Source organism: Cricetulus griseus (genome assembly GCF_003668045.3).
Source record: "Cricetulus griseus strain 17A/GY chromosome 1 unlocalized genomic scaffold, alternate assembly CriGri-PICRH-1.0 chr1_1, whole genome shotgun sequence".
Classification (NCBI taxonomy): domain Eukaryota; kingdom Metazoa; phylum Chordata; class Mammalia; order Rodentia; family Cricetidae; genus Cricetulus; species Cricetulus griseus.
This window is the reverse complement of record NW_023276807.1, coordinates 42,528,917-42,601,005: the sequence shown is the minus strand read 5'-3', so window position 1 is coordinate 42,601,005 and position 72,089 is coordinate 42,528,917. Positions and strand designations below refer to the sequence as shown.

The 72,089-nt window shown below is 39.0% G+C and overlaps 1 protein-coding gene and 2 pseudogenes across 1 annotated transcript; all 3 read right to left on the bottom strand.

Moving 5' to 3' along the window:
* Nucleotides 1–2,015: 2,015 nt before the first annotated feature.
* LOC100774233 lies at nt 2,016–4,135 on the bottom strand (annotated as a pseudogene).
* Nucleotides 4,136–17,232: 13,097 nt separating this feature from the next.
* On the bottom strand, nt 17,233–19,380 carry LOC100773939 (disintegrin and metalloproteinase domain-containing protein 26A-like). The gene has a single exon (XM_027391023.1). It carries the CDS (start codon nt 19,345–19,347, stop codon nt 17,233–17,235), a length of 2,115 nt encoding a protein of 704 aa, XP_027246824.1. The 5' UTR covers nt 19,348–19,380.
* A 16,344-nt stretch (nt 19,381–35,724) lies between these two features.
* Nucleotides 35,725–68,290, bottom strand: LOC100753247 (annotated as a pseudogene).
* Nucleotides 68,291–72,089: the final 3,799 nt, after the last annotated feature.

Below are 72,089 nucleotides of genomic sequence, written 5' to 3'. Positions count from 1 at the left end.
TGGCACTGCTTATGGGACCAGGGCTAGATAAAGCAGATTGACAAAAAATATTGATTGCATGGTCTGAGACAGTCATCAGGCTAGACTATTGGTGTGAAGTTGTGTGATGGAGGCAGCAGAGGAATACTTGTGGATAGATGCACACAGCATGATATTTGGGGAAGCCTAAACCATGGCTGTTGTAAAGGATGGGTAGTTATATTAGATTGGAAGCCAGGCAGAGACAGGCTTCTCTCTGCATATAAATTTTCTTTAACATTTAATAAAGAATTTTAACTGTATTTTCAAAGAATACTGGAATTGTTTGTATTTATTTAATCTGACACAAATTTGTCAATACCTGTTTTGGTTTTTGATTTTTCGAGACAGGCTTTCACTGTATTGCTTTGGAGGCTGTCCTGGAAATTGCTTTGTAGACCAGGCTGGCCTCGAACTCACAGATATCTGCCTGCCTCTACCTCTGAAGTGCTGTGATTAAAGATGTGAGCCACCAACATCTGGCACAAATTTGTCAGTATCTTCATGATTTCAATTTGTAACGAGGGTGATTAATTATTGAACAACAGGATTTATCATTTTTGGTTATAGATCTAAAGGAAATAATACCCAAGGCTAAATTATCTTTCCATATTAGTAAAGGGAAACGACAAATCTCGGATTTCAGCATAGGAGTAGTGTTGAATCTCTCAGTCATTAGAAACACTCATCCTTGAATTGACCAAGCATGCTAGCTGGAATATGTGGTTCTCTATAGTGCAACTAGTGATCAATTGGAAATAGGGTCATGGCTTTGAAGGCTGTGTGCTGGCTTGTGAGGAAAATCTCCAAGGAGAAATTTGGTGTAGTTATGTCTGGAAATAGTACAGGGCTCAGACTAGAGATCAGAATACTTGGTGTCATATTTCATAGGTATGCTAACTGTGTACAGCTGACGATGGTGTTTTGCTGGCTAAATTAAGTTAACCTGTTATAAGGCATAGTCACCCAAGCAGAGGAAAACCTTATTGAGAAAATGCCCCTATAAGATTATACAACATATTTATAATTAAGATTATAGACACGTCTATAAAACATTTTCTCATTTAGTGATTGTTGGGGGATGTCCCTGCCCTTTTTTCCTGGTGCCACTTCTGGGCTATTCATCCTTGGTTCTAAAAGAAGCAGCCAGAGCGAGCCAGGAGGACTAAGCCAGTAAGCAGCACCACTCCATGGCCTCTGCTGCAATTCCTGCCTCCAGGTTCCTCCCCCAATAGAGTTTGTGTCCTGACCTCCTCAGATGATGGATATTTAGAAGGAAATGAGAGCCAAATCAATCCTTCCTACCCAGACTTGCTTTGGTAATGGTGTTTCATACTAGCAAGAGTAACTTTAACTAGAACATGTCTGTTGGTGAGTCTTCAAATCCATGTGAAATTCATCTGCAGAGTGAGACCTACTGATGCCATCAAGATGAGAGCTGAGAATGCAGCAACCATGCCTGTAACCTCAAACCATTTTCTCAAGTTTCAAATTTCACCCTGGCCCTTTGAGGGGCAGATTCTAGCAGACAGGAATAGCCAGGAGGAAATGGGCTTTGGAGTTTCTTTTCTCCATGTGATACAACAGACTAAGAAGGGGAAGGCATTTAGAGCTGAGAGAAAACAAATGCAAAGAAACACATGCAGATGACCATGGGTTGGACCTATGACAATGGCTGGCATACATGAATTCCAGGCAAAAATTGATTAAAATAAAGGAAAGTGTGAGTGTGTTAGGTTATCCTTTTATTTGGTGCTGAATGGTGTTGCAATTTAAAGAAGGAGGACTCCACAATTCATGATCTGGGATTTTTTTTACACACACAGAGATATTTCCATGTTCTGAAGTCTACATACTAATATATGATGGATTTGCTAAAGAGTAAACATTTTCTTATTATTCCATTTGTTTTGTTGTTTTGTCATTATCTAATCCAGGTTCTGACATTTCTTCTAGTTTGCGTCCAGGGTATGATTTTCCAATTGCAATTAGGAGAATCAAGATAAGAAACAAAGCTGAAAAAAATAAAAAAAAAATAAAAAAAGCTCGTCTGAACTTAGCAACATTGGACGATATGTTCTTGGAGGTGGTCCACTGTCTATACTACCTCCAAAGCCACTTACAATACAATCTGGTGCCTCCCAGTCTTCATCACAGTGGCCGTGGTGTTTATTGTTGCAGACTCCTTGCATATTGCATTGCAATGCTGAACAGTTACTAATTCCCAAAGTAGACTTAGGGACACACTTCCTCTTAATGCATAATTTATCATGGCCACAAGATGTGCCATCTCTCACTGCTCCACTGTCCTCTATTGTCATTCCAAAATGAAAGTCCATACTCCAACAGTTGACACCTCTGACCTTACTCCACTGCAGTGTTTGATGGCTTATCATAGGTGGCATCTGTTGCACATGGTACAATAAATTCGTCCACAGAGTATATCATCCTTAGCACATTTTTTTTTTTTTTTGTATTCGAAGCTATCATTACCACAGTTACCAAAAACGGTCACCCTGTGTGTTCATTTCCCTGTAGCAAGTCTCATTTGCACTCTTGGCTGTCTTGTCAAAAAGGCTCCAGCAGTGTTCTTCATGTGTAGGACATGTCTTATGATACCAATAACCATGACCCCTGCATGGGCTTCCGTCCACCATGTACACATCTTCTGGACACTCAGGTGAAGTTCCATTCACCACTCTGGAAGGTCACATTCAGTTTTCTTTTCTCTACATACTGTGCCTGTTGGTATGAGCTTGCAATCTTTGCAACAGAGCCCAGAGGAACATTCAGCACCAGGTTCGAATAGACAGTCTTTTCCACAGCATGGATCAACTACACAGAATGTAGGAGATCACAGTCACACTGTTCTCCATCTTCAACTTCATTATTCCTGCATTGGGCTTGAGGGGGCGGGGTTACGGCTGTGTTCAGTCTGACTAGGGTTTCTGGATAATTGTATAAACAACTTTCTCTGGTAATCATTTTATACAGGTCTTCATAACTGCAGTTGCTAAATTTATGGGAATTAGTTTTTGATGGGAACATTATGCAGTGCTTTAACCCACAATTACAGAATTGCTCATCATGACTCTTACCCAAATTATGACCCATTTCATGTGCCACAACGTATGCAACATCTGTCAGTATATCTTTCAGAAAACTGTTCACTGCACAACCCATACCTGAGCAAAGTGTACCTACATAAGCCAGCCCCAACACTGTTTTATATCCATGTTGGGCAAAGAGATGTGCAGCATCATTTCTAGCACGTGCGTCAATCATTATACTCTTCCAAGTGCAGAAATTAGGTAGGACTTTATATACAGATTCTGCTACATTGAGATGGTTTCTGTCAGTCCAGACTTCCAGTGCAGTTAATATCACATCAGTATCTATCTGACGATAATAACCATTTATTCCATTGACAATTTGCAACATTTCCTGCATGCAAACGGTGCGATTCTTTGATCTATAAACATATTGTAGATTATCAATCACCACATAAAATTCAACATATTTGTTCTTATATTGGCTTTGCATAAGTGTGGAGTCTTTGCTTTCTTGAGTCTTCATTTGTTGCACTATTTCCTCTTCTGTTAATCCACATCTCATAGAAAATGATTCTGAGTCTTCACTGTTCATTTTGTAAGCAAGATGTTCAAATGTTGAAGATGACTTCTTGGGCCTGATTTCATAAGCTGTGCCATTTATCTCCAACATGCTTTGTAAACTTCCCAAACAGGTGTTAATAATCACCATAGAATCTGGGTCTCCATCTACAGTTCCATGGTAGTAGCAGTCAGTCTTCACAAAAGGCTGTTCTTTAAGGAGACCTCCTTGGTCAGTGTAGATTAACAGTAGGAAGTTTCTGGATATGAAGCATTTCGTGGGCTTTGTGGTGATAATGTATCTTTGTCCATATATATATATATTAGAATAGCCAGTCTGGGGAAGCATCTTGTTTTCTAGTGTCAGTGACCCTCAAGGGTATCACTACTTCTGGAGGGCTACTGTGCTCAGCGTGACCATTTGGGGACCATGTGGAGAGAAAGAGTACCATCCACAGGCACAGCTGAAGGACCATGGTCCTCTCATGGACCAGGACCTCACCCACAGTCACTATGTCCTGCTAGACAACAAAGGGGGAACATGAGAGGGCCTGCTCTCCTAGACCTCAGTTTGTCAAATTGCTTGCATCACTGATCTTTAATATTGTGACTTGTGGCAGAGTTGACCCATCAGAGCAGCAGAACTAAAAGAGACAGGGAAAAGAAGGGCAGACATGTCCATATATAAATCAGAATCAAATCAGGTTAGAGAAGAAAAGAGGCTTTTTCCCAAGGTATTTCAATATTGTGCTGGGATTTCTTTTCTTTAATTGTTAGTAAAAGACACTTTATGTCACTACAAATATATTTCTAATACTCTGCTAGCTCTTGGTAATATACTTACAATTTTTAATAACTTGCTCCAGTTTTCACATTGTTCAGAATGTCCTAATTTTCAACCTTCCCTTAATATTAATGCAGATTTTCTTAGCTGAAAAATAGGATTGTCTTTGCTTGTAAATATACATCTACCTACCTGCCCACCTATCTACTTAGCTATCTAGTAATTTAAATTTTAACTCTCTTCAAACACTGTACTGCTCAGTGAATACATTTCTATGCTCCTTCCATCCTTGCCTTGTCATCACTGTGGGTGGCAGAAACTTCTCTCCGCTAAAAATTCTTATTTTTATTAACATTTTTTTTGTTTTTAATATTGTTGCATGTGACTGTGTACAATACTGTGAATTTGAACCCTGCATGCATCTTAATATACGTTTGGAGGTTACACTTCATCTTGGTTGGTGAGTCTTCAGAAGCTATACACCTTGCTTGTCCAATTATTTCTAAAGCTTAGTGTTTTATTCATTTTTCATTCTTTATACACATATAAGCGTTTGTGTGTATGTGTGAGTGTGCATGTGTGTGTTGGTGTTCTTGTGTGTGTGTTTGTCTGTCTGTGTTTGTAGAAATCAAGAATTAACTTTGGATATCATTCCTAAGGCCTCATCCACCTTGGCTTTTGACTCAGAGTTGGTCACAGACACGGTGCTCACTAAAGAGGGAAGTGCTCATTAAATGGGAAGAATGTCTGGCCAGCAAACCAGAGAAATCTTCATATTTCTACCTTGTTTTTTGTGGGATTGCAAGGACAGGCCACTGACTTAGCTTTCTACATAGCTTTCAGGGATTAATTTTCATGGCTGTATGCTCTCAGAGCGTTCAATTTACAAAATGAGCAGGCTCTCCAGTCTTGTATCATAATCTTTAGCATGCTATTATTTTGAAAAATTAAAGAATAAGATGCACTACCATATAGAGTATTGAGAGATTACACAAGGAAAAGCATCCATAAAAGACCTTTAAGGACAATATAATGAAACCATGATTAAAACTCTGACATGCTGATATCCATCCAAACATGTTTTGATTTAGATTTGGTAATTATTATAAAAAGTGTATTTCAGATGTACAGAAAAAGAAATTTTAAAATGCACCATTGTTGGGATTGTAGCAAGAAAAAATATATCAGAATTAATGACTAAGTCTACAGTAGTAGATAATTTAAAAGCAAACTTTAAAGAATAACTAAGGAAGTTGAATTCAATAATTTATTAAATTACTCTATACAAAGATACTAACACCTAGAAATCTAGAGAAACAATACAATTTTTCACCCCAAATTTGGTACAACTATAACATTCTAGATTTCATGTAAGCTCTCAGATATTATCTTTCACCATTTTCCTCCCCACAACTTCATCAAATTCATTTATAGCTAATCTTTTACCATCCAAGCTCTCTTATAATTTGGAATGTACTGAATCCCACTAAAAGGTCTAGATTCAGCATAATAAAATAGAAGGGAATATAAATATTTAAAGGAACCAAATGCCATCTTAAATATGAACAATTATCCAGGAATTGAGGGATATGTGAGTTTACCTCTTCACCTCTTATTATTTGTGCTTCTTACTGAATCCTCTAAAGAGTTACCACCAGATAAAGTGATACCTGTGTGTCTATGGTCTTGCTCACAAAACATTTTTAAAACACATCTTAGGAACAAAGATTTTTGTTTGAGAATGCACAAGAGAATATAAATCCTTTCTTTGTCTCTTATGGAGTAAGTTCTAGATTCGTGAGCAACATGAGCCTCTCATTTAACAGAACATGGTACCTGGTGAAATTCTTCCAAAAGGTGGTTCTCACACTTCAGCCAACTCTTTATTTTTGTTCATATTGTTATCATTTTTCCTGTTTATCGACTCAGTATTGACCATAATAAGAAATTCTCAAAGCACTTCAAATTCTTGAAAATAATTCCACCCCTTTAAAAAATACTCTTAAGGAATTGGGTGTCTTAATTTATCTTTCTGTGGTCAATGAAAACCCAAGAGACATAGAACATCTGCATATATAGATTCATTATCTGTTTCATATAACTGTTATTAATCTAATGTATGAAAAGAGTTTAGAAGGGGAGAGCTGAGAGACAGCATAGGGAACAATTTCTTTGGCCATGAACTAGCTGATAATTAAGAAAACATCATTCTAAAAGCCATGAACTTCCTAAGTTGATGAGGTAAATGGGAACATGTTTATTTACTGGTAACATGTCTGGGAACTTGTTGACCTATTTGTGTGCTTCATTGACCCATCTTTTTAATTCTTATTTTCTTGGAGAATTTTATACTTTATATTTTATTACATTCTTTTTCAAAATGCATCTCCTCTCAGATCCTTGTTCCCTTTCACCCCACCAAGCTTCATGTTATTTTTCTATCTTAAATAAACAAGAACAATAAAAAATGAAACAAACAACAAAAAGATACTGAAAAGCCTGGAGTCTCATTGGTGCTGGCTAAGTACATGTGATCACTGTGTCTGCCCAGAAATGAGTGAATGTGGTTGAGAAACTTGGTTTCACTGCACTGAAGAAAACCTGTATTTTTTTTTCTTTCCAGAAATTATTACTTGCAAATAACTTCCTAGTTAGGAGTGGGCCATTTGAAACAGTTGTTTTTGATGAAGTTTCTCCCCCTCCACAATGTACTTTGATTATGTTTATCTATTGGTGGCACTTTATGCCCAATTTTCTTGTTGGAATTCTGTGTGGATTGAGATTGTCCAGGTCTTTTTCTCACTGTTTTTCTGAGTTCATAAGTGAGTCTATCCTATTGTGTCTGGAAAATGCTGTTTTCTTAATCATGCATAATCCCTGGCTCTTCAAGTCTTTCTGTTCCCTTTTCCACAATAATTCCTGAGCCCCAAGGGGATAGAGATATCCCATTTAAGGAGAAGCACCCAAAACATCTCTCTCTTTCTGCATTTTGTTCAGTTTTCGTCTCTGTGTTATTTACTGCCCACTGCTTGAAGAAGGTTCTTTGATGAGAGTTGTGTAAAACTCTCATCTATGGGTATAGCAATAGATGATTGGGATATGTCATTTTATAGTACTATTTTGTTTGTAGTGGAATTATAGTTGTAGGTTTCCACCTAGGCCCCTGGACCGATCTCTTTGAAACATAACCAATAGTAAGTATGGGTTCTATATCATGGATTGTAATTTAAATCCAATCAAAAGTTGGGTTGGTAAGTCTCCGAACATTCTTAACACTATTGCACCAGTGAGCATATCTTATAGGCAAGTTATTACTACAGCTTAGCATAGTTACATTACAGCTGGATAAGGCTGATGATAGTATCTGTATTCTCAATGTGTATATGGTACATTTAAGACAAATGTGAAAGCTTGCCTGTATGGGTGAAGTCTCTAGTTTACTATCATCAAGATTTCTCCATATTACATGCCTTAAATATGTTGTATCACCATCAATAGTGTCTTACCATTAGTTGTAGCTGGTAATCAATAGCATTGGCAATATCCTTTAGTGGTTGATGTTTATGGACCACTTTGGCTAACAACTGAAAAAGATGTAGCCCATTCTGTGTACTGGAAGTTTTATTTGGTAGCTTAAGTTTGGACATAGTCTCACCTATTATAACTGTTACTCCATTAAAATTGTGTGTGTGTGCGCGTGCGTGCATGCGTGCATGTGTGTGTATGTGTGTGTGTGTGTGTGTGTGTGTGTGTGTGTGTGTGTGTGTGTAAGCATTGGTTTCTACAGTAGTAGGTCTTCCTAGGACTTTGTCTTTTGAGATTGGCTTTCTCTGTGTGGTTTTGCCTGTTCTGGAACTCCCTTTGTAGACCAGGGTGGCCTCAAATTCAGAGATCCACCTTCCTCTCCCTCCTGCTAGGAGAAATCACATACTCATGCTTGAACATGGCAAAATTGTATTCATGTCCAATTAGAACTTCTTTCCTATTGACTAATGATCATAGTACTGGCAGTCACTTTGCCTACTACTGAAGAAAAAGCAGTCATAAATCTCATCAACTATGAATCCTGTGAGCTAAGTAACACTCTGCTGGCACAATATATCCTCTGGTACAATAGGACCACAAATATTATGGGTGTAACCATTGTTTTTTTTTTTTAAAGAAAATGACTTTAACGTCCTCTCCATGAGATGAAACCCATACCTGATACTGGCAAATGGTCAAGACCTGAGACTAGATCCACCTTGGGTTCAAGGAGAAAACCTACAACAAATACTCTGCTAAATGAGCATAGCAATAGCATAGCATAGCAATCCTAACGATACTCTACTGCACCAATAGTGCTTCACTGACCTCTAAACAGAGAAGCTTCTTATACTATGTGGCAATTAACACAGACACCCATAACTGGTTGCACACAGAGAGTAATAGACTTTTATGTAACATGACTGCCCCAATTCTTCAGGATCTATGTGGAGGGGAGGGCAGAGTGATTTTAAGGACCAGATGTAGTGAAGACTTCAAGGAGACACCATTTTCTAGACATATATGGTCTGGTATACACATGAATTTACATAGATGGAGTTCTTTAGCATACCTTAATTCTGTACAGCTTCAAAGCAGACCAAGTCCCAGAATGAATAATGTATGATGAGAACAAGGTGAATTCACTGAAGAATTCTACCAAACATTTAAATAAGAACTGCATAAGTCATTCTTCTTTGGTTGTGATAAAATGAACTGAAAAAGCTTAATCTGTAGAGATGCAAACTAGGGGACATTCCCCACTAAGGACATGCTATTCAATACCAAATCAGCTAGCTTCTGTAATTCAATGTGGACCTGAGCTCCTGGTTACTGGAACGGCTGGAAATTTCCTAATGGAATTTTCCTGGTTCCCGACAGTTGAGTGTGTTCTGTTGTTGAGTGTGTTCTTATTCTGTCGACTTCATATCCCTTCTTCCATTGGGTGCAGGTGGGGGCTCTCCCTCTCTCAGGCTGTAGGCAGATGGCTTAGGCTCAGGCAGCAGCTGGAGGGCAGAGGTTGGTAGGCAGACTAGGGTGAGGTGCATCTGGCCTCAGGGTGGGCCTTCCGGTCCACTCTTGTGGGTGGGGCACTCCAGCCAAAGCTAGCAGGGGCTAATTCGGGAGATTGAGGGCAGAGAAGCGCCTAGACTCACTCAGGCAGCAGGTGGAGGGCAGAGGGCAGTAGGCAGACAAGGGTGAGGTGTTTAACCGGGTTATTTATAATTGTTATAAAACTGAACTATTGAAATACGTTCACTGAAACATTTTGCTTGCATTAATGCTTTACATTGCATTTATATTGAGAATTCACAAACAATTGTGAAGGGACCATCTCCCCATTTCGGCAGCCATAACAGCCGAACACGTATTTTTCTGACCTTGTCTTAGTCACTAAGGTCAGATGCCTGCCCCTTTCGGCAGCCATGACAGTAACACATGCTTTTCTGACCTTGCCTTGGTCACTAGAGTTTAGGTGCCTGCCTCGTGGCAAGGAACCAATCAGAAGTTAGCTGGTGGTGGTATGCTTTACGGCTCTGGGTGTGCTTTACGGACAAGTACACAGCAATGACTCAAAAAGCATAGCAACCACCCTGGGAGGGCCTATGGGCCATAACAACCAATTGCCAATCAACACAGGACAAGCCCTCCAAGCCTGGAGGCACACCAATCCTGAGCCTGTGAGTACCCCTAGACACTCCCCATATGCTGCAGTACAAGATCTCTATGCAGCCCCTTCGAGCTGTCTTTGCTAGCCATCTGCCATGGCGGGTGGGTGAAAGACCCGAACTAACATGGGGTTGGCTTGTTAAGCAACAATAAAGCCTTGTGTATTTTGCAGCAAGCTTTAGAATCTGCCTGGTGATTGGGGTGACCGAGGTCCTGGGCTGAGACCCCGGAGGCCTGAGTTTTCCGGGGGTCTAACAATTGAAAATAGAAAATCTGCCAATACCTGATTTCTGTCCCCTATTTTTTCAATCCCAAACATATACTTAGGAATTTTTTTGACCCCATGGGAAAAAATCTAACATTTAGAATAACTGATAACAGGGAGTAGAGGAATAAATATTTTTGAGAACAAACTATTTCTCTTCTCAAGCACATTCTCTGTGAAGTGGCATGCTAACTTGATATCTTCTGGCATAATGTTGCATATTTGGAATGAATAGCACACAGGTTGGTATCTTCAAAAAGACCAAGAAGATAGGCTGTTTTTGTACCCAGAAAGCACCAAGAGCTGCATGTAGGATGATAAATAACAGACCCAGACCCAGATATTGAGGTTCAAGCTTCAAGCTGAAGACAAGAGAAGCAAAGCAGCCATGTCAGTAGATCGCACCTCTCCCCAACTGAAATGGCAATCCTGAATCCACAAATCCTCAGAGACAAAAGGCTCTGAATTCCTGAATCCTCCTCCATTTAGTCCTTTTGCAGCCCAGCCATATCCTTTTGTCTCTATCTCCCCAGTCCTGGGGTTAAAGGGTTGTGATGCCAGGTGCTGAGATCACCTTTGTGTGAGCTGTTTCTTTCAGGACTGGATCAATTTCTTGTAGTCAGTGTGGCCTTAAACTAACAGAGATAGTTTAATTCTGAGTCCTGGGATTAAAGGAGTGTGCCTGGATTCTATGGCTACCTAGTAAGGCTGCTTTGGTCTTTTGATCTCCAGTGGCTTTAATAGATCATAAGCAATATATCACCACATCTGCAGTCAAGAAGCACAGATCTGTTCTGAAGTCCTGAGAAATTTCTTGCACAAGACACTGGAAGGGGAGCTTGTGTATCATAAGTTCAGTGGATTTCTTTCTTTCTTTCTTTCTTTCTTTCTTTCTTTCTTTCTTTCTTTCTTTCTTTTTTTTTCAAGACAAGGTTTCTCTGTGTAGCTTTGGAGCCTATCCTGGCACTCGCTCTGGAGACCAGGCTGGCCTCAAACTCACAGAGATCTGCTTGCCTCTGCCTCATGAGTGCTGGGATTAAAGGAGTATACCACCAATGCCCAGCTCGTTCAGTGGATTTCTTAGTGTCTGATTTTACAGAATGCCTGTGTACCAAGCCTGTAACAATGAGGTTTTTTTTCACCTTTCAGTAGAGGGCACACTCTTGCAAGCATCCTTTTTAGCCAGTTGTTTCCTGGGGCCTTTACTACCTGTGGATTTGTGGGCAGTCTCCTTTGTATGAGCTCTGTAATTGATACTTGCTTACTTACCCCACTTCTTCTGCTGGAGCTCTGCAAGGAGACTTAGTGCTGGTGTTAGAGAGCAGTGGAGCAGCCATGGAACAAATACAATTGAGTTCTATCTTAAAATACAATGACCCTGAAAAAATCATTTTGCAAATAAGAGTCATACGTAATAAAATGCCAATTATATCATTATCCATTCAGCAGTTGTTGCACGTCTAGGCTGTATCTAATTGATGGCTACTGTGAATAGAATAGGTAATTAACAAGTATTTCTCTGCTATGATGTAGAACCAGGAAATATGTGCAAAAATATAAATAAAAGTATAACAGATAAGGAGTTGAGGTCTCCACATACATAATCTACAAACATAGTCTTGGGTAGGTTGTAGAGAAATGGAGGTTTTCTGTCCAAAGCAGAAGTTATCTTCTCTTACAGCGGGAACCCCCATCCTCAACTCAGATGCAGCCTCAGTTAGTGCTGCAGAGGAAAGAATGCAGGGCAGTTCATCTCATTCCAAAACGGTTTGCTATATTTGAAATGATTTCTTCATAGTTACTTTGACCATTGGCTCTCAGCAGTCTTTAAAATATGATATTAGAGTTAAATTGGGGTTTTGTGTTTTATTTTCAAAGAAAACCTGATTTGATAATATTTATTCTATAAAAGATAAAATTCCAAAATATCCCTGGTATTGTTTATGTATTATGTAAGCATATAAGTATTAATTAGTGTGTTTACTTGTTTATTTCCTATTTGTCCTTGCATAGAAACACATATGTTGCTCTCCCAGGGTAAACTTGGGAAGGTCAAAGACATATTCAGGGGTCAGTTGTCTCCTTCTATCATGTAGATTGTAGGAATCAAATTCTGTTCAACACACTTATGTCACGGTGGCCTATAGTAGCTCAGGTATCTTGCTAGTCACATGAATCCATTTTAGAAGTGAAGGTGATAAAAGCCTCAGTGGGAAGGCCTATCATTTTCTGTTGAAAGATTTTAATGAAATTCTACTTACCTTAAAATCATGTCTATGTAACTTTAAAAGGCTTTGATGAAACTCTGACACCATCATATTATCAACTGTGCCATAGGAAGCTGTGCACCACTCAGTTAACCTCCAGAACAAGAAAGCACATCCCTGAGATAATCATGAGTGACTAACTAGATTGAGTATTCTGTCCATTAGGAGGACAGATCAAAGCAAAGAATCAGGAGATAGTCAACCATGGCCCTGGAGTCTGTTTTGTCATAACATAATAACAAAATAACCTGGAAGTCCCTTAGGCAAGGATATGGCTACATTAGTGGTTGATCCTCTGGAATTTTCTAGAGGACTCAAAGCCCTGCAACCAAGTCTCAGATAGGTTGTTTCAGAGCATTGCTGTATCTCTGGGCCTCACAGTGCAGAGGCTTAGAGAACATCCCAGTCAATGTACTAATTAATTCCAGACTGCAATCTCCAAATGCCACCTGGGTGAGACTCGTGACTAAACAACATGGTAAAGAATTTCATTCAGACAGTTGCCTGCTTTTCAAGTCCAAATCAGGCTGCTCTATATGCAGATTCCACTAGTATGGTCTGGTTACACCAAATGGGATTTGTGGGATCCCTCTCTATAAATAATAAATCCAAGTGCAATAGGGAACATGTTTTGAAACTGAGATGCCCAGTGAGAATGCACACACAGATGATCCACGAGTCCCTCTCAAGTTCCTGGACCACAGATACCATTTCCATTAAAACTACACTAAACTGTCTTAAAATAACAAAGTACAAATATGCTAGGACTTTTAAAACTTAGTCTTGAAATTTTAGGATCCTAAAATAATGTAGTTGTCTGGAGTTTCTGGTGGACAGTTTATGACACAGATAGTAGCATTTCTACAGCCAGGACATTATAGACTGATGTATGTGTAGTTCCAAATGGACTAGTATTATTCTATAAAATCCCTATATCTTGCATTCCAGGTACAACTTGGACAATGAGCTATATTTATTTTCTAATTAAGTGAAGTTTCAGCATTGAAAATTTTCATTTTAGGTTAAACTTGAACACTGGGCTCTGCTTTCTCAACTGAAATTTAGTTAGCTTTTGTTTTTCCCTGGATTGTTTGAAAACTGCAATTCTTTTTTCATGGTATTTTTTTCTCTTATTAAAACAAGTTTTTTAAAAAAAGAAAAGAAAACCCCAAATGAACCAACAAGCCGCTTATGAGTTATATGTCACTTTCTTTTAACTATTTCAACGATGAGTGAGCTATTACCAATACTAAACTATACATTGCAATGGGTGACTCTCTTAGCTATGAGAAAACAGCATGCCAAAATGAGCTTGAGGAGAAAGAGTTCATTTCTGCAAGGGAAGTCAGACAGGAACTCACAGCAGGGACTTTGAGGCAGGACTTGATGAAGAGGCTTTGGTGGATCACACTTGTTAACTTGTTCTTTTTATTTTATTTTAAATATTTTTATTCATTTTACATACTAACCACAGTTCCCCCTCTCTGCTCCTCCTCCTGACCTCCTCACCTCCCCCCTACCCCACCCCATCCACTCCACAGAATAGGTAAGTCCTCTCATAGCGAGTCAACAAAGTATGGCACATCTAGTTGAGGCAAGACCAAGCCCTTGCTCCCTGTATCAAGGTTTAGCAAGGCATCAAACCATAGGAAATGGGCTCCAAAAAGCCAGCTCATGCACCTAGGATAGATCCTGGTCCCACCGCCAAGGGTCCCAGAAACAGACCAAGCCACATAGCTATCATTCACATGCAGAGGGCCTAGGTAGATCCCATGAAGGTCTCCAGCTGTTGGTCCAGAGTGTTGACTTGTTCTTAAGGGTGTGTTGAGATTGCTTTGGTACAGAAACCGGGATGACCTGACTTACACATGAAAAGATCTTCCTGCAAGCTAAGGAAACTGGAAAACGTGGTGATGTATTATTTATGATTTATTAAAGCTTGCCTAAAGATTCAGAAAGCAAAGTCAGCCTCAAGCCATAGAGATCAGGCAGTGGTGGTATACAGCTTTAATCCCAGGTCTCAGGAGACAAAGGCAGATGGATCTCTCTGAGTTCAAGTCCACCCATGCCTGCATAAGATTGAATCATGCTAAAAGAGTAAGAGAGCTCACACCTTGAATCCCAGCACTAGGGAGATATAAAAGACAGGGGCTGCTTGGTGGTGGTGCACGCCTTTAATCCCAGCACTCAGGAGGCAGAGGCAGGAGGATCTCTGGGATTAAAGGTGTGTGCCACCTACACCTGGCAGTAGTAATTTTTTTCATGCAATCGATTGCATCAGAGTTTGGCATATGCGTGGTGAAGACAGTAAGGCCTTTTTGAGTAACTGTTCCCTTGCTTGAAATTAAGTATCCTGCTTTATCTCTGCTGATTAAATTTAGCTGAAGTTTACTTCATGAAATATTGTGAAAGTTAGCCTGCTTGTTTCCTAGTCACATTTGATTAGAGTGCTTTTGTCTAACCTTTGAATACAAGGCAGTGCCTGTCTTTAAAGTTAAGATGCAGTTTTGTAGGTATCAGATAAGTAGATTTGTTGTCTGATCTATTCAGTCAACCTTTGCTGTATGTGTTAACTGTTGTCATTGTGTTGATTTTGGATGCTGTTGATTGTGTTCTCAGTGGTACTTTGTGGTACATTTTTATTCACAGTGTCTATGCTATTCTCTCTCCTTGCTTTTGCCCAAAATATTGTTTGCTACATTTCCTTTAGGTTTGGTGTTTTGGATATAACCTTTTCAGCTGGTTATGTCATGTAAAATCTCTTTCTCCTTCAGTCCAAGAATATCATTTTAGATAGGTTGGTAATCCTAGCATTTTAGGACTTGGATTTCATTGACTCCAGGCTCTTCTGGCTCTTAAGGTTTTTATTGAGAATTCAGCGCCAGTGCATGCAGATAGGGTAGAATTTGGGGCTAAATATGTAAAGCTTGGCTGCAGGAAGTCTGTGTTGTCAGATTAGCACCAGTCACTGTTTTGAAAACAGGATCCTGTCTGCCTTTAAAATTTGTTTTTTAAAGTTTAACAGGGAATTTTAATTTCATTTCATAAGAAAATGGGATTTGCTGATATTTATTTATTACAACACAAATTTGTGAATATCTTCTTGATCTCATTTTATAGTCAAACAAATTTGACCAAGAATTGAGTGTTAGGATCAATGATTTTCTATTAGAGATTTTAAGGAAATAATACCCAAGCTTCAATTGTTATTCCACAGTGGTAAAGGGAACTGGTGGAATTCTGTTTTCAGCATAGGACTAATGTGGGGCATTATTCCATAATCAGAAATGTTTGTTTCTGTGTCAACCAAGGCTACTAACTGGAAGATGCAGTTCTCTACACTGAGACTAGACATCAAAGGGAAGAAGGCTTGGATAGCTGTTTAGGGTTTTGAAGGCTGTTCCTTGGCTGTGGGAGGCTAATTTCTAAGGACAAACTTTGGTGCTGAAATTCCTGGAGACCTGAGATCATAACTACAGGTGTGATTTTTTGTAGTTGTGGGGCTTCCCTAGAGATGACAGTGGTGCTGTGCTATATAGACTTTTCTCACTCTGGGAAATAGTGTAGTCATCCAAGTGGAGGAAACCTTCATAGAGAAAATGTCCCTGTAAGATTGGGCTGTAGGCAATCTGCTGAACATTTTCTCATTTATTGATTGATGATTAGGACAGGGGTTCCCATTGTGGATGCAGCTCCCCCTGGTCTGTTGATCCTATGAGATCCTGTTCTATAAAAAAACAGGTTGAGCAAACCAGAAGGAGCAAGCCAGTAAGTGGCAGCTCATCAATGGCCTCTGCATCAGCTCCTGCCCCCCAGGTTCCTGCCCTGACTTCCTTCAGTGATAGAGAGTGATAAGAAAGTGTAAAGCCAAATGAATGCTTTCCAAGTTGGTGTTTCCTTACAGCAATGGGAATCTTGACTAGGACAGGTGTGCTGGATGGTTTTGGAAAATGTTTTAAAATCTCCAGCAGAGTGAGAACTATTGATAGAATTCATGTGAGAGCAGAGACTATAGCAGCCATGATAAGAATCAAAAAATATTCTTCCACAGTTCCAATCTCACCCTGGCTCTCTTAGGGGCAGGTTCTTGTGGACAGGATTTGCCATGAGAAAATAATATTTGGAGGTTTTCTCCTGTCTGTGTGATGAAGCAGAATGTGGAGGGGGAGAGGTTTAGAGCTGAGAAAAACTAAATACAAAAATCCAAATACATATGCCCATGGGTTGGGCCTAAGCTAGTGGGTGACAGGCATCAATTCAATAAAAAACAAGGCAAGAAATTGCTTAAACTTAAGAAAAGTATGAATATGCTAAGATCTTGTTATTTAGTGGTGAATGTTTTTGATATTCCAACAAGGGAAATCTCCAGAACTTTTGGCCTGGGATTTCAGACATGCACACACAGTGATATTCTTATGTTCAGAAGTATGCACATTCATACATGAAGGAAAAATTTTTTTATTCTTTCCTTTGTGTTTTCTTTTTATTCTTGGCATCTTCCCTTTGCAGGTAAACATTCAAGGTTGCAGTTTTGTTTTTCAGGTGAAATTTTAGGATCGGATGTGAATTCCAGTTGTGGTGCTGCTTGTCATTTTAGTTTAAGGAATATTGAAACCTCTTCATTAGGTATCTTAAGGAAAATATCAAAACCACAAAAAGAATTACAAAAGCTATCAAATATTTAACCCAATTGGAATTTGTTAGTCTTTCTGGAGGTGGTCCACTGTCTATACTACCTCCAAAGCCACTTACATTACAACCTGGTGGCTTCCATTTGACATCACAGTGGCAGTGATGTTTATTGTTACAGACTCCTTTCATATTGCATTGGGCTGCCGAACAATTACTTAACAAAACAAGCTTAGGGACACACTTCCTGTCAATGCATATGTGGTCTAGACCACAAGGAGTGCCATCTCTCACTGCCCCAATATCAGTTATGGTTATTCCAAAATGGTAGTCGACAGTCCAGCAGGTGACATTGTTGAAGTGAGTCCAATGGACTGTTTCATGTTTTTCCCTATGGGGAAGCTCTATTACATTTTCACACTGAATTCGTCCACAGAGTACGTCCATGCTGTTGCATTGTATGTAGTTATAGCTATTGTTACCACAGTTACCAAAACGGTCACCCCGTTTGTTCATTTCCATGTAGCAAGTCTCACTGGCACTCCTGGCTCCCTTGCCAAAAATTTTCTGACAATGTTCCTCATGTTTATGACATGCCCTTTTATAGCAATAACCACTACCACTGCAGAGATGTCCATCCTCCATGTACACATCTTCTGGACACTCAGGTGAAGTTCCATTGCACCACTCTGGAAGGTCACAGTCATTGTTCACACTTCTACACATTGTGCCTGTGGGGATCAACTTGCAATCTTTGCAACAAAGTCCAAAAGCACATTTAGCACCAGGTTTGAACATGCAGTCTTGGCTACAGCATGGATCTCTTTGACATGACTTATAAGACCCACAGTCACACTGCTCTCCTTCCTCCACTATATTATTCCCACACCAGGTCAGGTTTGTGCTGATGCTGACTGCTTCATCTGGAAAATTGTATAAACAGGTTCTTCTGGTAATAGTTCTATAGAGCTCCTCATAACTGCAGTTGCTGAATCTGTGGGAATTAGATTTTGCTGGGGCCATTATGCAACTACTTCTCCCACAAGTACATTGATTACTGTCATGAAGCATACCCAAATTGTGACCCATCTCATGTGCTATAATGAATGCCATATCTATCATTGAATCAGACATGAAGCTGTTAACAGCACAATTATTAGGTGTACAAACTGCACCTACATAAGCTAGCCCTAAATACATACCATAGCCTTGCCTGGGAAAAAGATGTATGATATCATGTCTAATTTGATTGCCAATGTTAGTTTGCTTCCATTTGCAGAAATTAGTTAGGACACTACCTATATCTCCTTCCACATTGACATGATTTTGTTTACTCCACACTTGAAGTGTAGTTAAAATCACGTCAATATCTATTTGAACATAATAACTATTTATTCCATTGACTATTTGCAAAATATCATTAATACAAGCTGTGGCATTATTGTTTCTATAAACATATCGTTTATTATCTATCACCACAAAATATTCAATATACTTGTGGTGGGTCCACCATCCCTCATAGTGGCTTTGCATAAGTGTGGAGTCTTTGCTTTCTTCAATCTTCATTTGTCGTGCTATTTCCTCTTCTGTTAATCCACATCTCATAGAAAATGATTCTAAGTCCTCACTCTCCATTTTGTAAGCAAGATGTTCAAATGTGGAAGTTGAGCTCTTGGGCATGATTTCATAAGCTGTGCCATTTATCTCTAGTATGCCTTGCAAACTCCCCAAACAGGTTGTAAGGGCAACAATGGATTCTGGGTCTCCATCCACATCTCCATGGTAGTAGCAGTCACTCTGCACAAAAGGCTGTTCTGCAAGGAGATCATCTTTGTCAGTGTAGGTGAGCAGTAGGAAGTTTCTGGATATGAAGTATTTTGTGGGTTTCATGGTGATAATGTGTCTCTCTCCACCAAAGCGCAGGCTATAGGACAACCAGCCTGGAGAACTACCATGTCTCCTAGTGTCAGTGACCCTCAAGGGTATCACTACTTCTGGAGGGCTACTGTATTTAGTGTGTTCAGTTGGGGACCATGGGGAGAGGAAGAGCAACATCCACAGGCAGAGCTGAAAGACCATGATCCTCTCATGGACCAGGACCTCACCCACAGTCACTATGTCCTGTTAGAGAACAAAGGGGGAACATGAGAGGGCTTGTTCTCCTAGAACTCAGTTTGTCAGATTGTATACAGCACTGGCATTTTGTGGTATGTCTATTGGCAGAGTTGAACCATCAGAGCAGCAGAACTAAAAGAAACAGGAAAAAGAGGGCCAGACATACCATGTGTAAATTAGAATCAAATCAGGTTAGAGAAACAAAGAACAGAGAACAGGCTAAAATCAATTAGTCTTTTTTTCCAAGGGGTTTCAACACTGTGCTTGAATTTTTTTAGTTGTTAGTAAAGTACAGTTGTCTCACTACAAATATGTTTCTAGTACTCTCCCAGCTCTTAGTAATATACTTACAATTTTTTGATAACTTGCTCGCATTTCACATTGTTTCTGAATGTTCTAATTTTTACCCTTTCTTCAACACCAACTATGGATTTCCTTTGTGGAAAATGAGATTGTCTTTGCCCATATATATCTATGGGCAAAGGTGGATATATATATATATATATATATATATATATATATATATATATATATATATATATATATATATATCTTCAAACACTGTCCTGCTCATTGAGTACATTTGTATATTTCTTTCTGTCCTTGCTTTGTAATTGTTGCTAATGGAAGAAACTTCCCTCAGGTGGAAGATTATTCTCATTTCTATTTTCCATTTTTAAAAATCTTACTGTATGTGACTGTATACAATAGTGTGAAGGAGAACCCTGTGTGCATGTGAATGTTTTTCAAGGTCACAGTTCATTGTGGCTAGTGAGTCCTCAGAAGATATATATCCTGTTTGTGCAGTTAATACTAAAGTTTAGTATTTTAATTTTATTGATTGGTTATCTGTTTGTTTGCTTGTATTTATGTAATCATGTGCATATGTATGTATATTTGTGCATGTATTTGTGTTTGTGTGTGAGTATGTGTGTGTTTATAGAAGTCAATAATTAGCCTTGGGTAGAATTGCTCATCTAACTTGGCTTTTGACATAAAGTTGGTCATGAGCATCGTGCTCACTAAAGAGGGAAGAATGACTGGCCAGAAACCCTTAGCAACCTACATATTTCTGTCTCCTCATTTGTGGCATAGGTTTCAGGGATTCATTTCATGTCTGTATGTTCTCAGAGAATTCACTTTATGAGATGAGTGATCTCTCCTATCTGGCATCATCATCTTTAGTGTGTTATCTTTTGAAAAGTAAATTAAGGAATAAAAGACATTTAAGGACAATATCATGAACCATGATCACTATTCAAACATACTTTGCTTTAGATTTGATAATTATTATAGCAAGTTTAATTCTGGTGTAGAGAAAAGGATTATTGAAAATGCACCCAGCACTGTTGGAATTGTACCAAGAAAAATACGTCAGAATTAGTGACTAAAACTTTAGAATTAGATAGGTTAAAAATAAAACTTAAGGAAAAATTGAACAAGTTGAATTTTGCATTTACTAAATTACTATATAAAATGATTCTAGCATCCAGAATTCTAGAGAAATGATACAAAATTTTTTTTTTTTTTTGGTTTTTCAAGACAGGGTTTCTGTGTAGCTTTGGAGCCTATCCTGGCACTCGCTCTGTAGACCAGGCTGGCCTCAAACTCAAAGAGATCCGCCTGCCTCTGCCTCCCAAGTGCTGGGATTAAAGGTATGCACCACCAAAGCCCAGCATGATACAATTTTTTATCCAAAATTTGGTACAACTGTAACAATCTAGATTTCATATTGGCTCTAAAATATCATCTTTTACCACAAGTTTTTTTCTTCCCTGAAATTCAAATCATTAATAGCTAGCCAGCTTACCACCCAAGCGCTCTATATTTTAAGATGTGTTGAATCACAATAAGAGCTCTAGAATCTCCATAATAAAATAGAAGAAAGTGGAAATATTTAAAGAAATTCCATCCCAAATTAAGAACAAGTGTCAAGTAATGAGGGGATGTATTCATTCACCTTGAAATGTTTGTGCTTTTGTCTCTTACTGAATCTTCTAAAGACTTACCGTCAGGTGAAGTTATGCCTGTGTTCCTATGGTCTTTCATACAAAATATTTTTAAAACCCATCGTAAGAATAAAGATTATTGTTTGAGAATGCACAAGGGAATATAAGTCCTTTATTTGTTGCCTATGGAGTAAGTTCTAGATTCATGAACCTAGCAACAAGAGCGTTTCATTTAACAGAACCTAGCAACTAGTGAGATTCTTCCCAGTGCTTCCTCTACCACTTCTACCAAAGTTATTTGGATTTGCTTTTCATTGTCAATAACTCTCACTTCCCTACTGTCATATGCTATGCTCCAGTGTCTCCAGCATAAATAAATTTCATTTCCTAACTTACAGGTCTCCACACACACTGTAAAATCAGCTGAACTCTTTATTTTTGTTTATATTATAATCATTGTTCCTGTTTATTTACTCTATATTAACACTTTTTTTAAAATTGTATCCATTTGCATTTATTTCATGTCAGTTTCACCTTATTACAGCAGGTTTTTTTCTTTTTTTTCCATTCATTTACTTAGCTCATAAATAAAGTCATGCACAATTATGATACATAATACAGTATGTTCACAATGGCATGGCTAAATTAAACCAATTAACATGTTATATCACACATATTCATCATTTTTATTTTGAGAACACTTAAAGTATACTATCTCATAAATTTTAAAATATAGCATATTGTTATCAACCATATTTATCATGCTCTCAGTAGACCTCAAGTCATCAAAGAGTCCATGCCTCTTGTCCAGCTGCAGTTTTATATCCTTAAAATCGTTTCCCCATTATTAAAAGACCCACATTGAAGCCTTATAGCCATAATTCTGCTCTTTGTTCCCATAAGTTAATCATTTCTAGGTTACACAAAAAATTGAAATTGTGTGACATTTGTCTTCCAGTGTGCCACTTATTTATTTATTTATTTATTGGCAAGCATATAACTTTACTACTTACTAAAGATGAAATCAAATTTGCATGCACAGGTGAGCACTCACTGAAACACCTTGGATTCATCACATATTTGAGTTTCAATTAGCATATTTATATATATATATATATATAGAGAGAGAGAGAGAGACAGAGAGAGACAGAGAGAAGAGAGAGAGAGAGAGAGAGAGAGAGAGAGAGAGAGAGAGAGAGAGAGAGAGAGAGAGAGCGCAATAATGGCAATATGTTATGCATCAATAGAAGCAACAGCTTTTCCAGGTTCTGCAGTCATTTGAACAAAATTGTAAAGACATCCAGCACACTCCATTTAAAAAAAAACAAAAACAAACCAACAAACAACAACAACAACAAAAAAGTAAAAAACAAAATCCCAGAAAACAGCACAGTTTTGTTACTCTTGTGGTACTTGGCACAATTTTTTTTTTTTTTTAAATTAGCTCCTCAGTCATCGACTGGGAGGAAACCATTCTGAGTAACATCATTAAAAACAGCTCTGATAAACATGGTCACTATTATGTATCATAAAGCAGGTCCACATATGAGTGAACACATATCGTGTTTGTCTTTTTGTGATTGGGTTACCTCACTCAGAATGGTTTCTTCTAGTTCTGTCCATTTTCCTGCAAATTTCAAGATTCCATTGTTTTTTTCTGCTGAGTAGTAATCTAGGCTGCTTCCAGTTTCTGGCTATTACAAATAATGCTGCTATGAACATAGGTGAACAGATGTCCTTGTTATATGAATGTGCTTCTTTTGGATACATGCCTAGGAGTGAAATTGCTGGATCTTGTGGTAGACTCATTCCCATTTTCTTGAGGAGTCGCCATACTGATTTCCACAGTGGCTGTACAAGTTGGCACTCCCACCAACAGTGGAGGAGTGTTCCTCTATCTCCTCATCCTCTTCAGCATAAACTGTCATTGGTATTTTGGATTTTATCCATTCTGACAGGAATAAGATGGTATCTCTGAGTTGTTTTCATTTGCATTTCCCTGATGGCTAAGGATGTTGAACACTTTCTTATGTGTGTTTCAGCCATTTTAGATTACGCTATTGAGAATTGTCTATTTAGTTCTGTACTCCATTTTTTAATTGGTTTGTTTGGTGTTTTCGAGAATAGCTTCTTGAGTTCTTGGTATATTTTGGAGATCAGCCCTCTGTCAGATGTGGGGTTGGTGAATATCTTTTCCCAGCCTGTGGGCTGTCATTTTGTCTTGCTGACTATGTCCTTGGCCTTACAGAAGCTTCTCAGTTTCAGGAGGTCCCATATATTAATTGTTGATCTCAGTGTCTGTGCTACTGGTGTTATGTTCAGGAATTGGTCTCCTGTACTGTTTAATTCAAGGTTATTTTCCACTTTATCTTCTAGTAGGTTCAGTGTGGCTGGGTTTATGTTGAGGTCTTTGATCCCTTTTGACTTAAGTTTTTTGCAGCGAGAATGGCTTGGGTCTCTCTGTAGTCTTCTACATGTTTGCATCCAGTTATGCCAGCACCAATTGTTGAAGATGTTCTCTTTGTTCCAGCGTATATATTTGGATTGTTTGTCAAAAATCGGGTGTTCATAAGTGTGTGGGTTAATATCAGGGTTTTCAACTCTATTCCATTGATCTACCTGTCTATTTTGGTGCCAATACCAAGCTGTTTTCAGGACTATAGCTCTGTAATACAGCTTAAAGTTAGGGATGGTGATGCTTCCAGAAATTCCTCTATCGTGCAGGGTTGTTTTGGCTATCCTGGGTCTTTCGTTTCTCCATATAAAGTTGAGAATGGTTTTTTCAAGATCAGTGAAGTATTGTGTTGGGATTTTGATGGGGATTGCGTTGAATCTGTAGATTACTATTAGTAAGATTGCCATTTTTACTATGTTGATCCTGCCTATCCAACAGCATGGGAGATCTTTCCATTTTCTGGTATTTTTCCCTCAGTCTGGCCCTGGGCTTTTTTTGGTTGGGAGACTTCTAATGACTGCTTCAATTTCATTAGAGGTTATAGGTCTATTCAAGTTGCTTATCTGTTCTTGATTTAATTTTGGTAAGTGAGATCTGTCCAGAAAATTGTCCATTTCCTTTAGATTTTCAAATTTTGAGGAATATAGGTTTTCAAAGTATGACCTGATGATTCTCTGGATTTCCTCTGTGTCTGTTGTTATGTCCCCCTTTTCATTCCTGATTTTATTAATTTGCATGTTCACTCTTTGTTGTTTGGTAAATTTGGATATAGGTTCGTCTATCTTGTTGATTTTCTTGAAGAACCAACTTTTTGTTATATTGAGTCTTTGTATTGTTCTCCTAGTTTCCATTTTATTGATTTCAGCCCTCAGTTTGATTATCTCCTGGAATCTGCTCCTCTGGGGTGTATTGGCTTCTTTGTTTTCTAAAGCTTTCAGTTGTGCTGTTAATTCTCTAGTGTGATTATTCTCCTGTTTCTTCATGTGGTCATTTAGCGCTATGAACATTTGCTCTTAGCACTGCTTTCAGAGTATCCCATAGGTTTGGGTATGTTGTGTCTGCATTCTTATTGGATTCTAGGAAATCTTTAATTTCTTTTTTTATTCCTTCCTGGACCCATGAATTGTGCAATTGGGTGTTACTTAATTTCCATGAGTTTTAGGTTTTCTGTAGTTCGTGTTGTTGTTGACTTCTAATTTTAAAGCATCGTGGTCTGATAAGACACAGGGGATATTTCAATTTTTTTGTACTTGTTGAGGTTTGCTATGTTGCCAACTATGTGGTCAATTTTAGAGAAGGTTCCATGTGGTGCTGAGAAGAAGCTAAATTTTTTTGTATTTGGGTAGAGTATTCTATAGTTATCTGTTAAGTCCAATTTTGCCATGACTTCTATTAGATCTTTTGTTTCTTTGTTAAGTTTCTGTCTGGTGTTCCTGTCCAGTGATGAGAGTGGGGTGTTGAAATCTCCCACCATAAGTGTGTGCGGTTTTATATGTGATTTGAGTTTTACTAAAGTTTCTTGTATAAACGTGGATGCCTTTGTATTTGGGGCATAAATGTTCAGAATTGAGACTTCATCCTGATGGATTTCTCCTGTGATGAGTAGGAAATGACCCTCTTCATCTCTTTTGACTGATTTTAGTTTAAAGTCCAATTTGTTGGATATTAGGATTGCTACCACTGCTTGTTTTTTGGGTCCATTTGATTGGAAGATCTTTCCCCAACCATTAATTCTTAGGTACTGTCTGTCTTTAGTTTGAGGTGAGTTTCTTGTATGTAGCAGAAGGAAGGATTCTGTCTTCTTATCCATTCTGCTAATCTGTGTCTTTCTATAGGGGAGTTGAGAACATTAATGTTGATGGATATTAATGACCATTGATTATTGTTAATTTTTGTTTGTTTTTGATTCAGTGATGTTGGCAAATTATGTGTGAGATTCTATCCCTTTTTTCTTTTGACTGTTGGTAAATTGGGGTTATCTATTGCCTATGTTTTTCTGGTTGTAGTTAACTTCCCTGGGTTGCAGTTTATCTTCCCATACTTTCTGTAGGGCTGGATTGTTGGATATGTATTGTTTGAATCTGGTTTTGTCATGGAATATCTTGTCTTCCCCATCTATAATGATTGAAATCTTTGCTTTGTATAGTAGTCCGGGCTGGCATCCATGGTCTCTTAGTGTAGGTAGAATATCTATCCAGGACCTTCTGGCTTTCAGAGTTTCCAAGGAAAAGTCAGGTGTGATTCTGATAGGTTTGCCTTTATAGGTTACTTGACCATTTTCCTTTGCTGCTCTTAATATTTTCTCTTTGTTGTGTATGCTTGGTGTTTGGATTATTATGTGCGAGGTGACTTTTTTTTTGGCTCAGTCTATTTGGTGTTCTGTAGGCTTCTTGTATTTTCATTGGCATGTCTTTCTTTAGGTTGGGAAAGTTTTCTTCTATGATTTTGTTGAATATGTTTTCTGCACCCTTGAGTTGGATTTCTTCACCTTCTTCTGTACCTATTTTTCTTAGGTTTGGTCTTTTCACAGTACCCCATAGTTCCTGGATATATTGTGATAGGGATTTGTTGGACTTAAGATTTTCTTTGATTGATGAGTCTATTTCCACTAGTGTGTCTTCAACTCCTGAGATTCTCTCTTCCATCTCTTGTATTCTGTTGGTTATGCTTACATCTGTAGTTCCTGATCGTTTACCCAGCTTTTCTATTTCCAGCATTCCCTCAGATTGTGCTTTCTTCATTGTCTGTATTTCAGTTTTTAGTTCTTGAACTGTTTCCTTGATAGATTGATATTGATTGACTTGAAGATTGATATCTTGTATTTTTTGGTTAGTTTTTTTTTTTTTTTCCATTTCTTCAAGGAATTTTCTCATGTCTTCTTTGAGGTCCTCTATCATTTTCCTGAAGATGTTTTTAAGGTCATTCTCTTCTGGTTCATCTGCATTGTGATGTTCAGGTCTTACTGGTGTATGGTTCCTTGTCTCCGGTGGTGTCATATTGGGTTTACTGTTGTTGGATGAGCTTTTACCTTGTCCTTTTCTCATCCTTTCTTCTGGTGGGTGTAGCAAGTGTTTCTTGTTCTCCTGGTAGGTGTGGGCCCAGGGTTCTCTTCTGGTAGATGCAAACAGATCCACTACTCTGATGTCAGTCGTCTCTCGTGAATGGAGGTGTCACTGTTCCCTGGGTGTTGGCAGTGTTTGGGCGTGCAGGGTCCTGGGCCAGTGGATGGAGGTGGGCTGCCTCCAGGTGTTCTGTGTTTGGAACTGGCAGCTGAACTGGTCCGGCAAGCAGTTCTCTTGCATCAGGTGACTCTGAGTAGTGACAACAATCAGGGGCAGGAAACAGTTCCTGGCCTACCTGGACCAGTGGATGGAGGCCAGGCTGCCTCTGGGGTTTGGAGTTCAGAACCTGCCGCTGTACTGGCCAGGCATGCAGGTCGCTTGCATCAGGTGACTCTCTTGTATTGACTCTTAAAAGGGCTACTCCAAGCACTTCAAATTCTAGACAATAATTCCACTCCTTTAAAAAAAATACTCTTAAGGAAATGAGTGTCTGCCATTAGTTGCAATTTCCTGTGGTCAATGACTGTAACATAGATGTAGAACACTTGCACATGTAGATTTGTTATCTATGTCATACAACAGTTGTTAAAGTAATGCGAGAAATGAATATAGGAGGGGTGAGGAATGGTGTCCGGTAAATTTCCTTTGCAGTGAACTAACAGATAATTGATAAAATATTAGTCTGAGAGACATGCATTTCATATGTTGACAAGGGTAAATGGTGGGAATATGCTTATTTGCTGATTAAGATTGCTAATATTTGGGGACTTGGCAACCTCCATGATCATCTCACTAGATGCTGAAAAAATCTTTGACAATATTGTACTTGAAGTTCTAGTTAGAGCAATAAGGTAACAAAGAGGGATCAAGGGGATACAAATTGGAAAGGAAGAAGTCAAACTTTCACTATCTGCAGATCAGATGATAATTTACATAAATGACCCGAAAAATTATACCAGGGAACTCCTACAGCTGATGAACACCCTTCAACAAAGTAGCAGGATACAAGATTAACTCAAAAAATCAATAGTCCTAATATATGCATATGATAAAATGGACTGAGAAAGAAATCAGAGAAACGTCACTCCTTACAATAGTCATAAATAACATAAAATATCTTGGGGTAATGCTAACTAAACAAGTGAAAGACCTGTGTAACAAGAACTTTGAGTCTTTAAAGAAAGAAATTAAAGAGGATACCAGAAAATAGAAAGATCTCTTATGCTCTTGGATAGGTAGGATCAACATAGAAAACTGGCAATCTTCATAAAAGCAATCTACAGATTCAATCCACATCAAAATCCCAGCACAATGTTTCACAAACCTTGAAAGAACAATATTCAACTTTATATGGAAAAACAAAAGACCCAGGATAGCCAAAACAACCATGTACAATAAAGCAACTTCTGGAGGCATAACCATTCCTGACTTCAAGCTCTATTATAGAGCCATAGTCCTGAAAACAGCTTGGTATTGGCACAAAAGTAGACAGGTAGACCATTGGAATGGAATTGAAAACCTTACTATTAACCCACACACCTACGATTTTTGACAAACAAGCTAAAATTATACAATTGAAAAACGAAAGCATCTTCAACAAATGGTGCTTTTATAACTTGATGCAGACATGTAGAAGATTGCAGATAGATCCATATCTATAGCCATGCACAAAACTTAAGTCCAAATGGAGCAATGACCTAAACATAAATCTAGCCACACTGAACCTCTCAGAAGAGAAAGTGGGAGCTACCCTGAACTAATTGGTACAAGAGACTGCTTCTTGTACATAACACCAGTAACAGAGTCATTGAGATTGACAACTAATAAACAGAACCTCCTGAAAATGATAGCTTCTGCAAGGCAAAGGACACAGTCAACAAGACAAAATGCAACCCATAGAATGGGAAAAGATTTTCACCAACCCCTCATCTGACATAGGGCTCATTTCCAAAATATACAATGAATTCAATAAGCTAGCCAATAAAACACCGAACAATCCAATTAAAAAGTGGGGTATAGAACTAAATAGAGAATTCTTATTAGAGGAATCTAAAATGGCTGAAAGACACTTAAGAAAGTACCCAACATCCTTAGCCATCAGGGAAATGCAACTCTTTCTCTGTCCTAAAACAAAACAAAACATAATAGCTTCTTGGTCCAAAAAGAAGACACTAAAAAACTTGGAGTCCTCAAAGGTAGAGACAGATGGATCTCTGTGAGTTCAAGGCCATCCTTGTCTAGAAAAGCTGGTTCCTGGACAGCTAGGTCTACACAGAGAAACTCTCTCTGAAAAAACAACAACAAAAACCACAAAAACAGCAACAACAAACAAACAAAAAAACCCTTTAGTCCAGTTAATGTGTTTTGATTACATGTGATCATTGTTTCTGCCCATATGAGTGAGTGAGGTTTATATACCTTTTTTCACTCCACTGAAGAAAATCATTTTTTTTTTTCTGTCCTAGCAATTATCACTTGAGAATAACTTCTAGTTAGTGGGGCTTCTTAAAAATCTTTATTTTGGGGGGATGAGTTGAGGGTTTTTTCCCCATACAATATATTTTGATCATGTATAACACAAAAAATAAATGACCCAGAGACTAATATTGAGGTTCAAACTTCACGCTAAATATTAGAAAAGCAAAGCAGCTGGCCACTAGCTTCTTATCTCTAGCTCAGGCTGAATGGGCTAATCCATGAATTCTTCACCAAGCCTCAAACTGTTGCCTCTCCTCAGTGTGGCTGGAGAATGAATGCCTCTACTGAAACCTTGCTTCTGTCTTACATACTTCCCTAATGCTAGGATTAAAGGTGTGAACTATAATTCGCTTTTAGACTGATTCACTCTTGTGTAGATCTGGTTGGCCTTGAACTCAGAGAGATCTATCCATCTCCTAATCCTGAGTCCTAGGATGAAAGGTATGTACCACCTCCTACTTTCTGGTTGCTGGGATTAAAGGTGTGTGCCTGGCTTCTAAGGCTTGCAGCTGATTTTGCTTTTCTGAATCCTCAGTCAAGCTTCAATAAATCAAAAATAATGTATCACTAAAGTCATGTTTTCTAGGTGTGACACTTTATGCCCACTGCTCTTTTTGTTGGGGTTCTGTATGGATTGAGATTGTACAGATCTTTTTCTCATTTTATTGAGTTCATCAATGTGTCTGTCTTACTGCCTCTGGAAAACATTGTTTTCTTCATCATCCATCATCTCTGACTCTTGGAATATTTGCATTCTGTTTTCCATAATATTCTCTGAGCCTTGAGGGGAGGTCTTTTATACTATTTCAATAGTCTAATTAATATTTTTATGGATCTCTTTAGAGTGCAAACTTATTCTTAGATTGGTAATTTTTTCCATCATTTTCTTTGTCTTTCAGGTTTTACAGCTTAATAGAATAGTCTTTTTTTTAAAAAATTGCTTTTTTATTTGTTCTTTTTCTTTTGTATTATGCATCTCCACACCATTTATTTCCCTGTCCCTTCATATGCAATGCCTGCTCTTGAAAACTACCTCCAAAATTAAATAAAATAAATATGAGAGAAAAAAAAAGAGAAAAGAAAAATCAGTAACCATGAGTAGTTCCAGTGAGGGCCCAATATTGATAGTGTAGTAGGAAGCAGAGGCCTTGAACCAGACCAATGACTTAGCAATGAATACTTGAATAAAAGTGTTTGTTACATGACTCACTGTGTCACACTACTGCTTCTCTGAAGAGTACTGGTTTTTAAAGTAATCCATTATAACAATCTGATTTTCTTTAATGTATCTGTTATGTTTCCCTTTTCATTTCTGATTCCATTGATTTGAGTCCTTACTTTCTTTGGGTGAAGGGTCTGACAATTTTCCTTATCTTCTTAAAGAACCAGTTCTTTTTGTTTTTGAATTTGAATTAGAAATAATCTTATTTTACGTATCAATCCTAGTTCCCTCTTCCTTGAATCCTCCCATGCCCCTCCCTAACCCCCTAACCCATCTCCTTTTTGCACCCCAGGGAGGGTGAGTCTATTCATGGGGGATCATCAAAGTATGCCAAATCATTTTGGGGCAGGGTCTAGGCCCTCCCCCATGTGTCTAGGCTGAGGGAGTATCCCTTTATGGGGCATGGACACCCAAAATTCATTTGTACACTAGGGATAAATACTGTTCCATTACCAGAGACCCCATAGACTGCCCAGGCATCCTAACTGACACCCACTTTTGTCTGGTCCAGTCCTATGGTGGTATCCCAGCGCTCAGTCTGGGAACGATGAGCCCCCCTTGTTCAGATCAGCTGTTTCTGTAGGTTTCCTCAGCCTGGTCTTGACCCCTTTGCTTATTACTCTTCCCTCTTTAGAACTGGATTCCGGGGTTAGGTTAAGTGCTTAGCTGTGGGTCTCTGCTTCTGCTGTCATTAGCTTCTGGATGAAGGCTCCATGATGGCATATAAAGTAGTCATCAATGTCATTATGGCGAATGGCATTTAAGGTAGCCTCTCCACTATTGCTTAGATTCTTAGTTGGCATCATCCTTGTTGATATCTGGACATTTCTCTAGTGATAGATTTCACTTGAAAACTATAATTGCTCCCTCTATTAAGGTATCTCATTTCATTCCTCTATTCTTCCCCCAACTCAATCTTCCTGATCCCTCATGTCATCTTCCCCCCTACTTTTCACCCCTTCTCTATCTCCTAACCCCCTCTCCGCAATACCTCCACGAGGCTCCCAATTAGCTCAGGAGATCTTGTCCCTTTCCCCTTCTCCAGGGGATGTATGCCACTCTAAGGGTCCTCCTCTTTTCCTAGATTCTCTGGAGGTATGGATTGTAGGATGGTAATCTTTTGCTCAATGTGTAAAATCCATATATGAGTGAGTACAGACAATATTTGTCTTTTTGTTGCTGGGTCACCTCACTCAGGATGGTTTCTTCTAGTTCCATTTAGTTGCCTGTAAATTTCAAGATTCCATTTTTTTTCTGTTCCCTCTGAGTAGTACTCCATTGTGTAAATGTACCACATTTTCTCTATCCATTCTTCAGTTGAGGGGCATCTAGGTTGCTTCCAGGTTCTGGCTATTACAAATAATGGTGCTATGAACATAGTTGAACAGATGGCCTTGTTGTATGAATGTGCTTCTTTTGGGTATGTGCCTAAGAGTGGAATTGCTGGATCTTGTGGTAATGTGGTTCTGATTTTCCTGAGGAATCGCCATACTGATTTCCAAAGTGGCTGTACAAGTTGGCACTTCCACCAGCAGTGGAGGAGTGATCCCCTTTCTCCACATCCTCGCCAGCATTAACTGTCATTGGTGTTTTGTATTTTAGCCATTCTGACAGGGATAAGATGGTTTCTCAGAGTTGTTTTCATTGGCATTTCCCTGATGGCTAAGGATGTTGCACACTTTCTTATGTGTCTTTCAGCCATTTTAGATTCCTCTAATGAGAATTCTCTATTTAGTTCTGTATCCCTGTTTTTAATTGGATTAATTGGTGTTTTTGTGACTAGCTTCTTGAGTTCTTTGTATATTTTGGAAATCAGCCCTCTGTCAGATGTGGGTTTGGTGAATATCTTTTCCCATTCTGTGGGCTGGTGTTTTGACTTGCTGATTGTGTCCTTTGCCTTACAGAAGCTTCTCTGTTTCAGGAGGTCCCATTTATCAATTGTTGATCTCAATGTCTGTGCTACTTGGGTAATGTTCGGGAAGAAGTCTCCTGTACCAATTAATTCAAGGGTATTTCCCACTTTGTCTTCTAAAAGGTTCAGTGTGGCTGGGTTTATGTTGAGGTCTTTGATCTATTTGGACTTCAGTTTCTGCATGGAGACAGATATGGAACTATCTGCAGTATTCTACACACCAGCATCCAGTTATACCAGCATCTTGTTGAAGATGCTTTCTTTATTCCATTGTATGATATTAGCTTCTTTGTCAAAAATCAGGGGTTTGTAAGTATGTGGTCCATATCAGGGTTTTCCATTCGATTCCATTGGTCTACCTATTACTTTTGTGCAAATTCCCAGCTGTTTCCAGGAGTATAGCTGTATAATAGAGCTTGAAGTCTGGGATGATGGTGCCTCTGGAAGTTCTTTTATCATACAAGGTTGTTTTGGCTATCCTGGGTCTTTTGTTTTTCCATATAAAGTTGAAAATTGTTCTTTCAAGGTCTGAAGAATGTGGTGGGAATTTGATGGGGATTGCATTGAATCTGTAGATTGCTTTTGGCAAGATTGCCATTTTTTACTATGTTGAACCTACCTATCCAAGAGCATGGGAGCTCTTTCCATTTTCTGGTATCTTCTTTAGTTTCTTTTTTTAAAAACTCAAAGTTCTTGTTATACAGGTCTTTTGCTTGTTTGGTTAGTGTTACCCAAAAAGATTTAATGTTGTTTGTGGCTATTGTAAAGGGTGATGTTTCTCTGATTTCTTTCTCAGTCCATTTATCACATGCATATAGTGAGGCTACTGTTTTTTCTTTGTGTGTGTGTGTGTGTGTGTGTGTGTGTGTGTGTGTGTGTGTGTGTTAAGCTTGTATCCTGTCACTTTTCTGAAGGTTTTATCATGTGTATTTGTTCCCTGGTAGAGTTTTTCACGTCACTTATGTAAGCTATAATAACATCTGCAAATAGTGAAAACTTGGCTTCTTCCTTTTCAATATGTATCCTCTTGATCTACTTTTGTTGTCTTATTGCTCTAGCTAGAACTTCAAGTACAATATTCAGGAGTTATGGAGATAGTGTACAGCCTTGTGTTGTTCCTTAATTTAAAAGAATCACCTTGAGTTTCTCTCCATTTATTTTGATGTTGTCTGTGAGTTTCCTGTATATTGCTTTTATGTTTAGGTATGTTCCTGTTATTCCTGATCTCTCCAAGACCTTTATTATGAAGGGGTGTTGGAGTTTGTCACAGGCTTTTCAGCATCTAGTAAGATGATCATGTGATTTTCTTTTTCAGTTTGTTTATATGGTGGATTACATTGATGGATTTTCATATGCAAAGAACCATTTACTAGATTCACTGCTTTTTTGGTATTGTTTATTTGTATATATTTCTCTTGTTTCTGCTCTGATTTTTTTTTAAATTTTTGACATTGGCTTAGTTTCCTATTGTTTACTTACATTTTTTTGATTGTATGAGTAGATGATGTACTAGAGGTCCGATTTTTTAATGAAGGTACTTGGAACTGTGACTGTATTTAATGCATCCCGTATGTTTTGTTGTTTTGTGTTTTCAGTTTTATATAGTTTCAAAAAAAAGATTTTTTTCTCAGATCCATCTGTCATTTAGTAATGAGCTGTTCAACTTCTACAAATTAGCATATATTTGAGTGATTTGTTTTCTGTGAATTTTAAGTTTCATTCCATTATCATCAGATATGATACAATGAGTTATCTGATCACTTTGAATTTGTAATTATTTTCATTTCTCTGTCAGTGTGGTCTGTTTTAGAAAAGCTTCAGTGACTTGAATTTGCACAAATGAGAGTTACAAACTGAAAGGTTTCAATGGGGTCGATTGTGGATAAGAAAATGGACAGGGAAGAAAACTTGGGTCATGAGGACTACACAAGATTATGGCCGATGCCTGTAAGTTTATTTAGCATCACTGTTTCATGTACTATTTGCAGTACAGTTACAGAGTCAGCAGAAAACTATCACAAAATGGGACGGACTCAGCATGTAATTTATCAAGCAATGCTATGCAAAGGGAATACAGGCTATCTCAACTGTGTCACAGATTAAGCACCCAACAGCTTGCGACTGATAACCATAGAATTTCAGAGGAAAAGTCCAGTTCCCAGGAACTGAAAACTTGACTCCCTCAAGTTCTGGAACCAGCCCAGCCGGGCAAAGCCACAGAACTAGTTCCTTTTATCTTTTCATAAAGATCTATGAGACATCCTTTGTTTATTCTGGCTCCAGTGCTTTCATGTGCTCACGAAAAGAAAGTATGTACTCTTTCATGTTTGGGTACAATATTCTGTAGATAATATCAAGTACATTATGATTCGTGGTATCAGTTATTTTTGTTATTTCTCTGTATTTATTTTTTTATCTAGATCACCTATGTACAAGAGAAAGTAGAGTATTGAAATCATCTACTATTAATGCATTGTTGTTAGTCTGTGACTTAAACCCAGTAGTAAATTCTTTTATGAAATAGAGCACACAAGCATATGGTGCATGTATGATGAAGACAGTAAGGGATTCTTTTTTTTTTTTTTTTTTTTTTTTTTTTTTTTTTTTTGCAAACAGCACGAGGCTTTATTGCAGTTGTTTACTGAGCTAACCCCATGTTAGTTTGGGCCTTTCATCCACCCACCAAAGTGGATGGCTGGGGAAAGATGCCGAGAAGCCACTGCACAGATGTCTTATAGGGAAGCATAAGGGGAGTGTTTAGGGGTGTGCACAGGCTCAGGATTGGTGTGCCTCCTGGCTTGGAGGACTTGCCCTGTGTTGATTGGCCAACTGGTTGCTATGGCCCATAGGCCCTCCCAGGGCAATTGCTATGCTCTGCACGTCATTGCTGTGCACTTGTCCAGAAAGCACACCCAGAGCCATAAAACATAGCACCACCAGCTAACTTCTGATTGGTTCCTTGCCATGAGGCAGACCTCCTAGTGACCAAGGCAAGGTCATGCAAGCATGTGTTAGGCTGTTATGGTTGCCGAAATGGGGAGCTGCTCCCTTCATTCACCCATTTTCTTTTTTTGGAGATTCCAATCATGGAATTCCTGTCTCTCTGGCATCCCCATCAGGGAGTGAAAGATATTGGCATTCCCTATGTAAGGGAGTTTATTTTGACTTAGTATTTCAACCAGGGAAAATGGTCGATGTATTCTTTTCCATGCTACTTCCTGCTGAATTTGGGACAAAGTTAAGGACCCAAGAATGCTGAAATGCTAGTCAAAAGCGAAAAGGAAATTCAGGCAATGGGGAAGCAGCTGGTTGGCAGACTCTGTTGAAGAGACAGGGGGTGTCCACATTAGCTGAACTGGTTCACATCCACAGCAAGTCCAGGGCTCACAAATCTTAGGAGCTGTAGTCAGCAAGTGATACTCAGATGTATCTGCCAGAAGCAGAAACCTGTTTAAGACATGTTTAAACTGTGAACAGAAGTTAAAACTTATTTACTGAAACACACAGTGCAGAAAAAATAGATATCTGGATATCTGTTTAAACAGCAGGAACATATTTATAACTTTGAGTCCTAGCAAAAACTACTGATTTGGGCTAGAAGCATGTACATTTTTCTTCTGTCCAGAGATCCAGATATGGATTGGGCAGAGGTGCCTTTGGCCTAATGAAAAACCCTTTAAGTTTATACTTAGATGATAATCAAAATAAACCTAAAAACCTTGAGATTGTGCTTGAACAGTAGGTAGTCACTACTTTATCAGCTAACATGCTGACTACAGTCTTGTGGATCTGACTGCCTGATGTTGCCAAGCCAACAGCCATTAATATTTCAGAGATCTGAGAACGGTGAATTTTATACAGTTTCCGAATCTATTAAAAAGTGACAGGAGCCAGTCCATCTACAATTAGCCATACCCAAGTCTCTCCATTAGTGTTAGAGGTAGAAGTCTCAAAAAACAGCGATCTTCACCAGGCCTATAAGGTTAGAGGTTTTTTCTCTCTGTGGAAGAGGGACATGGAAAGGACTGTCCTTGTTTTGTCTAGGCAAAGGGGGTACAATCAACTTTCCAGTGTCCAGCAGTTTTGTCTACAGTCTTGGTCAGGTCCTAGCAGGCAGCAGGTGTCATATCTGAGCATCTCACTCACTTGTCAGTGTGGTCATCATCGAGGTGCAGGATCTGGGGTGCCTCATAATCTTCTTTGGAGACTTTGGGTCACTATCAGGATCTGGCAGTCTGTCTGATATTATAAACTTTTAAAATAACATTTTAAATGCCATATTCTGTAGGTCTCTGAAGTATTAGAGGTCTGTCTGTCTGTTCTAGTTACTTACCTTAAGCACATAGGTGGCTAGGTAAATCCTTATTTCTGTAATTAATTTTTAGTCTGACTGTAACCAGTTTTAACTTAGTAAAATATTTGAAACTTAGCACAGTTGAATTTAAATTGCATATAGTTACCTTATATTCTTTAAACAGTAGCTACATGTACACATTTTAGTTGCTTGCTTAAACTTCTGAAAACATAAACTGTAACATCTTATAATAGATTAGCAGCTTTTATAAATCAAGAACTTTACATTGTTAGGCTTTGCTTAAAAATGATTCTAAATTGAAGCTCTTTAAGTACAAACATTAATAAAAACACTTTAAAAAACATAAACATTCAGAAAACTTTTTTAAAAAGAAATTTAAAATCACTTAATGTCTTTCTGTAATATATAGAAGCATTAACATTTTAAACCTTAATTGCAAAACTTGTTCTTAAGATGGTACCTCCTAATTTCCATGTGGTCACCTTTAGTCAAGATGCCGGTTCAAGTTTCTTTTTCAACTTCAGCAAAATGGCTACCAGCCAGCCACGTGACCAGCTGGCCATGTGACTGACTGCAAAATGGTGGTAACCTGCACCATTTGTTTTAGCTGCATGCTTGTAACAGAACTTAGATTATGCCAGGAAACAGAACATTTTAGAACAAGCATACATAATTTACTTGAGAAATAAACAGAACTTTTTAAACAGAATTAACTTAATATGGTTAAAATTTTAACTTATATTACCAATTTTTGAAATTTAGTATTTGTAAGTATGAGAAACCATAACAAACATTTTACATGTTTTCTCTGACTTTTAACAACCTTTCCTCTGACCTTTGACAACTTTCCCCTAACCTTCTATGACTTTCTTTGACCCTCTATAACTTTTTATATACCCTCAGTTTATTCCTCTGATTCCCTTAGACATTCTTATTTGGACAAATTTCTCTTTCCCTTTCCCTCTTTATTACTTTAGTCTCCTACATTTTTTCTCATTTCTCAGTCAACATAAAAACTCTTACCAAAGTACTATTTGTAGTTTTTAATAACTTTAAGGCTGTTTCTTTAGAACGTCCGGATCAGGCCACATGGTTCACCTGCCCCAGCTGGGTGTGCTCAGGGCAGAGACCTGGGGGAAGGGGGCGTCTGATAATCCCAGACCCTCTGCCGATGCAGGGGTGGGAAAGAGACCCCCGAGGTTTTCCTGCTCCAACATTCTGCACACCACGTGTGTGGAGCATGGAGAAGGCCTGGCAAATGGTGGCCTTGCAAGCCACGTGCTCAGGGCAGGGAAACTCCTGCCGCCGTGCCAGCACCTGCAGCAGGATGGCTGCAGCAGTGGTTGGAGTTCAGAACAGCAGCCTCACCATGTGCTTGGAGACAGGGGACTTCACCGAAGCACACTCTAACCCATGACACATGTCAGAGGAACTCCTATCCCGCATGCCATGTGCTCAGGGCAGCAAGAAAAGACCCCTGACCCATGCATGACACTTGTGTGGGCAGTAAGGACAGAGAGAGATGCCAGGCTTAACAAACACACAGCACAGACTACACTAGGGTCCTATTCAGAATTTCAGCTGGCTAGCCATATGGGGAACAACTTGGTCCACAACCAAGTCAACCCCTACAGATTGGGTGACCTAGGGACCCCTGGCCCCTTTACAAATGGAGCAGGCAACTTGGTCCCACCAAGTCACCCTCCTACAGATTGGGCAACCTTGGGCCCCCGTTTTTACAGACTTCAGAAGCTGCCGCCCAAACCTCTGCCCAAGGCCTACTTACAGATTTCGATAGCTAACCCAACATAGGACCTTTACATTTATACAACTAACAAAAGCAGCAGACATGAAAACACAAAACGGACACAGCACCGAAAAGCAGGCAGGCAGGGTGTGGATTGCAACAGATCAGATAAAAAAAACCCGCTTAATTGGCCAGTCACACAACCTGTTCCCATCCTCCAGTCTTTACAAAAACCATACAGAAACAAAGACACAAAAAGAAAGTTACCCTGTGTAGCGCCACTTGACTCAGCAAAAGGGAGTGTCGTGGTGGATCCTGAATTGAAAACCAATGAAAAAACACACAGAGACAGAATAGACAGAGAAGAACACTGACAATGCAATCCATCCGCAACGCTTATAATAAAGGCAATGTTGCTGGGCAGTCAGGCAGCAGAACCAGACAGCTGCAGTCATGGCTAACTGAGGAGGGTCCAAGTGTCCTTGGGCCTCCGTACCTCCTCTTGGGGCATCCCCCAAGACAGCAGTCTGCGATCCTCTGGGCACGTTTGCTGATTGCAGTCCAGGCAGTCTCAATACAGCCAGGACAACTGCAAACTGAAAAGTGAACCAAAAGCGCTTTTACAAAATAGACAGAGCCGGCAGACAGTAGACAGTAGACAAAATAGAATAGGGTACCCACTTACCTCCAAGATCAACTCCACTCAGGAGAGGGGTGGTTGCAAATCCAGAACAAGCCTGCAAATAAAGACCCTGAGGCTCTCCCCCCCAGGATCTCAGCCCAGGACCATGGCGACCCCAATCACCAGGCTGAGGGGAAAGCTTGATGCAAACAGCATGAGGCTTTATTGCAGTTGTTTGACGAGCTAACCCCATGTTAGCTTGGACCTTTCATCCACCCACCATGGCAGATGTCTGGGGAAAGATCCAGTAAGGGCTTCTTGATTAACCATTCCCTTGGTAAGAATAAAGTATCTTGATTTATCTCCTCTGGGTAGATTTACTTGACTTTATTATACAGTGTGAAACAGCCTGGTTTCCTGGTTTCATTTGATTGGAGTACTTTTGTCTAACCTTTTATTTTAAAGCAGTGTCTATCTTTAAGGCTAAGATGCATTTCTTGTAGACACTTGTAGATAAATAGATTTGTTTCTGATCTATCCAGTCAGCTTGTGCTGTATGTGCTAACTGGTCTTTATGTTGTTGATTTTGGATGTTGTTGATTGTGTTCTCGGTGGTACTTATGTTATATTTATATTCACAGTCTCTGTTATATGCTCCTTCTGTTCTTTTGCTTATAATACTGCTTCCTATATTTCCTTTACGATTGGTCTGTTAGATATACCCTTCTTAGTGTATTTATATCCTGGAAAAATTTCCTTTCTGTTTCGATCATGGAATATAATTTTCCTGGATATATTATTCAAGATTAGCAGTCATAATATTTTAGGAATTGGAATGCATTGCTCTAGGCACTTTTGGTTTTTCAACTTTCTATTGAGAAATCAACTGTTATTCTGTTGGGTTTTTCTTTATATACCACATGTTTTTTTTCCCTTGTCTTGAAGCTTTCAATACACTTTCTTTATTCTTTATAATAACAGTGTTTTAAATAGATATGCTGTGGGGATTTTCTTTTCTGCTCTTGTCTTTATGGTGTTAAGTGTGCTTCTTGTATCTCAGTGTGGTTTTCCTCAGTTTTGGGAAGTTCTCTCTATGATTTTCTTGAAGCTCTGAACTATGCCATGACATGTGACTACTACCTAATCTTACCCTGTAATTCAAAGATCTGGAGTTCTTCATAGTTTCTCACATATGAAGGCTTTGCATAGCATTTTCATTTCTTGTGTGCTTCTTTCTTTTTTTATTTAAGTTCTTTAATTACTACTCATGTTTACATATCCATCCCCCCATTCCCTTGCCCTTCCATCCTTCCATGTTCTCCCCCAGCATCCTCCAACCCATCCCCAAACTCCTCCCCAGGGATAGTGAGGCCCTCCACCAGGGACCTTCAAAGTCTGACATATCGTTTGGGGGAGGGCCTAGGCCCTCCATGCTGTATCTGGGCTTCAATAGTATCCTTCCATAGGGAATGGGCTCCCTAAGTCCATTTGTGCTCTAGGGTTAAAGACTGACTGCACTGTTAGAGGTCCCATAGACTGTCTTGGCCTCCTAGCTGGCACCCACATTCAGAGGGCTTGGTTTGGTCCAATGCTGTTTCCTCAGCTTTATGACTAGAGTCTTCATGCTCTCACTAGGTCAGGTCAACTGTTTCTGTGGGTTTCTGCAGCACTATCTTGGCTTCTTCGCTCAACCCTTCTCGCTTTCTACAACTGGATTCTAGGTTGGTTCGGTGCTTAGCAGTGGGTGCCTGTTTCTGCTTCAAACAGCTACTGGATGAAGGCTCTAGGAATGGTAACCAAGGCACATACCAATCTCATTATAGGGGAAGGGCATCAATAGCTTTTTCTCCACCACTGCTTGGATTCTTAGCTGGGGTCTCCCTGTGGATCCCCTAACATTTCCCCTGTGCCAGACCTCTCTCTATACCTGTATTGTTTCCCTCTATCAAGGCATCTCCTTTCTTGTCCAAGAGAGGCATTGCTGGATCTTGAGGTAGACTGATACCCATTTTCCTGAGAAACCACCATACTGATTTACAAAGTGGTTGTACAAGTTTGCACTCCCACCAGCCTAGCCTGTCATTGGTGTTATTGATACTAGCCATTCTGTTTCTGTTTCTTTTTCTTTTTCTTTCTTTCTTTTTTTGGTTTTTCAAGACAGGGTTTCTCTGTGTAGCTTTGGAGCCTATTCTGGCACTCACTCTTGAGACCAGGCTGGCCTCGAACTCACAGAGATCTCCCTGCCTCTGCCTCCCGAGTGCTGGGATTAAAAGTGTGTGCCACCAACGCCCGGCAGATACTAGGGATTCTGATAAGAGTAAGATGATATTACAGAGTGGTTTTGAGCTGCATTTCCCTGATGGGTAAAAATGTTGAGCACTTTCTCAAATGTCTTTCAACCAATTTGGATTCCTCTGTTGAGAATTATCTATTTAGTTTATCCACTCCACTTTTTAATTGCATTGTTTGGTGTTTTAGGCTAGCATCTTGAGTTCATTGTATATTTTGCAAATGAACCCTCTGTCAGATGTGGGGTTGATGAAAATCTTTTCCCATTATCTGGGCTGGCATTTTGTCTTGCTGACTTTGCCTTATACAGGCTTCTCAGTTTTAGCAGGTCCCATTTATTAATTGTCGATTTCATTGTTTGTGCTACCGGTGTTATGCTCAGAAAGCAGTCTCCTGTACCAATTTGTTTGAGGGTACCACCTACCTTCTCTTCTAGAAGATTCAGTGTGGCAGAATTTATGTTGAGGTCTTTGATCCTTTGGGATTTAAGATTTGTGCATGCTGATAAATATACTCAAAGAATGCACATTCACACAACAAAGACATATGTTCAACTATGTGCATAGCAGCAATATTTGTAGTAGCCAGAATGTGGAAGCAAACTAGATGCCCCTCAACTGAGGAATGGATGGAGAAAATGTGGTACATTTACACAATGGAGTACTACTCAGCAGAAAAAAAAAAAACAATGGAATCTTGAAATTCAGGCAAATGGATGGAACTAGAAGAAATCATCCTGAGTGAGGTAACCCAGTCACAAAAAGGATAAACATATATATATATATATATATATATATATATATATATATAGTGATTTTTAGACATAGAGGAAAGGATTACCAGTCTACAATCCACACTGCCAGAAGAGCTAGGAAAATGGAAGACCCCAACAGAAGATTGCATAGTCCCTTGAAGAAGGGGAGGGGGCAAAGAACTCCTGAAGAAAGTGGGATCATGGGGCATGGTTGGAGAGGAAAGAGGTGGGAAGGGAAGAAGGGGCTGGAGGAGGAGAACAAGAGGCCTGAGACAGGGGAGGATGGAAGAGGGCAGAGAAGAGTGGGGGAACCAAGAGTGAGGAGTGTCCTGACTCAGGACACTTCCTTCCAGTTTGGGCAGGTCCAGTCTTGTCCAGGGGGAGGCTCAGGAAGAAGTGAGCAAGGGGTAATGGGGGAGGTTGAGGGCGGAGCAGTGCCCAGAATCACCTCAAGCAGCGGGCAGAGGGCAGAGGGCAGAGGGCAGAGAGCAGAGGGCAGAGGGGGATACCAGTGTGAGGTGCTTCAGATCTCAGGGTGGGCCTTTCAGTTTGGGCAGGTCCACTTTTGTCCAGGGGGAGGCTCAAGAAGAAGCAAGCTGGGGGTCATGGGAGAGGTTGGGGGCAGAGAAGTGCCCAGTCTCACCTCAAGTAGGAGGCAGAGGGCAGAGGGGGGACAAGGGTGATTGCCATGTTTCTTTCTTGTATTAAAAAATTATGTTCCTTCCTTAATTGGTCTATACCATCTACTTTAACTTCAAACCTGATAATCTCCCTTGTGCTTGGTTCATTCTATAAACAAGGCTTTTCTTTGCATTTGGTTGTTGAGTTATTGGGTTTTTCAAGGATATCTTCATTTCTGCTACTGTAGTCTTTATTGTTTCTATTTCTTGATTGAATTCTGTTCCTAAGTCCTGGATTGTCTTATTCATTTCCATAATTGTCTTCCTCATTTCCATTAGTCTCATGTTTCTGTTTTCTTGGGCATCACTTAGGAGTTTAGCCTCCTTAAGTTCCTTCTCCCTAATTTTACTGAGCTCTTTCTTCACTGAGTCTTTTAAACTCCTTGTGTTCTCTGATGAAGCTTATGATTGTTCTTTTTATCTTCTGCATCACAGAGTTCATCTAGGCCATTCACATTTACAAATACTTCTTCAAGACCTGCAAGAATTAGAGAGAAGGTAGTGGTTTGATGTTTAATACTGTTGATATTGTGCCAATATGATCTGGGCATGTGCACTTCTTTTGTTAGTTCTGAGTTTGTTGTGGACATGGTTAGATTTAGATATTGGAAATGACTTGGATGGAGTAAAGTGAGGTGGACAGAGAGTACTGAGCTAGTTTACAGGATGTGATTTCTCTTCCAAGCCTTGAGTTTGAGGGTATTTCTGGCTTCAGAGCAGGCTATAAAATGACATGGGAAAGTTCTCAGGATTGTAGGATAGGTAGGGAGGACCAAGGCCAACTCTAGAGCTTCTTGCACTGGCTGTGGTACCCAGGCAAGATTTGGTGTGTTGCAGGAAAGGTATGGATGAGGAGGTTAGGGGAACTCACTAGGCTACTGTCTGAAAGGAAAAGAGGAAGTATGGAAACCTTGTGGGGTGTTTAGAGGTGGCTCAGATGGGACCACTGGTTGGTTGCAGACAGGGAACATCTTTTCAGAAGCTTATGCTTCTGAAAATGCAGTTCAGGCTTGCTTGGCTGAATTAGGTTAGGGCATGTAATATGAAATGTGGGACTCAGCAGAAGTGTAGAGGCCGGCTATTGCATTGGCAGTAGTATCCAGACTGGGTTTGGTACTGCTTATGGGACCAGGGCTAGATAAAGCAGATTGAAGAAAAATATTGACTGCCTGGTCTGAAACAATCACCAGGCTAGACTATTGGTGTGAAGTTGTGTATTGGAGGCAGCAGAGGAGGTACTTGTGGATAGATGCACACAGGATGATATTTGGAGAAGCCTAAACCATGGCTGTTGTAAAGGATGGGTAGTTATATTAGACTGGATGCCAGGCAGTAATTTACATACAGGCTTCTCTCTGCATATATTTTTTTAAACATTTAATAAGAATTTTAATTTTATTTTCAAAGAATACTAAATTTGCTTGTATTTATTTAATCTGACACAAATTTGTCAGTACTTTTTTGGTTTTTGATTTTTCTGAGATAGGGTTTCTCTGTATTGCTTTGGAGGCTGTCCTGAAACTTGTTTTGTAGACCAGGTTGGCCTCGAAATCACAGAGATCTGCCTGCCTCCTGAGTGCTTGGATTAAAGGTGTGAGCCACCAATGCCTGGCACAAAATTGTCAATATCTTCATGATTTCAATTTGTAATGAGGGTGATTAATTGTTGAACATTAGGATTTACCATTTTTGGTTATAGATTTAAAGGAAATAATACCCAAGCTTAAATTATCTTTCCATATTAATAAAGGGAAACGACAAATCTTGGATTACAGCATAGGAGTAGTGTAGCATCTCTCCATCATTAGAAACACTCATCCTTGAATTGAACAAGCATGCTAGCTAGAATATGTGGTTCTCTACAGTGCAACTAGTGGTCAGTTGGAAGTAGGTTCATGGCTTTGAAGGCTGTTTTCTGGCTTGTGAGGATAACCTCCAAGGAGAGATTTGGTGTAGTCATGTCTGGAAATAATATATGGCTCAGACCAGAGATCAGAATACTTGGTGTCCTGTTGCATAGGTATGCTGACTCTGTAAAGCTGACAATGGTGTTGTGCTGGCTAAATTTAAGTTAACCTGATATAAGGTATAGTCACCTGAGCAGAGGAAACACTGTTGAGAAAATACCCGTATAAGATTAGGCTGTAGAGAAGTCTATAAAACATTTTCTCATTTGGTGATTTATGGGGGATGTCCCTGCCCTTTTTTCATGGTGCCACTTCTGGGCTATTCATCCTTGGTTCTAAAGAAGCAAGCAGAGCAAGCCAGGAGGACTAAGCCAGTATGCAGCACGACTCCATGACCTCTCCCTCAATTCCTGCCTCCAGGTTCCTTCCCCATTAGAGAGTTCCTGTCCTGAGCTCCTCAGATGATGGATATTTAGAAGGAAATCAGAGCCAAATCAATCCTTCCTACCCAGACTTGCTTTGGTAATGGTGTTTCATACTAGAAAGAGAAACCTTATCTAGGACAGGTCTGTTGGTGAGTTTTCAAATCCGTGTGAAAATCATCTGCACAGTGAAACCTACTGATGCCATCAAGGTGAGAGCTGAGAATGCAGTAACCATGCCAGGATCCTCAAAACATTCTCTCAAGTTTCAAATCTCACTCTGGCTCTCCTAGGGGAAGCTTCTAGAAGACAGGAATAGTCAGGAATAAATGGGAGTTGGAGGTTCCTTTTCTCTATGTGATACAGCTGAGTGGAAATGGGAAGGCATTTGGACCTGAGAAAAAACAAATGGAAAGAAACACACGCAAATGATCATGGGTTGGACCTATGCCAATGGCTGGTATACATAAATTACATTAAGAATAAGGCAACAGATAGATTAAAATAAAGAAAAGTGTGAGTGTGTTAGGACATCCTTTTATTTGGTGGTGAATTATTTTGCTATTCAAAGAAGGAGGACTCCAGAATTCATGATCTGGGATTTTTTACACACAGAGATATTTCCATGTTCTGAAGTTTACATACTAATACATGATGGATTATCTAAAGAGTAAACATTTTCTTATTATTCCATTTGTTTTGTTCTTTCTTTACTATCAGTTCCAGTTCCTCGCTTATTTCCTTGTTTGCATTTGCGATATGGTTCTCTATTTGTAAATATGAGAATCAAGGTAAGTAACAAAACCAAAATAAAAATTAAAAAAAACTAGTATGAACTTATCAACTTTGAGCTTCTTAGGAGGATATTTCACTGGAGGTGGTCCACTGTCTATACTACCTCCAAAGCCACTTACAATACAATCTGGTGCCTCCCAGTCTTCATCACAGTGGCAGTGGTGTTTATTGTTGCAGACTCCTTGCATATTGCATTGCAATGCTGAACAGTTACTAATTCCCAATGTGGATTTAGGGACACACTTCCTCTTAATGCATAATTTATCATGGCCACAAGATGTGCCATCTCTCACTGCTCCACTGTCCTCTATTGTCATTCCAAAATGAAAGTCCATACTCCAACAGTTGACACCTCTGACCTTACTCCACTGCAGTGTTTGATGGCTTATCATAGGTGGAATCTGTTGTACATGGGCACAATGAATTTGTCCACAGAGTATATCATCCTTAGCACATTTTTTGTATTTATGGCTATCATTTCCACAGTTACCAAAAACGGTCACCCTGTGTGTTCATTTCCCTGTAGCAAGTCTCATTTGCACTCTTGGCTGTCTTGTCAAAAAGGCTCCAGCAGTGTTCTTCATGTGTAGGACATGTCTTATGATACCAATAACCGTGACCCCTGCATGGGCTTCCGTCCACCATGTACACATCTTCTGGACACTCAGGTGAAGTTCCATTCACCACTCTGGAAGGTCACATTCAGTTTTCTTTTCTCTACATACTGTGCCTGTTGGTATGAGCTTGCAATCTTTGCAACAAAGCCTAGAGGAACATTCAGCACTAGGTTCGAATAGACAGTCTTTTCCACAGCATGGATCAACTACACAGAATGTAGGAGATCACAGTCACACTGTTCTCCATCTTCAACTTCATTATTCCTGCATTGGGCTTGAGGGGGCAGGGTTACGGCTATATTCAGTCTGACTTGTATTTCTGGATAATTGTATAAACAACTTTCTCTGGTAATCATTTTATACAGGTCTTCATAACTGCAGTTGCTAAATTTATAGGAAGTAGTTTTTGTTGGGACCATTATGCAGTTATTTAACCCACAAGTACAGAATTGCTCATCATGACTCATACCCAAATTATGACCCATTTCATGTGCTATAATGTATGCCATGTCTGTGAATGAATTTGTCAGAAAACTGTTCACTGCACAACCCATACCTGAGCAAAGTGTACCTACATAAGCCAGCCCCAAATGTTGACCATATCCTTGCCTGGTAAAGAGATGTGTAAGATCATTTGTAGTGCGTCTGTCAATGTTTCTCTGCTTCCAACTGCAGAAATTAGGTAGGACATCATATATAGGTTCTGTTACATTGACATGGTTTCTGTCAGTCCAGACTTCCAGTACCGTTAAAATCACCTCTATCTATCTGACGATAGTAACCATTTATTTCATTGACAATCTGCAACAATTCCCACATAGAAAATGTGAGATTTCTTGCTCTATAAACATATCGTTGATTATCAAGTACCACATAATATTCAAGGTATTTGTGATGGGTCCACCAATTCTCCTATTGGCTTTGCATTAGTGTGGAGTCTTTGATTTCTTGAATCCTCATTTGTTGTTCTATTTCCTCTTCTGTCAACCCACATCTCATAGAAAATGATTCTGAATCTTCACTGTCCATTTTGTAAGCAAGATGTTCAAATGTTGAAGATGACTTCTTGGGCATGATTTCATAAGCTGTGCCATTTATCTCTAACATGCCTTGCAAACTTCCTAAACAGGTGTTAATAATCACCATAGAATCTGGGTCTCTATCTACATCACCATGGTAGCAGCAGTCAGTCTGCACAAAAGGGTGTTCTGCAAGGACATCTCTTTGGTCAGTGTAGGTTAACAATAGGAAGTTTCTGGATATGAAGTATTTTGTGGGCTTCATGGTGATAATGTGTCTTTGTCCTCCAACGTGGAGGCTATACAACTGCCAGTCTGGGGAAGTATCATGTTTCCTAGTGTCAGTGACCCTCAAGGGTATCACTACTTCAGGAGGGCTACTGCACTCAGCTTGTCCAGTTGGGGATCATGTGGAGAGGAGGAGCTTCATCCACAGGCCGAGATGAAAGACCATTATCCTCTCATGGACCAGGGTCTCACACACAAGAAACAGAAGTCTTTGTTCTCTACTCTTCACTTTCTCTGATTGCATTCAGCACTTGTTTTTAATGGTGTGTCTCCTGGCAGAGTTGATCAGTCAGAGCATCAGGACTAAAGGAAAGCATTAAACAAAGGGCATGCATAAATAACTCATGATGAAGTCAGGTTAGAAAATAAAATAGCAAAAATTGGTCTTAAGTCATTCAATTTCCAAGATGTGTCAACAGTCTTCATGGATTTTTCTGTTTAACTGTGATAAAGTATACTTGTTCCTGTGCAAATATATTTCTAATACACTCCCAGCTTTTAATAACTTGCCTTTTTTTCCACATTATGTATGAATGGTTTTATCTTCAACTTTTCCTCAATAGCAATGAAAGAGGTCATAGATAAAATTAACATCATCTTTGCTTTCATATTTCAATGTTATCAATTTAAATTATACAACACTAAATGCTTTCCTGCTCATTGAGTACACTCATAAGGAACATATTCCTTTCCATTATTGCCTATGGCCGTGTGTGTCAGAAGCTTCTTTCACACTGAACAATTTCGTCATGCGTATTTTTTTATTTTCTTTCTTTGTTACTATTATTAGTGCATGTGAGCATGTATACTAGTGGGAATATGAAGCTTGTATTCCTGCTAATATCTGTATGGAGGCCATAGTTTATTCTGAAATAGGTCCTCAGAATCCATATACTTTTTTTTTACATTTATTTTTTATATTTTAATATTTTATCCATTTATTATATGTTTGTATTGATATCAGTGTGTGACTGCATGTGTGGGTGAGTATGTGTTTATGTAGTGGCCAAGAATTATCCTTGGTTATCTTTCCTTAGTCACTATCCACCTTGGTTTTTGACACAAAGTTGGTCTCTAACATAGCACTCACTAAAGAGGGGAGGTTGTCTATTAAGCAAGCCTTAGTAACCTGTATGTTTCTCCTCCATTGCTGGCATTGCAAGTACAGACCACCAAATCAGGCTTTTTAAATTGGTAATGAGGGCCATTCTCATGTTCCTATGCTTGTGGAATATTCACTTTATCAACAGACCTATCTACCCTGTCCTATATCCTCATCTTGGTATATAGTTATTTTAAAAAAATCAAGTAAGGAAGGAACTGTGGTACCTAATACAGTGCCAAAGGTCTATAAAAGAAATACAATAGAAAAGATATTTAAGGACAATATAATGGAATTAGATAAAAACCTGGCATGATAATTCATTATCCATGAGTGCTTTAATTTAAATTTAATAATTCTTGTACCATGTAGCTTGGTAATATGCAGAAAGGAATTATTTATTACTAATACACTAATATTGAGATTGCACCAACAAATGTATGTCAGAATTAGTTACTAAAACATCAGTAATTAATAGAAGGTTAAGAAAAACACTTTAAGGAATAATTGAGCAAACATAGTCTTATATTAATTTAATTACTTTAAAATAATTCTAGCATCCAGAACTATGGAGAAAAGATAACATTTTCATCTTAAATATGGTACATCTATAACAACAGAGATTTAAGTTGACTCTCAGATGTCATCTTTTACCTTACCTTTTTTTTCTCCCCTTAACTTCTTCAATTTAACTAAAAGCTAGCCATTTACCATATATGCTTTCTACAATTTAGGATATATTTATCACACTAAAAACTCTAGAGTAACCATGACAAAATTGAAGAGATTGAAAATAATGAAAGGAAATGCCATCCCTGGATCCGAACAATTAGCAAAGAATTATGGGACATCTGTTTCCACTCAATGTTTTTGTGCTTTTATCCTTTGCAATGAAGCTCCTGAAAGACTTGTCACAAGATATCCTGATGCATATGGTACCTTCTAGCTTTGTCCTTGTTCATGAATATTTGTAAAACCCATCTTTGTAGCAAAGGTTTTTTTTCATTTGTTTGAGAATGCATAAGAGAGTATAAATTCTTTCATTTCTTTGTCTCTTATGGAGGAAGCTTTAGATTCCTGTGTCTAGCAGTAGGAACCTCTCATTTTACAGAACCTGGCAACTGATGAGGTTCTTCCCAATTGTGCCTCTACCACTTCAACATGTTATTTGGTTTTCTATTCCATGTGAGTAAGTCTGACTTCCTTCTCCTTATATGCTATGCTCTACTATCTCCAGAGTGAATAAATCTCAATTCTTTACTTAAATTTTCCTCATACAATGTAAAACCAGCTGAACTCTGTTTTTATTTATATTGTAAATCTTGTTGCTATTTATTAAAACAGTATTGAACCTAATATGGGATCCTCAAATACTTCTAATCCTAGAAAATAATTCCATGACTTTAAGAAAATACTTTAAGGCAGTGATTCTCAACCTGGTTGTCAAGACTCTGTTGGGGGTGGAATGACTTTTTCACATGGGTCTCCAAGGACCATTTAAAAACATGAATATTTACATTACAATTCATAACAGTAGCAAAATTATAGCTATTTAGAAGCAATTAGAGTAATTTTATGGTTGAGTGTTACCACAACATGAGGAACTGTATTAAAGGGTGACATTAGCATGTTGAGAACCACTGCTCTAAGGGATCAATTGTCTGCCATTAGTTTATCTTCCTAAGGTCAATAATTATCTAAGAGACATTACACACTTGTACATGTAGATGTATATATTCTGGCTATTTCATACAACTCTTATTAAAACTAATTAATGAATTTGGAATTAGAGGGGTGACTGTGTGGGATTAAATTTCCTTGGTAGATAGTTGAGAAAATATGAATCTGAGACCAGTGTATTTTCTAAGTTGGTGAAGGCAAATAATGGAAACAAGTTTATTTACTAATTAAGGTTGTCAGGGTCTGGAAGCTTGGTGACCTACCGGTGTGCTTCATTGACCCTTCCATCATTTTTACTTATTGATTTCTTGAAGATTTTAAACTTTATATTATATTCTTCCTCACCCTTCAACTCTTCCTAAATCCTCTCTCCCTTCTAATCTACCTAACTTCATGTTTCTCTCTAATAAATACAAACATAGAAAAAAAATAAAAAACCTCCAGAAAACATGGAGTCCAATTTTTGCTGGCTATCAGTAGGTCTGCCCTTGTGTGAGTCAGTGAATGAGAATAATATACCTGTTTCACTCCATTGAAGAAAACCAATTTCCCTATTCTTAGCAGTTTCCACCTACAAAGGCTAGGGCTGGAGCTTCACAATCTTCCTTTTAGTTTTTTTTTCTACAAAATAGATTTTGATCATATTTTTCTAGAGATGGGACTTTGTGCCCCTGTATCTTTGTTGGGATTCTGTGTGGCTTGAGCCTGTGTAGGTTTTGTTTTTACACTTTCTGTGAGTTCATATGTGTGTCTGTCTTATTCTGTCCGGAGACTGCAAATTTTATAAAGACCTCTATCACTTCGGGCTCCTTCTATCACCTTTAGCTTTTAGAATTTTTCCATTTCCCTCTTCCCATAGGTCTCTGAGTCTCGAGGGAAGGGGTCTGATAAAGACATCCCATTTAGGACTGGACACTCCAAAGTTTATTGCTTTCCCTTGTTGTGGATCTCTGTGCTTTTTACCACCCAGTGCATGAAAAAGCTTCTTTGATGAGTGTTAAATGACATCCATTCTGACCTATGGATATAATAAAATATTATCAAGAGTCATTTTACTATAATATTATTTTAGTAGAATAGTAGTAGTATGTTTCTACCTAGGTCTCATAACTTCTAGTCTAAGATTATTGGCCACACAAACAAAGTGTAGCTTAAATCCAATTATAAATGGATTGGTGATTCTAACATTCTTTCCACTCTGCTTTTGTGACCCAGACCCCATGGGGTCTCTAAGAGTTGTTTTCCAGCATAACCACAGGTACCTCCTGTTTTCGTGAACTCACCCCATTAGCATCAATATCCTGTTGTGAATCCTTTCACCTGGGGTTTTTGTAAGTTTGTATACAGCTGCTTCACAATAAAGGTGAGGGTCATTCTCTCAAAAATGGACCAGATATCTTGTAGTTCATCCAAATCTGCAGGCCTTCGCCACATACTTGGACTTAGTGGTGCCCAAGGGAAGACACAAGTGGAGGTCCCACCGAGATCGGGAAAGAAAGAGGACCCTGAGAGATCACCCTCAGAAGGTTGGCCAGCAAGTAAGGAGTTGTGGGGTGGGATTGGAAAGGGTACTGGAAAATAGATACCTCAACTCCTGAGAGAGTTGGATTGTAAAGGCACTGGAAAAGTGGTGCCTCAGTTTCTGAGAGAGTTGGATTGGTAAAGGCACTGGAAAAGTGGTGCCTCAGCTTCTGAGAGAGTTGGATTGGTAAAGGCACTGAAAAGGGGGTGTCTCAACTCCTAAGAGAGTTGGATTGAAATAGAGAAAATACACAGAGAAAGTTTAAAGAGACAAGGTACTGTTAAGATCTCATTTTAACTTTGGATTAAGTAATAATGCTAAGAAAATTATTAAAAATATGAGAAATTCTCTGAGGAATCCCTCCCCTGTGAGCTGTGCACCAGCAGCCAGTTGACCCATCAGACCATGCCCTTGTCCACTCAAGCCCACTGCAGGCTCCAGTCAGCCAGTAATGATGTGGTGTGCACTGGCTGGCTGGAAAAATCACCTCCTGAGAAAAGATTGTAGTGGTATGCTTGGAAGAATCACTGGTTTATCCTGGGGAGTGGCCAGATGAGTGGTGACCCAGATATTCTGAATACTGCAAGAATGAACACTCCAAGAAACCCCTGTGGATCATCAACCTAAACTTCTGTAAGCAGGTGGATGTAGGCCTGACATTCAGCAAAAAAAAAAAAAAAAAAAACTCTTTAAAAGAGTTTTATGTTTGATATCAAGACCAATGAATGTACATTCTACCTGGTGGCTGAGACAGAGGCTGACATAAATAGGTAGGATTAGAGCATCTGCCAGATCTGTGGCTTCAGTCAGACTAAAGAAAGCACAGACCCCCTGAGAAACCTTTCTTCAGTCAGCATCTCCAGTCAGCACTTGCTCTGAGAAAGGAAGTCCTCATCCCCTTCACCCTTTAACCACTGCCCCCACCCTGTCAAGCCACATCCAGCCTGCCTTGTCCACCAGTGCACCTCAGGAGTATGAAAACTTGCATCAGTGCATAAGCCGAAGGACAGAAAATGCGAGGAGTGCTAGTTTCTCTCAGGGCACCCGACAGGAGAGTGATACAGCCACACAAAAACTTGCCCAGGGCAATAGACTGCATCAACAGAGTCAGCAGTCAGGTTCCTGGTTTCTATAGCCTTCCCAAGCCATGCTGACACAATACCTAATTCAAAGACAGTGCTTTTGAGCTCCCCTGTAGCCTGGCTTCTAACAGCCACACCATGGGCAGCCTCACAGGGTCTGAGGCAAATAGTCAGGATGTGTACACCTTCAAGGCACCCAGAAACACCCTATGTTGGGAATTTGGAGACCTCCTAGTGGACTCAGCTATAGTTCCCCCACCATGGCACCCCAAGCTAAGTCAGACAATGAAACCTCGGTGGGGCAACCCTCAACAAAGACCTCCAGTCAATGACTACAAGTACCCAATACAAGGCAGAGAAACTTCCTGCTGGTCTGCTAAATCTCCAGAAAAGAATGCCATGGTTCCATCAGACAGTGCCAGCTCTGATGACAACTATGTTCCTGTAAACCCAAGTTCTTCTATTTTGCTGGCTATGGAATGAGCAGGGGACAATTCCCAAAGTGTCTACATACCCATGAGCACAGTGCCCCATCACTTTGACCCACAAGGGCTACCCGTCCACAGCCCTTCCTATTCATAGAGGCTTCAGCTGAGGAAGCAAGATCCAGCCACCCCTGGTCAATTGCAACTTCAAGCCTGGCCAAAAAGCAAAGCCAGCACCCCTTGACCTGAGAAACAATACTGACATCAATGAGCTCCCTTAAAAGTCACCTGTTACCAAGTCTTGGTCCATGGTCAACCACACCTTTAACTCCAGCTTCTATCAGTATTGTGGTTCCATCTCCACACTCTGGAGACAGCAAAGAGAACTATGTCCCTATGCAGAGCCCAGTGTCTTCATTCCCTGTCCCTGATTCCCATTTTTGAGAGCATGGGAGATCCTTCCACTTTCTGGTATATTCTTTAATTTCTTTCTTTAAAAACTCAAAGTTCTTAGTTTACAGGTCTTTCACTTGTTTGGTTAGAGTTACCCCAAGATATTTTATGTTGTTTGCAGATATTGTGAAGAGTGATGTTTCTCTGATATTTTTTCTCATTGCATTTATCATCTGTATATAGTAGGGCTACTGATTTTTTGAGTTAATTTTGTGTCCTGCTACTTTGGTGAAGGTGTTTATCATTTTGAGTTCCCTGGTAGAGTTTTTCAGGTCATTTTGAAGGAACCGGCTTCCCTTTTGGCAGCCATAACAGCCGAACACGTGCTTGCCCTAAACCTGCCTTGGTCACTTAGAGGTCAGATGCCTGTCTCGTGACAAGGAGCCAATTGGAAGTTAGCTGGTGGCGCTATGCTTTACAACCCTGGGTGTGCTTTACGGACAAGCGCACAGCAATGACGTAGAGAGCATAGCAACCACCCTGGGAGGGCCTATGGGCCATAACAACCAGTTGACCAATCAACACAGGGCAAGCCCTCCAAGCCTGGAGGCACACCAATCACGAGCCTGTGCGTACCCCTAGATACTCCCCTTACGCTGCCCTATAAGATCTTTTGGGAGAACCTAGGAGCCGTCTTTTCTAGCCATCCGCCATGGCGGGTGGGTGAAAGACCCGAGATAACATGGGGTTAGCTCGTTAAATTACAATAAAGCCTCTTGCAGTTTGCAGCAAGCTCTAGAATCTGCCTGGTGATTGGGGTGACCGCGAACGTGGCCTGGGACCCCGGATACTTGAGTTTTCAGGGGTCTAACAATTTATGTAGACTATCATATCATCTGCAAATAGTTAAAGTTTGACTTCTTCCTTTCCAACTATATGCCCTTGATCTCCTTTTCTTGTCTTATTGCTCTAACTAGAGATTCAAGTACAATATTGAAGAGATAGAGAGAGAGTGAACAACCTTGTCGTGTCCCTGATTTTAGAGGAATCGATTTGAGTTTCTCTCCATTTAGTTTGATGTTGGCTGTTGGTTTGCTATATATTGCTTTTATCATATGCATATATTTTCTGTTATTCCTGTTCTCTCCAAGATCTTTATCTTGAAGGGATGTTGGATTTTGTGAAAGGCTTTTTCAGCATCTAGTGAGATGATCTTGTGGTTTTGCATTTTCAGTTTGTTTATATGATAGATTACATTGATAGATTTCCATAATGTTGAATCATCCTTGCATTCCTGGCATGAAGCCTACTTGATCATCGTGGATGATTTTTCTGATGAGTTCTTGGATTTGATTTGCCAATATTTTGTTGGGTATTTTTGCATCGATGTTCATGAGGGATATTGGTCTGTAATTCTCTTTTTTTTTCATTGTATCTTTGTGTGGCTTGGGTATCAAAGTAATTGTAGCCTCTTAAAAAGAATTTGGCAGTGTCCCTGCTGCTGCTTCTATTGTGTTGAAAATTTGAGGAGTATTTGTATTAGCTCTTGTTTGAATTTCTGGTAGAATTCTGCAGTGAAGCCATCTGACCCTGGGCCTTTTTTGGTTGGGAGACTTTTGATGACTGTTTCTATTTCATTAGGTGTTATAGGTCGATTTAAACTGCTTATCTGTTCTTGGTTTAATTTTGGTAAGTGATATCTACCCAGAAAATTGTCTATTTCCTTTAGATTTTCGAATTTTGTGGAGTACAGGTTTTCAAATTATGACCTGATGATTCTCTGGATTTCCTCAGTGTCTGTTGTTATATCCCCCTTTCTTTTCTAACTTTTTAATTAGCATGCTCTCTTTGCCTTTTGGTTAGTTTCAATAGAGGTTTGTGTTTTTTTTTTGATCTTCTCAAAGAACCAACTCTTTTTTCAGTAATTATTTGTAATGTTTTTCTAGTTTCTATTTTATTGATATCAACCCTCAGTTCGATTATTTCCTGGTGTCTACTCCTCCATGGTGAGTTTCCCTCTTTTCTTCTAAAACGTTCAGTTGTTCTCTCAATCCTCTAGTGTGACTATTCTCCAGTTTCTTCATGTGGGAATTTAGTGCTATGCACTTTCCTCTTAGCACTCCTTTCAAACTGCCCCATATGTTTGGATATGTTGTGTCTTCATTCTCATTATATTCTAAGAAGTCTTTAATTTCTTTTTTTCTTTTTTTTTCTTCCTCGTCCCAGTAATGGTGCAATTGGGTGTTTTTCAGTTTCCATGAGTGAGTAGGTTTTCTTTAATTTGTGTTGCTGTTGAATTCTAACTTTAAAGCATGGTGATCTGATAAGATACAGGGGGATATTTCATTTTTTTTGTATCTGTGGATGTTTGCTATGTTGCCAAGTATCTGGTCAATTTTAGAGAAGGTTCCATGTGGCACTGAGAAGAAGGTATATTCTTTTGTGTTTGGATGGAGTGTTCTATAGATGTCTATTAATCCCAATTGGATCATAACTTCTGTTACATCCTTTGTTTCTTTTCTAAGTTTCTGTCTGGTGGTCCTGTCTAGTGTTAAAAGCGGGGTGTTGGATTCTCCTACTATAAATGTGTGTGGGGATTTATGTGTGGTTTGAGCTTTAGTAATGTTTCTTTTACAAATGTGGGTGCCTTTGTATTTGGGGCATAGATGTTCAGGATTGAGACTTCATCTTGATGGACTTTTCCTGCAATGAGTATGAAATGCCCTTCTTCATCTCTTTTGATTGATTTTAGTTTGACGTCTAATTTGTTAGATATTAAGATTGCTACACCAGCCTGTTTCTTGGGTCCATTTGATTGGAAAATCTTTTCCCAACCCTTTACTCTGAGGTAACACCTGTCTTTGAGGTTGAGTTATGTTTTTTGTATACAGCAGAAGGATGGATTCTGTCTTCATATCCAATCTGTTAGCCTGTATCTTTTTACAGGCAGGTCAAGATAATTGACATTGAGGGATATTAACGTCCATTGATTGTTGGTTCTTGTTTGTTTTGGATTTATTGTTGGTGGTGTCATTGTGTATGGATTTCTCCCTCCTGTTTCTTTTCCTGTTTGGTAAAGTTGGATTATCTATTGCCCATTTTTTTGTGAGTGTAGTTATCTTCGTTGGGTTTGAGTTTTCCTTCCAGAACTTTCTGTAGGGCTGGATTGGTGGATATGTATTGTTTAAATCTGGTTTTGTCATGGAATATCTTGTTTTCTCCATCTATAGTGATGGAAAGCTTTGCTGGGTACAGTTGCCTGGGTTGGCATCCATGTTCCCTTAGTGTTTGTAGGACATCTATCCAGGACCTTCTGGCTTTCAAAGTTTCCATTGAGGAATTGGGTGTAATTCTGATAGGTCTGCCTTTATATATTGCTTTTCCTTTTTCCTTTGCTGCTCTTAATATTTTCTCTTTATTCTGTAGATTTGGTGTTTTGATTATTATGTGGTGAGTGGATTTTTTTTTTGTCCAGTCTATTTGGTCCCTAAACTTCTTTTAGTTTCATAGGCATATCCTTCTGTAAGTTGGGGAAGTTTTCTTCTGTGATTTTGTTGAATATGTTTTTTGTACCTTTGAGTTGTATTTCTTCACTTTCTTCTATACCTATTATTCTTAGGTTTGGCCTTTTCGCAGTGTCCCATATTTACTGGATATTTTGTGTTAGGGATTTGTTGGACTTGAGATTTTCTTTGGTCGATGACTGTATATCCTCTAGCCAGTTTTCAACAACTGAGATTCTCTCTTCCATCTCTTGGTTATACTTACATCCTTAGTTCCTGATTGTTTATCCAGACTTTCTATTTCAAGCATCCCTTCATTATGTGTTTCTATTTCAGCCTTTATGCCTTGAACTGTTTTGATTGTCTCCTTTACTTGTCTTGTTGTTTTTTCTTGGCTTTCTTTAGATTCTTTCAGAGAATTATTTATTTATTGAGTTTTTTGTTTGTTTTTTCTTCTATTTCTTTAATAGATTTTCTCCTTTCCTCTTTAAGGGACTCCATCATCTTCATAAAGTAGTTTTTAAGGTCCGGCTCTTCTTCTTCTGTCTTGTGCTTTTCAGATCTTGCTAGTGTGGCTTCCCTAGATTCTGGTGGTGTCAATTTGGTCTTTCTGTTGTTGAGTGTGTTCTTATTCTGTCTTCTTCACATGTCTTCTTCCAGTGGGTGCAGGTGGGGTCTCTCTATCTCCTCTTGTCATCTGGTGGTGTATGTGGGCCAAGACTTCAGTGTCTGCATCTCCGGATTGTCTTGCCTTTGCTGGTATTCTCCTCTCTCAGCAGAGGTCAGGGCTCAGCAGAGATCAACACAGAGGGGGAATCAAGAGTGAGGTGTTTTTGGACTCAGGGAGTCGGGCCAAAGCCCAGACACACTTTCTACTCTTAACTAGTGAACACATTTTGTAGGTAGATCATTCCTATAGCTTTGTATAGTCACATTAGAGCTGGGTTAGACTGAGAGTTACTTGTCTACTCTAGTACTATATATTGCACCATTAAGGTATACATGAAACTTGCCAGTGTGAATGAAGCTTCCAGTTGACTATCATCTACATTTCTCTATGTTAAATACCATAAGTGTGGTATCATAATCAATAGTCTTACCATTAGCTGTAGTTGGTTACCAATCAAATGGACAACATCCTGTATTGCTCAGGGTTCTGTGGAACACTCTTTCGAACAACTCAAAAAGATGTAATCCATTCTGGGGACTGGAATTTTTATTTGATAATTTTAGCTGCTGAATTTTTCTCATTATAAGGTAACTGCATTTAAATTCCTTTCATATATGTATATATTTTGGAATGCTTTTACAGTAGCAGGTGTTCATATAATTTATTTACAGCCATATTGCCAGTTATTAGTCACTAGTTATTTCTGCCTTTATTCAGTCTTCCCATCATCCACACCCTTTAATATTTCTGTTCTAATGTCTCCAATACTTTGTTATAATTATACATTCTAAAGAAACCTTCTGAAGCAGATCTTCTTTTGTCCCCCTGGTCCCTTACTAGACACTGAACTTCTGTTTTTGTTCTAACACATGTATCTAAACCATAAAATGATACATCCATATTTAAGAAAAAATGTGTAATACTTGTCTTTCTTGGTCTGGCTTACCTTCCTCAAGATGATTATTTTCATCTCAATACATTTATTTGTAAATTTTATTTTTTAACAACTGAATAGTATCCCACCACACTGGAGCATCCGCCCAAAGCAGTTGACATAATTTTTTACAGAAATACCTGCTCATCCATGGTCACTGACACTCTATTTGTAATAGTCAGGAAATAGAAACAGCCTAGATTATACAATATCATCCAGCAGTTAAGGAAAATGAAATTATAGAATTTGCATTAAAGAAGTTGGAGCTAGTAACAATCATCTTGATTGAAGCAACCCAGACCCAGAAAAATAAACATTGCATACTTTCTCTTCTTCGTGGGTGGTGCCCTTTATGCCTTAACAATGTTTGTTTCATTTGTACTATTCACATAAATTAGGTAGCCAGTAAAGGGCTAGAGAGGAGAAAGAAGAGTCCCTCCAAGGAGGGGGAAAAGAATATAATGCTATAATTGGATAAGGAAGAAATCAAAATAAGATGAATTGGGAGAGGGGTGAGAGATGGGAGGATATGAGGAGGGATAACTAACACTAATGGCCTTTTGAAAATCCACGTGGAAATCTACTACAAAGGTTCTTAAAATTTATATAGAGTTTATATAGACTTACCATATAATGAGAGACACAATGCCCCAAATAGACATTTTGTACCAAGTACCTTCCCAGCACCAATAATTGATTACATCTTTTTGAATTTTGTCATTTAATTGGGTTCCAGAGAAAACCCAAATGTTATAGACTATTGCCAGTGTTATTGGTTATCCTTCATAACCTAGCAGTAAAAACCTATTGCTGAAAGTAAAAAAATACTTATGTCATCAGATAAGGAGAAATGGAACTAGTATCTAAATAGACTCTTTCCTCCTTTTGACTAGTGTTCATATTTCTTGAAGTCACCAATCTCACCAACTATGGACTTTGTAAACTCCAATAGCAATATCCTGGCACCATATGTCGTCTAGTGCAATAGAGGCACAAGTGTTGTAGGTGTAAGCCTCCAAATTTTTTTTTTTGCCTTTTAAGGCCCACTTCATGAGAATCCCTCATTATTTGGTAACTCCATATAAATGCTATAAAACTCTGACACTGCTAGAGTGGTTACATTCTGTGATTAGATTGTTTGTAAGTCCATAGGGGAGATCCCATTACAAACATTATGCTTAAAGAACATAGCAATAAAGTGACTCCTAATGATACTCTACTATGCTGTAGATTGCTACATGTGATTGAACCCTCATCAGAGAAGCTTTTTCTTGTAGGAGGTGGAAATTAAGAGAGAGACCCATGATTGGACCTCATGCAGAGAGAATGACACTGTAGAGCACACAGCCTTAGATGGGATGTCTGTATTATTCCCCTACCCCCAACATTCAGGTAACTATATGGAAGAGAAGGCAGAGCTAGCCAAGGAGGATGACTCCAAGGAATCAGCAGTTTATAGACACTGGGCTAGTGTACACAAGAACTTACAGAGAAATCACTGGTGATGATGACATGTCTGCACTACTTCCAAGAAAGCAAATCTCATTAGGAATAATGGGAAATGAGCACAAAGTCCTACCCCTACCCAAGAAGCTATTTGTAATTTATAGCTTCTGGGAGAGAGGAAATCAGTATCCTTCAATAGAATGACACTGTGTATATCAGCAATTGTCCAGAAAGGGCAAATGCTCAGGCATTGCTGAACAACACCAAATAGACTCCAGGGATTTCTTTGGTTTGGTGTATATGTGCATGTGTGTGTGCATGTGTGTGCATGTGTGTGTGTGTGTGTGTGTGTGTGTGTGTGTGTGTGTGTGTGTGTGTGTGCGCACGCGCTCATGCACACATGTGCGCGAGAGAGAAACAGGAAACAGAGAGAGAGAGACAGAGAGAGAGACAGAGACAGGGAGATGCAGAAAGAAAGGAAGAGAAAGACAGTGGAGGAGAGAGAGGTTGGCAGGGCCCTTTTAAAAGGGAACATAGTGCATAGGCATAGGTGCTTTTCTTAGTGGCAGCAACTGAGGGTGTATCTTGTCAGAACTCCATTATGCCAGTACAAATGCCTAAATACTAACCCTTACCATTCCTTAAGTTAAAACTATATCACAGAGCCAGAGTAACAAAAATACCTTGTTGCTAAGAGAAAAACAGAAATATATACTAATAGCACAGGAGACTCAAAATTGTGTTCCTACAACTAGCCAATTTATTGTGAAACAGATACCTGACTCACCATTGAAGAAAAGTCAGAATGCTTAACAAATGGTATTGACAACAACAGATATATTTATATATGACTTGAAAAAACATCCTTATGTCTCATGATGCATTTAAATAAAACCCAAAGTACAATACTGTAAATAGGCCAAAGTTTTCCTGGAATGTCTAAAACTCTACTACTAATAGAAGAAAATGCAGGGTGTAACCTTTAAGACACAGGCATCATTAAGAACTTTGTAAATTAGATTAATTACTTAGAAAATAAGGCTAGTAGTGGACATATACAGCTCCATAAAACTCAAAAGCTTTTATATAATAAAGTATCAATCAAATTCCTATAGAGTAGGAGAAGTATTTTGTGAATTATATATTTGACAGAGGATTACTGTTAAGGTTATGCAAAGCTCAAGAAACTAAGCATCAACAAAGCAAACCCTTCAATCAAAAATTATCCCCAGTGCCTGGGTAAGAATGCAGATCAGAATCTCCAGTAGAGAAACTTCATGCAAGAAAATAAAGAAGATAAAGTAAGCAAATGCTTTTCATGCAAGAAGCAAGTGTGTAAATGAACTTACTACATTAGTGAAGATATCCACATGAAAACAGTAAACTGAGAATCCACACTCATCTAGAAGATCTTTATTGAACAGTGAATAGAGTCATTGGAAGCAAGAAAGAAATAGCTTAAAACAATATTCCAAAATCAATGCTATTTAATGAAAGCTGTCCTGAAAGAAAAGTTTAGAGCTGTAACTGCATGTATTAAGAAAACACCCAGATATGAAATACATAAAAATACACCTTAAGTGCTTGAAAAGATTCCAAAGTCCAAATTCAGAGATGGGAAGAAATCATTAAGATTAAACAGAAATGAATAAAATGGAAATAACAAAAATAAAAAAATGAGGCTTTGTTCTTAGAAAGGATAGACAATCTAAATAAAACCCTTGGGGGCAGTAACCAAAAGGACAGAGAAGATACACATTAATAAATTTATAGGTGAAAAGGAAGCCCTTAAAGCACATTATCAGTGAAAGTCATGAAGTCCTCAATTATCACACCCAATATATCCTAATTAAAATGAATAACAGAAAAGAACAGATGAGATTTTGGACATATATGAGCACCAAAATTAAACCAAGATAAAACAAACTATGTGATCTGTAACAAGGAATAGTATTGAAGCAGTAACCAAAATTTTCCCACAAATAAAAGCCATATCTCCAATACCATATAGTATTCTCCATAAAAAAGAAAATACCACAAAGTTTGGTTGCAGAACATAATCAAGTTTATCTGGAACGGAACTATATGCTTCCTCCCTGATGTGTAGAGTTCAGTGTGCTAGAATGTGGTATGTGTGTTCCTGGGTGATAAAAGACACAAAAGATCTGATCCCGCTATGGACACAATATGCTACAGTTCTGACTTTCCAGGCAACATGTTGCCACAGATGAAAGAGTATCATGTGGAGGAATGAATAAGTCTTTTCTAATTGGATTTGAGTCTAGATCCAGAACAGGGAACTGATGTCTTTTACTGTAAATCTTTCCCAAGGTCCATGCTGAGCCGTTCACAGTCTCCAGGAGGGAAATTATTAGTGTTGTTTTCTTAACTTATCATGTTGTCAATTTGTTTTCAAAATGTTTATATCCATAGAGTAGTAATGCTCTGCATCTTTTTCAGAGAAATCTCATTTTACAATGGGCATTGATTAATTCAGAAAGTAATTAGTGACCAAACTGCTTAGAATAAATGACTTCAGTGTGCTTATCCCAAAAATGGCTCAGGGTAGCATCGCAGAAAGAGGTTGTAAATAACTTAAGATGCAGAGGGTACACTCTCTTCTGAGAGAATGTAGCTGTTGAAATCATGAGCTCACGACAGTGGAAGTTATGTAAACAATACCAGCACTAGATTCAAGTCACCTAGCATTCTGGCATAGGTGAGAGAGGGGTTATTGTGTGGTAGTTTCTTCTGGTATCAGTAGGGGTATGATCTTAAAGATGAAGGGTACTAAAAGGAATGGAAACCAACAGAATGTTCTAAGACAGGGGCTTGTTCAACCATAGAACATTGAAAAGGAATTCCTATGGGTTAATGAAACATGCCAGCTGCTGGTACAGTTTGTTAAGCTCAGGAAGTAAACTGTTCACTTGTTTCAGGAAGTCACTTACACTAACCAAGTTCACTAGGATCCTTCTTTAGGAGCATATGTAAGTAATATGAACTGCTGATAGTCTCAAAACAGCTGATCTACCTGGGGGAGCTAGAGACCAGCTAGACTTCCTGGAAGGAGTAGAGAAAGACTAGGCTGCCTCGAAGTGGCTCAGACCAAGGACCTTCTCCTGACCTATGAGCACATGCCAGTTGTGCGATATGCTCTAGGTTTCTAGGTTTCATGAACTATCACGTAAATGTAATTTCTGCTACAGTGGATGATAGAATAATAATATAATAATAATAATAATATCATAATAATAATGGATGATACGTAGGATGGTAGAATAAAGTCTTGCAAGCTGTACTCTGGCCTCCACATATGCTTTGTGGAGTATGGACAACCTTTCTCATTACCCACCCACACATCACACATATTGTTATCACTACTACTGGATTTAAAAAAAATGAAGAGGCCATGAAGGTTCTGTGGGAGTGGACCCAGCAAAGACAGGGTAGATATGATTTGTGCAAAAGATTATTGTGCCTTCTCTTGAGCCCATATTTTCCTCTATATGTTTATCTTATTCAACTCTGATGTGATAGTTTCATCGTATTAAATTTTTTTGGTTTTATTTTATTATTATCATTTAGAAGCCTATTCATTTCTAATAAGGGACAAAAAGGGAGAGGGTTTGAGTGGGAATGGACACAGGGAAGAACTTGGAGTTGTAGAGGGAGGGGAAACCATAATCAGGATATATTTTGTGAGAACAGAATCTATTTTCAATAAAATGAAAAAGATCCATTTTATAATGTTTGAAACTATCAACTAATAATTTAAAAGTACCTTTTAATAAAACAAAATTAGAAGGCATGGATCTGAATAGAAAACCTTCAAAGTAAGAAATTTACATATCTACTAAATTTTAAAAAGTATTCAAAAACCATTAGCCACCAGGGAAATGAAAATTAAAACTTTTTTCATTCTATTTCACTCCAGTCAGAAGGGATATCATTAAAAAGCCAAATGAGAGCCAACTACTTGCCTGAGGAATGTGTCTCATGCTTGCCTTTCTGTGCCACATTTGAGCACATCCTCTCTGATAAAGAGGCCCACTTATTCTGTTAACCACATCCACCAATACTCTGAAACCTTACCATCCACCTCTGGTCAGGATGTCTAGACTCTTATCATTGTTACAGAGAGCTCTCAGGCAGAATTTATAGTCCTCAACTGATGAGAGGAACAATAATTCTTTAATGTTTGGGTTGGAATGTTCTGTACTTGTCTATAAATTCCTTTTGAATCAGGTCCCACTTTAACTACCGACTTTCTCTCTAGGTAATCTCTGTCTATTGTGAGGAAATGAATTTGCCAAATATCACTGTGTTACAGGCAATCTATCATTAAAAATCTAATTGTGTTTCTTTTATGAAATTATTTGTATATTGAGCCTACGTTTAGAATTATAGTATGATTCTTTGAATTTCTTTTAATGAGTAATTGTAGGGAGACTCCACAACCATGCCTCCTAAGGGCTGGCTACAGGTGTGCTTGACCACGCCTGTCAGGGCGTGGTCAAGGTGAGGTCAGGATGACGCGTAATAGGTTTTTAAGGGCTGCAGGACACATGGGTGCCCCTTTTCGCTGGCCTGACTGTCTTGCTGTCCCTGGCACGCTCTGGCTTGCATTTGGTGGTGTTTATCTGAATAAAGATAACCTAACTTTACTGACTACGGATCGTCTTCTCTCGCTGTACCTGGAGCCGAAAGTCTTCTGATTGGTTTCAGTTTACAGTCTACTTGTTGGTGGGAATGGGTGGAGAGTTGATGGTGTGACAGCAGGACCATGAGGGGTTCCCCTATCTTTTATTCTTGTTAGAGCTATTTTACTTAGAAACACACTGTCTGGATACATGGTTTGGAAATCAGGTAGTTGATACTCATTCTCCTTTGTATTCTCCATCTCCAGTTACCTAGTCTCTTCTTTCCTTCTGGAGCAGACCAGCTACCAGGGCCAGTCTTTTTACTTGTCCTCCTTTCCACAGGGGCTCTACAGATCCTCCTGGCAGGCCAGTTTTCCTTCCTTTTGGGAACCTTCACTTCTAGTGCATCCTCATTTCTTACTGTCAGATTCCAATACCTATGAACACTTTCTCCTCAGTACCCACAGTAGCCACACATGGTTGGGACTCAGAAGCATTCTCTACTAAGCAACCACAGCCACCACACTCTCCTAAGATACAGAGAAGGCCATAGAAAGCAAAGAACACAACACCCATCCAACAAAGACAGGATCAGATATCCACTACTGAAATAAAATCACCCCAAACCCAGATGCCTAGATGACAGCATAAAAACACAATAACATTCAGGACAATTTTTTTCACCAGAGCCTAGCAACATGTTATAAACATGTTTAAGGGGCTTAAAGAATATATGAATGAATTTATTAATGAAATCTATGAAATACAAACAATCAGTGCAATGAAATGAGAGAAACAGTTCAAGATATGAAAATGGAAATAGAATGGATAACAAAGTCCCTAAAACTGAGGGGAAAATGGAAATGAAAAATTGGGGAATTCAAACAGAAATCTCAAAGGTAAGCCTCACTAACAGAAAGCAAGAGATGGAATAGAGGATTATAGGCATTGAAGACACTATAGAAGAAATGGATACTTTAGTCAAAGACAATGATAAATTAAAAAAAATATATGAGGTACAAAATATTCAGGAAGTTTGGGACACAGAACAAATCTATGAACAATACGAATAGAAAAGTAGAGGAAACCTAGGTCAAAAGCACACAAAATATTTTCAGCAAAATCATAGAAAAAAGTCATGTGACTCTAAAAATTATACCAGAAAATACCTATGGCTGACAACACTTTCAGCAAAGTAGTAGGAACAAAATTAATATGCAAACCTCAATAGTTTTCCTAAAGATAGGCGACAAATGGACTAGGAAAGAAAGCAGGGATGTAATAGCTTTTCACAATGGCTGTGTGGGGCAGAGGAGGGAGCAAAGGGGAAAAAAAGGCTTGGTCTTACTATAATAAAGCAAGTGAGAGATTTGTATGATTAAAAACTGTAAGACATTGAAGAAAGAAATTGAAGAAGATGCCAGAGCACAGAAAGATCTCCAATGCTCTTGGAGCAGTAGCATCAATATAGTAAATATGGACATCCTACCTAAAGCATTCTACAGATTCAACATAATCCCTATCAAAATTCCAACACAATTCTTTACATGACTTAAAAAGACAAGCTTCAGTTCCATATGGAAACACAAAAGAATTCAGGATAGCTAAAACCACACAGTATAACAACAACAACAACAACAACAACAACAACAACAACAATAATAATAATAATAAAAAAAATAAACAAACCAAAAACTTCAAGCAGTATCAGCATCCCAGCTCTCAAATTGTGCTACAGAGTTTTATTAATGAAAACAGCATGGTATTGACATAAAAACTGACACTATTACAACACTGCTTCACTGTCACTAGTCTTTCTTCAAGTGTTATGGCTTTCAAACCCATCTTCTGAAAACGTTGTTACAAAACCAAGCATCACTCCAGCTGCTGAATCTATTGGACATCACCATTGGATCACTATTGGATAAATTCCCCACCCCCACCTCCACCCCCACCCCGTGGGGCCATTATGCAGTTTTTCTTCCACATTTAAAATAGTTATTGCCTATACACAAATTATGACCCAGCTCATAATTTTGACGCCACAACTTTGATTTTGAACACAAACTGTTTGAACACAAACAGTAGTTAACCAGGACAGCCTTGCCTTGCTCACAGGTATATGACATCATGCCTATGATGCTTCAGTTTTTTTTTTTTTATTGAAACTGCAAAAATCTTTTAAGACTTAATACATACTTCCTTTTATTTATGCTAGATTTTTTTCAGTCCAGGTCTCAGGTCCACCTGAAAACACATCAGTAAAATCACCTATTTCATTGATAGCCACTCATTTCATTGATAATTGTAAATGCTTGAAAATCTATCAGTAAAATCACCTATTTGAACATAATAGTCACTCATTCCATTGAGAATTGTAAATACTTGATTCTGATAGGTTGCAATACTTCACATATAAACACATTGTTTAATACCTAACATCACAAAATATTCAACAATCATTTTATGTACCCACTGGTTCTCATAACTGTTTACCTCACTTTGGAAGTGTGGAAGAAGGGCTCTTGGGCATGATGTCATAATTCCATTTATATTTAGTATGCCTTGAAAAGTTCCCAAACAGGAGGTTAGAGTAACCATGGATTCTGTGTTTCTGTCATACAGTTATGCTGATAGCTAATCGAAGTCATTTTGTACTAAGGTTGGTCCTCAGGGACATAACTGGTCAGTGTAGGTAAACAATGAGAAGTATATGGGTATCAAGTATATTTTGGGTTTCATGGTAAAAATGTGTCTCTGGCCTCCAAGGTAGGGGGTATAAGACAGCCTTCCTGTAAAGTTCTGTCTCTATTCATGGTAATGACTTTTAAGCATATATAATCACTTCTGTGGGGAAGATGTTGCATTGAGCATATCCAGCTTTTAGCCACACAGAAAGGAAAAGCAGCCTCCACAGGCAAAGTTGCAAGCAAGTTATCTTCTCATATACCAGGGTTTCACCTAGAGTCACCATTTCCTGTGAGAAAACAAATAAGGAGCAGAAATCCCTGTCTTCTATGTCCTCACATTGTCTGCTTTTCATGCTTTACTGATATTTATTCTTTCAGAGTTTATCTATCAGAGCATAATGATTAAAAGAAACATGGAAAAGAAAGACAGACCTATATATAGTAAAACTATGAACAAATAAGTTAGAAGAAAATTATATGGTATGGGCTAAAATTTATTAGATTTAGTACAAGTTACATGAAGAGTGTGTTTGTATTTTCTGTTAAGTTTGATTATTCTTGTTCCTGCAGAGGAATGTTTCTCATACACTCTTTCCACCTTTCCTTGTTTCTAAATGTCATCATTTTACAACTTTCCCCAACAACAGGTAGAAACCTGATCTAAAATTGCTGTTATCTGTTTCTGTTTTTAGTTTTTATTATTGAATTTCTGTCATGGTGATTGGTAGCAGGCTTTCTTGGACTGCCAGCATCCCACCCCAAATCATGACACAGAGACTTAGTATTAATTGTGAATGCTTGGTCTTAGCTCATGCTTGTTTCTAACTAGCTCTTATAACTTAAATTAATTCATTTCCCTTTTTTATTAGAAAGAAAATTATTTTACATGTCAATCCCAGGTCCCCCTCCCTCCACTCTTCCCCTGCCCCCCCCAACTAACGCCCTACCTATCCCAACCCCTTTCTGCTCCCCAGGGAGGGTGAGGCCTTCCATAAGGGATCTTCAATGTCTGTCACATTCCTTGGGATAGGGCCTAGGCCAACCCCCTTGTGTCTAGGCTCAGGGAGTATCCCTCCATGTGGGATGGGCTCCTAAAGTCCATTCTTATGCTGAGGATAATTACTGATCTACCCTTTGCTCATCAGTCCTCCTTCTCTGCATCTGGATTTCAGTTCAGTTCAAGGTTTAGCTCTGGGTGTCTGCTTCTACTTCCACCAGCTGCTGGATGAAGGCTATACGATAGCATATGAATTAGTCATCAATCTCATTATCAGGAGAGGGCATTTAAGGTAGCCTCTCCTCTGTTGCTTAGATTGTTAGTTGTAGCTCTCCAGACATTTACCTAGTGCCGGATTTCTCTTTGAACTTATAACGTCTCCCTCTATTATATTATCTCTTACCTTGCTCTCTTCTGTTCTTCCCCCAATTCAACCTCCTTGCCCTATCATGTCTTCCTCACCCCTCCTCTTCTCAACTTCTCATTTTCCTAGTTCCCTCTCCCACCATGCTCCCAATTTTCTCAGGAGATCTTGTCCCATTCTCCTTCTCCAGGGGACCATGTACGTCTCTCCTAGGGTCCTCCTTGTTTACCAGCCTCTGCGGGAATCTGGGCTGAAGGCTGGCAATCCTTTATTCTATGTCTAAAATCCACATATGAGTGAGTACATACAATGCCTTTCTTTTTGTGACTGGGTTACCTCGCTCAGAATGGTTTCTCCTAGTTCCATCCATTTATCTGCGAATTTCAAGATTCCATTGTTTTTTTTTCTTTTTTTTTCCCCACTGAGTAGTACTCCATTGTGTAAATGTACCACATTTTCTCTATCCATTCTTCCGTTAAGGGGCATCTAGATTGTTTCCAGGTTCTGGCTATTACAAATAAAATCTTGCCAAAAGCAATTTACAGATTCAATGCAATCCCCATCAAAATCCCAGCACAATATTTCACAGACCTTGAAAAACCAACTCTCAACTTTGTATGGAAAAACAAAAGACCCAGGATAGCCAAAACAACCCTGTACAATAAAAGAACTTTCAGAGGCATAACCATGCCTGATTTCAAGCTCTATTATAGAGCTACAGTCTTGAAAACATCTTGGTATTGGCACAAAAATAGACAGGTAGACCAATGGAATCGAGTTAAAAACCCTGATATTAACCCTCACACCTATGAATGCCTGATTTTTGACAAAGAAGCCAAAGCTATACAATGGAGTAAAGAAAGCATCTTCAACAAATGGTGCTGGCATAATTGGATGCTGGCATGTAGAAGACTGAAGATAGATCCATGTCTATCTCCATGCACAAATCTTAAGTCCAAATGATCAAAGACCTCAACAAAAACCCAGCCACACTGAACCTATCAGAAGATAAAGTGGGAAATACCATTGAATTAATTGGTACAGGAGACCGCTTCCTGAACATAATACCAGTAGCACAGACACTGAGATCCACAATTAATAAATGGGACCTCCTGAAACTGGGAAGCTTCTGTAAGGCAAAGGACACAGTCACCAAGACAAACAACAGTCCACAGATTGGGAAAAGATATTCAGCAACCCCACATCTAACAGAGGGCTGGTCTCCAAAATTTACAAAGAACTCAAGAAGCTAGTCCCCAAAATACCAAATATGTAGGGAGCCGTCCCTGCATTCTCCATTACAAGATGGCGCCTGCATCCGGCAGGCACCGAATGTAAACAAGATTATTGCGCAGGCGCTGGGTAATTTTCCATTCCTTGATCTCTGCCTATTCCGTGGCGTCATATGGCCTGATGAGCTGCAGCCAATCATAGGGTGACACGTCCCAGGCGGCGGTTGCCAGCCTTTATTAGGGGACGGGATTCTTGGCTCGGGGTCTCCGCTCTGGGAAGCTTATGCTCTTTCACTCTCAAGACGCATTAAAGCTTGTCTGCAGAAGGATCCGAGTGTCCCGTGTATGATTTCTTGCTGGCGAGAAATACAGAGCGCGCGGGACATATGGTGCCGAAACCCAGGAACATGTGAACATCTCCAGCACCGCGGAGACCCCTCTAACGAGGCGAATTCAGAACTGCAGGGTGGTAAATTCGGAGAGGTATGTTTTTTCTGGACTTTGGCTTGGGAATGTTGCTATTGTGGGAGGTTAATATAGAGGCTTCTATGCTTTTACTAGGAGCTATTTTGACTTTTCTCACTGTTGTAGCAATCTTAAAGAAGTCCAGAATTACATATCAGAAACCGAATATGGTGAGAGATGGGGCGCGCCTAACAATAAAATATAAGAAAAAAGGACCTCCCGGGATGTCTAGTGACAAGGGAGTGAATAATTTGTTAAGAGAAACAGCAATAAATAAGAAAAAAGGACCTCCCGGGATGTCTAGTGACAAGGGAGTGAATAGTTTGTTAGATGATTCTGTAAATAAGTTTAAAGCTTTAAATCTTGATAGCTCTAATGACTCTAAAAGCTCAAGAGATGGGGTTTTGGAAGAAACAGCTCAGCTGGATGAGGGAGAGACAGAGAAGGAGGGAGAGAGAATAGGGAATGGCCGGTCACACCCCGGTAAATTTAGGAGAGATGAGGACTCAAAACCTAGCCTCTGCCCTACAACGAAACTGGAAGCCTTGGAGCTGAGCAGCTCAGACTCTGAGATTTTAGACTCTAGCAAGGAAGCAGAGCTAGAGAAAGAAGCAGCACGATACCACCCCGATAGATATCGGCTGCCAAAAATGCCAGCGGGTGTGCTTCCATCAGCACCCCCACTATTTGGTACCGACTCCTTTTTACCATTAGAGGAGCGGAGAAAATTGCAGATGGCTTTCCCAGTCTTTGACAGGGGAAAAGGCCGCGCATGTTATTTGCTCAAGTAATTTATGTATGCTTGTTTTAAAATGTTCCATTTCCTGGTATGGCCATTTTGTAGCTGGTCACATGACTGACGGTAGCCATTTTGCTAAAGTTAAAAAAAGGATACTTAGACCGCCATCTTAACTAAAGGTGACCGCATGGAAATTAGAAGTACCATCTTAGAAACAAGTTTTTCAGTTAAGATTTAAAATGTTAATGCTTCTATATATTACAGAAAGACCTTAAGGGAATTTAAA

Coding starts and splice junctions, on each gene's coding strand:
- LOC100773939 (XM_027391023.1), bottom strand. CDS start 19,347: ATGGTCTTTCAGCTCTGCCTGTGGATGTTGCTCTTCCTCTCCCCATGG.